Raw genomic sequence first — 72,089 nt, 5'->3', positions numbered from 1 at the left:
ACAGTTTTGTTGATGTTAACGCCATTAGCATTTTCTTGATTGGGAATTATGTGCCTACTTTGTTAGGTGATATGTATTTCTCTTTGCATCTAAGGAATTCCAAAGGTGGTGGAAATATTGTGTGATGTGTTCCTCTTTTGTACAAGTGGTTTATTTTGCACCTGCCTCAAATGCTTACTTCTGTGGAGAACAAACAATGTCTAAGGTGGTCTCAGAGACTTATGTCTCTCACTAATGATGATATAGTTTGGTATAACTCTCCATTGAGTAGCTTGGAGATTATTGATTGTTGTGGTGAATTCTCTAATGTGCCTCTCATTGGTACACAAGGAGGAATCAACTACAATCCTTTTTTGGCTCGTCGTTAACTTGGGTTCCCCTTGAAAGACAAAACTAATAACACTTTGTTAGAATGTCTTTTCTATCAAGAGGGTAAAGATCCCCAACGCTTGAAGCAGAAGATTGTACATGCTTGGCATAATGTGCATAGGAAAGGAAGATCCGAGCTTGGTCTGTGAAATTGCATAGCTTTGGAATCTTACACTCTTTGGGTGAAGAAGAGAGCTTTGGAATTGAATATGCCTTATGGTTGTGAGAGACCTATGGCTATGGTTGTGGCTGAGCCATCAACTCTCCCTAACCAAGATGTAGAGGCTCGCCGAGATGAAGCAAGAGAAGGAAATGTGGGAAGAGAGTTTCCATGCTTTGAGCAGAAAGCATGAGGAGTTGCAGCTTGAGTATAAGGACAAAGATGCACTTATTGAGATTCTTGATGACCGAGTAATGAAGAGACAGACAGAACCAGAGATTTCATCTTACTCTAGTATGCGTCAGCCTTCCATTGCTTGGAAGAAGATTGTTGATCAACTTGTCCTTGAGATAACTCAGATGAAGACTTCTTTTGAGTCCGAGATTCAACGCATCCGAAGGAAGTACGCTTCTGTAGCCAGATCTTCTGATATTGTTGTTAGGGATCCTTAGGATGATTAGTCTCCTTTTCTCTTGTATTTTGTATTTTGGTTTCTGAAATTGTACTCAGTGTAATCCTTCCAATTATATAAATAAAAGAGATTTTTATGGTCAATCAAATTGTGCAATTGTTATTATATATATGTTTGCAAATAAAATAGTAAGTTCCTTGAAAATAAAAAAGAATCAAGCATTGCATTTCATGCATAATTTGCATAGCATGTTTCTCTTTCGCCAGATGTCTTATTGGTATTTCTTCTGTGCTTCAGCCAAGATGACTCTTTGATACAATACCCGTGCCAATCACTCAAGAATCATGGAACATCTAGAGCAAGAGAACAAAGACTTGAAGGACGAGATTACCCGTCTGACTGCCATGATGGAGTCAGTGTTAGCTGCTCAGAGCCAATCTTCTCCAATGCCTGCAACTCTTCCTCCTCCTCAAAGGACTACCATTTCAGAGGTTGCTACCTCTACCATTCTAGCTGCTGCTCACTTTGCGCCTGCCATGCCTGCCAGATTCCCATGGGGAATGCCGCCCAATTTCATGCTTGAAGGTTTTGCACCTACCTTTGCTTCCATGCCGGTATCTAGCCCAGTCATGTCTAAGCCACCACCAATTGTTCACACTCTACCTCGTGTTGAAGACACCATCTATCATTCCGAGCCGCTTGAGGGTCCGGATGTTTATGAGAAGATGGATGAAATGAAAGACCAATTGCTTGAGTTGCGAAAGGAGTTGAAAACCTTGAGGGGGAGGGATCTGTTCGGTAAGAGTGCTGCAGAACTTTGCTTGGTTCCTAATGTGAAAATCCCGATGAAGTTCAAAGTCCCTGACTTTGAAAAGTATAAGGGGAATACCTGTCCGCTCAGTCATCTCGTCATGTATGCTAGAAAGATGTCGACGCAAACTGATAATGATCAGTTACTGATTCATTATTTTCAAGACAGTCTGACTGGTGCCGCTTTGAGGTAGTACATGGGTTTGGATAGTGAGAGTGTCCGCACGTTCAACGATTTGGGTGAAGCATTTATGAAGCAGTACAAGTATAATGTGGATATGGCGCCAAATAGGGATCAGTTGAGGTCATTGTCTCAGAAGGATAAGGATACGTTTAAAGAATATGCTCAGCGATGGAGAGAACTCGCCGCTCAGATCAACCCTCCTTTGGAAGAAAAAGAGATGACCAAGATTTTTCTCAAGAACCTGAGCTCATTTTACTATGAGCGGATGATTGCCAGTGCTCCCAATGATTTTACCGAAATGGTAAACATGGGGATGAGACTAGAAGAAGGTGTCCGAGAAGGACGGTTGTCTAAAGAGGAGGTTTTGTCTAGCAAGAAGTATGGAAGTGGGTTTGCCAAAAAGAAAGAGAACGGGACTAATGCAATATCTATTGGGAGGCAGAGGAGGCCTCATGTAAGAAGGAGTCAACAACCCCGTCAACATTATCATCAAGTATCATCTGTAATTTCGGTATTTTCTAACAATCAATCAACACCAGTTCCACAACAACGTCAACAACAACCATAACAAAGAACAAACACCTACAACAACAACAATACCAACAATCATCAACAACCATAAAATTTTGAGAGGAAAAAGGTCTCTTTTGACCCGATTCTAATGACTTATGCTGAATTGTATCCATCTTTGGTTCTTAAGAACCTTTTGCAACCAAGAAATCCGCCTCAGATTCCTGAACCACTTCCATGGTGGTATAAACCGGAACTTCAGTGTGCCTTTCACCAAGGAGCTCCCGGTCACAATATTGAGAATTGTTACCCCCTGAAGTATGAAGTCCAAAAGCTGGTAAAGAGTGGAATGGTGTCCTTTGAGGACTGTGCGCCAAATGTCAAAGCTAATCCACTACCTGCTCATGGTAACCCTTCTGTCAATATGGTGGATGGCTGTCCTGGGGAGTTCAAGGTATTTGATGTCCACTTTATTAGAAGGTCATTGGTGGATATGCACAAGGATATCTGTTTGGTAAGCGACTGTGAGCATGACCATGATGGTTGTGCAATTTGCAGTGTCAATCCTAGAGGTTGTATGGTTGTGAAGACAGACATCCAGAAGTTAATGGATGAAGGTATGATTCAGATTCTCCAGTCCTGTCACATCGATGACGATGTGAATGTAATAGTTCCAGTATTCAAGACACCAGAGAGTGTGGTGATTTCATTTGATAGTAGCAGCAGTAATAGTGTCAGCAACAGATCGGTATCGTTATTAGTTATATGGTTAGCGGGTCCAGTCTCGTATGCATCCGATAAGGTTGTCCCATATCAGTACAATGCTACCATATTAGAGGATGGTCAAGAGGTTCCCTTGCCTATAACCAGTTTTGTTGTGAGCATAACTGATGTAACTAAAGTGACCCGTAGTGGTCGTGTCTTTGGGCCGGTGTTCCCAAAGAAAGTAGAAGATTATTCAGTTGATAAGAGTGTGGAGGTGCCTGTAGTAGATCCAATTAGCGCTCCAAAATGTCAGTCTGGTGAATCCATCATTTTGAAGCCTAACGATGATGATGAGGTACTCCGGTTAATAAAGAAAAGTGAATTCAATGTGGTGGAGCAATTGCTCCAAACCCCTTCCAAGATTTCAGTGTTATCTCTGCTTATGAATTCTAAAGCACATAGAGAAGCACTGCAGAAGGTATTAGAACCAGCTTATGTTGAGCATGATGTTACAGTGGATCGGTTTGATCATATTGTGGCTAACATCACTTCCTGCAACAATTTGAGCTTCTGTGATGAGGAACTTCCCGAGGAAGGTAGAAATCACAATTTAGCATTGCACATTTCAATGAATTGGAAGGAGGATGCTCTGTCGAATGTATTGGTCGACACCGGTTCTTCTTTGAACGTACTCCCAAAGTCAACTTTGTCCAGGTTATCATATCAAGGAGCTCCGATGAGATATAGTGGCGTGATTATCAAAGCATTTGACGATTCTCGTAAGACTGTGATCGGTGAAGTGGACCTTCCTGCGAAGATAGGTCCGAGTGATTTCCAGATTACTTTCCAGGTAATGGATATCCACCCGGCCTATAGCTGCTTGTTAGGAAGACCATGGATACATGAGGCAGAAGTCGTTACGTCAACTCTGCATCAGAAGTTGAAGTTTGTAAAGAATGGAAAGCTTGTTATCGTCGGTAGAGAGAAGGCTTTATTGGTAAGCGACTTATCATCTTTCTCTTATGTAGAAGCTAAGGATGAGATTGGAACTCCATTCCAAGCCTTATCTATTGCAAAGGAAAAGAGAGTTGGGGCATCTGTAACACCCTTCTACCCAAACGACATATTTAAAGAGTTTATCAGAGTACAACATGTAGAAGAGTTTACATTTCATTCAACTTAACACTCATCACTTTACAACATAAAAATATTTCATTTATTTTAATAAAACTTCGCAGCGGACAACAACACAATTAACGATTTATAAAAATGTTTCAACAAAACATATCAATAATTTAGTCTTCATACACAACTAAAATAATAATATAATCTCTACTGAATCCCATAACCCCGGTGTCACACGACCAGAGCATTGACTCGACTCTGTAGAATAACTCTACACTTATTCTTCACCTCAACAAAAGCTACTCCTCATTATCTGCACATTGCTCATCATAGATGAACATAAACACATGCAGAAGGGGTGAGAATTACATTATTAAACAATAATATAACGACAGAATATAATATGAATAATTTGCACATATGTCAACACGGATCATCACAATCATCATTATAATCAACAAACTCATGAATATCAACAAAACAACACATCAATTGCAATGCACACACCCATGCATGACTCAACACGACTCGGTATACCCATTTTGTGACCACTACAGGATCACTACTCCCAGATTCACCACCATAGAATCCGAGTTCCCCATAAGGAACCAAGCCTCTCAACAAGCCCGGAGTCAACAACATCATTGGAACTCAGTCCGTTCATCACTAGGCATCGGCCTTTCATGAATGCATGCACATCAAACATGCATCATAATCAACATAGCAACAACAACATCATATAGTCATGTTATCATCATCATTAATAGCATGACATACAACTCAACAAAACAACAACAACATTACAACGATATCACATCTGGGAGTTTAAAACGCGAAAGCTGTCTGTCAAACTGATATGGCGAACGCCGTTAGGCTAATGGTGAACGCCATTAGCGTTAAACGCTCTATTCTGAAAACTATCTGTCAAACTGATATGGCGAACGCCATTAGGCTAATGGTGAACGCCATTAGCGTTAAACGCTCTTATTCTGGAAAAAGGCCCAAATGGCGAGCGCCAAAGGCATAATGGCGAACGTCATTTGGCTGTTATGTGCATAAACAAGATTTTAAGCGCAGAAACAGTGGACGCGCGGCTTCTAAGCCTACAACCCAATATCAACATTTAACAATCATACATACACAACATACTTCGATTACAATGTATATAACGCCACCATACTCACAGATCGGACAATTTCCCTCAAAAACCACAACTTTCCCAATCTCCCTAAATTCCCCAAATTTATCAACAACCCAATCCTATATCATGTAATTGCTCGCATATTATCGTTTAATAAGGTTCAGACCCCTTACCTGAGATAATTCGGCAACTCAACGCTTCAGCTTTTCCGTTCTTCAACCTTTGCTCTACAGCTTCTCCCTTCTCTGCAGCTTCTCAACTTCCACGTAAAACTCTTCTGTTCCCAAAAAAATGAGAAACTTTTTCTCTTATCCCCACTTATATATTTTTCAACAATTATTATTCCAATTAATAATAATAATAATAATAATCCAATAATTCCATTTTATTTAATTAAATTAATAAAATAATATTATTAACTTAATAAAATAATTCTCTTATTTTATTCGGGGTGTTACAACTCTCCCCCACTAAAAGAGTTTTCGTCCTCGAAAACATACCTCAAGCAAATAGAGTCGGATACGACTCCTTCATCTGATCTTCACGCTCCCAAGTCAAGCTCTCACCAGCTGGACCTCCCCAAACAACTTTCACTAGAGCAATCCTCTTACCTCTCAGGGTCTTCTCTTCTCGGTCATCTATCCGAACTGGCAACACCTCAACGGTCAAATTATCCCTCACCTGGATATCATCTAACTGAACAACATGCGAAGGATCCGCAATATACTTTCTTAACTGAGATAGATGAAACACGTCATGCAGATTAGAAAGCGACGGCGGTAAAGCTATCCGATACGCCACTCCCCCAACCCTCTTCAAAATCTGATACGGACCCACAAACCTCGGAGTAAGCTTTTTAGACTTTAAAGATCTACCCACACCTGTCGTCGGAGTAACTCTCAAGAACACATGATCTCCCTCTTGGAACTCAAGTGCCTTCCTCCTCTTATCATGATAACTCTTCTGACGACTCTGAGAAATCTTCATTTTCTCCTGAATCATCTTAACCCTTTCAGTCGTCTGCTGCACAATCTCAGGTCCGAGTACAACATTCTCACCTGGTTCATACCAACACAATGGAGTTCTACACCTCCTACCATACAATGCTTCATATGGAGCCATACCGATACTAGCATGAAAACTATTATTATAAGTAAACTCCACCAACGGCAAATAACTATCCCAAGAACCACTCTGCTCCAACACACAAGCTCTCAACAATTCCTCCAAGGATTGGATAGTTCTTTCAGTCTGACCGTCAGTCTGAGGATGATAAGCTGAACTCAACCTCAACTTAGTCCCCAACGCTTTCTGCAAACTTTCCCAAAATCTAGAAGTAAATCTGGGATCTCTATCAGACACAATACTGGATGGAATACCATGCAGCCTCACTATCTCCTCAATATACAACTCTGCCAACTTCTCTAAAGAGTGATTAATCTTCATCGGCAAGAAATGCGCCGACTTAGTCAATCGATCCACAATCACCCAAATAGAATCATTACCTTTCACCGTCCTCGGCAGTCCCGTCACAAAATCCATGGAAATGCTATCCCACTTCCATTCAGGAATCTTCAAAGGTTGCATCATACCTGTCGGTTTCTGATGTTCAATCTTTGACTTCTGACAAGTCAAACAGGCATACACAAACTTAGCAACATCTCTTTTCATACCCGCCCACCAAAACAACTTCTTCAAATCTTGATACATTTTAGTTGCACCTGGATGGATACTCAATCCACTCCTATGGCCCTCTTCAAGAATACTCTTTTTCAATTCAGACACCTCGGGAACACAAACTCTACCTTTAAATCGCAGGATGCCATTCTCATCAATCTCAAAATTACCACCATTACCCTGGTTAACCATAGTAATATGATCAACTAGAGCGACATCAACTTGCTGACCATTCCGAATATCTTCCAGAATTCCACTAGTCAACTTCAGCATACCCAACTTTACACTATCAGCGGAAACTTCACAACCCAAACTCATATCACGGAACTGTTCAATTAACTCAAGCTCCCGAACCATCATCATAGACATATGTAGAGACTTTCTACTCAGCGCATCTGCAACTACATTAGCCTTACCGGGATGATAACTCAATTCGAAGTCAAAATCCTTCAGTAATTCTAACCACCTTCTCTGCCTCATATTTAACTCTTTCTGATCAAACAGATACTTCAGACTCTTGTGATCACTGAACACTTCGAATCTGGAACCATACAGATAATGCCTCCACATTTTCAACACAAATACAACAGCTGCAAGCTCTAGATCATGCGTAGGATAATTCCTCTCATGAACTCTCAACTGTCTAGAAGCATAAGCTACAACTTTACCATTCTGCATCAAAACACCACCAAGACCCATCAAAGAAGCATCACAATAAACAACGAAGGACTCACCAGGATTAGGCAAGATCAACACTGGAGCACTGGTCAACCGCCTCTTCAACTCAACAAAACTCGCTTCACAAGCTGCATCCCACACATACACTTGACCCTTCTTAGTCAACTGCGTCAACGGCAATGCCAACTTAGAGAAGCCTTCAATAAATCTGCGATAATAACCAGCTAACCCCAGAAAACTGCGTATCTCAGTAGCAGACTTCGGAGTCTCCCACTGTAATACAGCCTCAACTTTAGCAGGATCAACAGAGATCCCACCACTCGAAATCACATGGCCAAGGAAACTCACTTCCTTCAACCAGAACTCACATTTAGATAACTTTGCATATAATTTCTTTTCTCTTAACACCTGCAAAACAATTCTCAGATGTCCTGCATGCTCTTCTTCCGTCTTAGAATATATCAATATATCATCTATGAACACCACAACAAAATCATCAAGGTACGGATGAAATATACGATTCATATATTCCATAAACACACCTGGAGCATTAGATACACCGAACGGCATCACAGTGTATTCATAATGACCATACCTCGTACGGAAAGCAGTCTTCGCAATATCATCTGACTTCACTCGGATCTGATGATAACCCGACCGCAAATCAATCTTACTGAAAACATGAGCTCCAACCAACTGGTCCATCAAATCATCAATCCTCGGCAATGGATACCGATTCTTGATAGTCACCTTATTCAACTGCCGATAATCGACACACAACCTCATCGTACCTTCTTTCTTCTTCACTAACAATACTGGTGCACCCCAAGGAGAAACACTTGGACGCACAAACTTCTTCTCAAGCAATTCTTCAAGTTGCTTCTTCAGTTCAACTAATTCAGTTGCCGACATTCTATAAGGAGACATCGACACTGGACTCGTACCTGGTACTAAGTCAATGGCAAATTCGACTTCACGTTCTGGAGGTAAATCACTTACATCCTCCGGAAACACATCCTGAAATTCACAGACAACAGGCAAATCTACACTCACTACTTTCTTATCCGCTTGCAGAGACGCAAATAAAGCGAATACCTGAGCTTCATCTTTCACAAAATCCCTTATCTGCCTAGCAGATAGAAATCTTGCCTCATCATTCTCACCAACTTCAGAGAACCGCACCGTCTTCCTATAGCAGTCGATGAACACGCCATAGAATCCTAGCCAATTCATTCCCAGAATAATATCAATTTGGTGCAAGGGTAAGCACACCAAATCAACCACGAACTCTCTCTCGAAGATCGTCAGATGACAACCTCGACAAACAACAGAAGTCTTCACAGAACCATTAGCAGGAGTATCTATCACCATACTTCCGCCTAGGGACGACATAATCACACCAATCCTGGTCGCACACTCATACGAAATAAACGAATGAGTACCACCACCGTTAAATATCGACAGTGTCATTTACACTAATCGACCGACAGGGAAAACATCACATTATGACTCGACTGGACTGACTATGCTCTGATACCACTAATGTAACACCCTTCTACCCAAACGACATATTTAAAGAGTTTATCAGAGTACAACATGTAGAAGAGTTTACATTTCATTCAACTTAACACTCATCACTTTACAACATAAAAATATTTCATTTATTTTAATAAAACTTCGCAGCGGACAACAACACAATTAACGATTTATAAAAATGTTTCAACAAAACATATCAATAATTTAGTCTTCATACACAACTAAAATAATAATATAATCTCTACTGAATCCCATAACCCCGGTGTCACACGACCAGAGCATTGACTCGACTCTGTAGAATAACTCTACACTTATTCTTCACCTCAACAAAAGCTACTCCTCATTATCTGCACATTGCTCATCATAGATGAACATAAACACATGCAGAAGGGGTGAGAATTACATTATTAAACAATAATATAACGACAGAATATAATATGAATAATTTGCACATATGTCAACACGGATCATCACAATCATCATTATAATCAACAAACTCATGAATATCAACAAAACAACACATCAATTGCAATGCACACACCCATGCATGACTCAACACGACTCGGTATACCCATTTTGTGACCACTACAGGATCACTACTCCCAGATTCACCACCATAGAATCCGAGTTCCCCATAAGGAACCAAGCCTCTCAACAAGCCCGGAGTCAACAACATCATTGGAACTCAGTCCGTTCATCACTAGGCATCGGCCTTTCATGAATGCATGCACATCAAACATGCATCATAATCAACATAGCAACAACAACATCATATAGTCATGTTATCATCATCATTAATAGCATGACATACAACTCAACAAAACAACAACAACATTACAACGATATCACATCTGGGAGTTTAAAACGCGAAAGCTGTCTGTCAAACTGATATGGCGAACGCCGTTAGGCTAATGGTGAACGCCATTAGCGTTAAACGCTCTATTCTGAAAACTATCTGTCAAACTGATATGGCGAACGCCATTAGGCTAATGGTGAACGCCATTAGCGTTAAACGCTCTTATTCTGGAAAAAGGCCCAAATGGCGAGCGCCAAAGGCATAATGGCGAACGTCATTTGGCTGTTATGTGCATAAACAAGATTTTAAGCGCAGAAACAGTGGACGCGCGGCTTCTAAGCCTACAACCCAATATCAACATTTAACAATCATACATACACAACATACTTCGATTACAATGTATATAACGCCACCATACTCACAGATCGGACAATTTCCCTCAAAAACCACAACTTTCCCAATCTCCCTAAATTCCCCAAATTTATCAACAACCCAATCCTATATCATGTAATTGCTCGCATATTATCGTTTAATAAGGTTCAGACCCCTTACCTGAGATAATTCGGCAACTCAACGCTTCAGCTTTTCCGTTCTTCAACCTTTGCTCTACAGCTTCTCCCTTCTCTGCAGCTTCTCAACTTCCACGTAAAACTCTTCTGTTCCCAAAAAAATGAGAAACTTTTTCTCTTATCCCCACTTATATATTTTTCAACAATTATTATTCCAATTAATAATAATAATAATAATAATCCAATAATTCCATTTTATTTAATTAAATTAATAAAATAATATTATTAACTTAATAAAATAATTCTCTTATTTTATTCGGGGTGTTACAGCATCCATGTCCTCATTCAAAGATGTGCAGAAGATTGTCGAAGATGGTAATTCTAATCAGTGGGGCCAAATGGCAGAGGTCGCCAACAACAAGAGTAGAGTCGGTTTGGGTTTCCAACAAGGTTCGTTTGTGATTAGAGCTGAAGATGTGCAACCCAGTTTCCATAGCGGAGGGTTCATTCATGGTAATGAACAAAACTTAGCTGCTGTGATCGAGGGTGATGAAGATGAAGACTGCACCAATTTTGTGACACATGGAAAAGCTTACAACAATTAGACTGCTGTTGATATTCCTATTATTGTGCATCGATCTAAGTAATTGCTTTTATTTGTTTTTGAAAATCCTTCTCCTATGCCTAAGGGAGAAGTGAACATTGTTTGGCATTATCAAATTTGATCATCAATAAAATGCAATTCTATTCATCCATATCTATGATGTTTTTATTTTTACTTTTTGCTTTTCTGAAAATGGTAATCACAAAAAACATAAATAAATAAATATAATTGTCCATCTGCATGATATTTGGTCACAAATCACTTATCTAAAATCAAAATATCAAATCATTATGCAGGTTGGTTTCTAAACCCATTGAATACAATGATCCTACTCATTCTCCAAACTTTGAATTCCCTGTGTTTGAGGCCGAGGAAGGAAGTGATGAAGAAGTATCTGATGAACTATCTCGTCTACTTGAGCACGAGGAAAAAGCCATTCAGCCATTCGAAGAGCAGATTGAGTTAGTCAACTTGGGTTCCGAAGATGATGTGAAGGAAGTCAAGGTTGGGTCTCGACTGTGTTCAGAAGTGAAGAAGGGGTTGATTGATCTTCTCCGAGAGTATTCAGATGTGTTTGCTTGGTCCTATCAAGATATGCCTGGATTGGATTCTGAGATTGTGGAGCATAGATTGTCGTTGAAGCCAGAATACCCGCCAGTCAAGTAGAAGTTGAGGAGGACTTATCCTGATATGGTAGTAAAGATCAAAGAAGAAGTGCAAAAGCAGATTGATGTCGGTTTCCTTGTTACCGCTGAATATCTGTAGTAGGAGGCCAACATTGTGCCTGTTTCGAAGAAGGATGGAAAAGTACGTATGTGTGTTGATTATAGAGATTTGAACAAAACTAGTCCGAAAGATGATTTCCCTCTGCCACACATTGATATGTTGGTAGACAATACAACTAAATTCAAAGTCTTTTCGTTTATGGACGGATTTTCCAGATATAATCAGATCAAGATGGAACCCGAGGATATGGAGAAGACCACATTCATTACACCCTATGGAACATTCTGTTATAGAGTGATGCCTTTCGATTTAAAGAATGTTGGTGCAACTTACCAGAGAGAAATGACTACTCTTTTTCATGATATGATGCATACAGAGATCGAAGTCTCTGTTGATGATATGATTGCTAAATCTAGTGATGAAGAAGAGCATGTTCAGCATTTGTTGAAGGTATTCCAGCGTTTGAGGAAGTATAAACTCCGCTTGAATCCCAATAAATGTACTTTTGGTGTTCGTTCTGGTAAGTTGTTGGGCTTTATTGTCAGTGAGAAAGGTATTGAAGTTGATCTTGCCAAGGTCAAAGCAATACAAGAGATGCCTGCGCCCAAAACTGAGAAGCAAGTCAGAGGTTTTCTCGGCCGCTTGAATTATATCTCAAGATTCATTTCACACATGACTGCCACATGTGCGCATATATTCAAGCTTCTTCGGAAAGATCAATATTGTGATTGGACCGAAGACTGCCAGAAAGCTTTTGACAGTATCAAAGAGTATTTACTTAAACCTCCGATTCTGTCTTCGCCTGTTGAAGGAAGACCGTTGATCATGTATTTGACTGTGCTTGATGAAAGTATGAGTTGTGTTCTAGGTCAGCAAGATGAAACTGGAAAGAAAGAATATGCAATTTACTACCTCAGTAAGAAGTTCACTGATTATGAGACTCAATATTCTATGCTTGAGAAGACTTGTTGCGCATTGGCTTGGGATGCTAAGCGTCTACGTCAATATATGCTGAATCATACCACTTGGTTGATATCCAAAATGGATCCAATCAAGTATATTTTTGAGAAGCCTGCTTTAACTGGGAGGATTGCCCATTGGCAGATGCTGTTATCAGAGTATGATATTGAATACCGATCTCAGAAAGCGATCAAAGGTAGTGTCTTGGCTGACCACTTGGCTCACCAACCAATTGAAGATTACCAGTCAGTACAATATGATTTTCCTGATGAAGAGATTTTGTACCTGAAGATGAAAGATTATGATGAACCATTGCTTGAAGAAGGGCTAGAACCTGGTTTCCGTTGGGGCATGGTATTTGATGGATCTGTTAATCAGTATGCTAATGGCATTGGGGCAGTGATTATTACTCCTCAAGGCACGCATTTTCCGTTTACAGCTAGATTGACTTTCAAATGTACAAATAATATGGCTGAGTATGTAGCTTGCATTATGGGGCTTGAAGAGGCCACTGATCTCAGAATCAAGTACTTAGACATCTATGGAGATTTAACTTTGGTTGTGAATCAAATCCAAGGTGAATAGGAGACGAATCAACCCGGTTTGATACCATATAGAGACTATGCGAGGAGGATTTCAACTTTCTTTACAAATGTTGAGTTTCATCATATCCCTCGAGATGAAAACTGGATGGCAGATGCTCTTGCAACGTTGGCTTCAATGATTGCGATGAAGTATTGGAATGAAGTTCCCAACTTGACTGTGATGCGTCGTGATAGGCCAACTCATGTGTTTGCTGTTGAAAAGGTCAAAAATGAAAAGCCGTGGTATTATGATATCAAGTGTTTTCTCCAAAGTCAGAATTACCCGCCTGGGGCATCTTTGAAAGATAAGAAGACTTTGAGAAGATTAGCTGGTAATTTCTATCTGAACGGTGATGTGGTTTACAAGAGAAACTTCAATATGGTTCTGCTCAGATACGTGGATAGACACGAAGTAGACCTATTGATGACTGAAGTCCATGAAGGTTCCTTTGGTACTCATTCCAATGGACATGCAATGGCAAAGAAGATGTTGCGAGGAGGTTACTATTGGCTGACAATGGAATCTGATTATTTCAAGTTTGTGAAGAAATGCCACAAGTGTCAAATTTATGCAGATAAGATTCATGTTACCCCAACATTGTTGAACGTCATTTCCTCTCCATGGCCCTTCTCCATGTGGGGAATTGATATGATTGGCATAATTGAGCCCAAAGCTTCGAATGGACATCGTTTCATTCTGGTGGCTATTGACTACTTCACAAAGTGGGTTGAAGTGGTATCATATGCGAAAGTAACCAAGCAAGTTGTTGTAAGGTTTATCAAGAATCAGGTCATATGTCGTTATGGTGTGCCAAGTAAGATTATTACTGATAATGGTTCGAACTTGAATAGCAATATGGTGGAGGCTCTTTGCAAAGACTTCAAGATTGCACACCATAATTCTTCTCCCTACATACCTAAGATGAATGAGGTTGTTGAAGCTTCAAACAAGAACATCAAGAAGATCATCCAGAAGATGGTTATAACGTACAAGGATTAGCATGAGATGCTCTCATTTGCTTTGTATGGGTATCGAACATCCATCCGCACTTCAACAGGGGCAACCCCTTTCTCACTTGTTTATGGCATGGAAGCTGTGCTCCCAGTAGAGGTTGAGATTCCATCATTGTGTGTCTTAATGGAAGCCAAGTTGACTGAGGCTGAATGGTGTCAGACCAGATTTGATTAGTTGAATTTGATTGAAGAGAAGAGGTTGACTACCATGTGTCATGGTCAGTTGTACCAGCGGAGAATGAAGAAAGCTTTTGATAAGAAGGTTAGACCTCGTATGTTCAGAGAAGGTGAACTTGTGCTCAATAAGATTCTATCTTTCAAACCAGATTCTAGGGGCAAATAGACTCCTAATTATGAAGGCCCATATGTTGTCAAGAGAGCCTTTTTAGGCGGTGCTTTGATTCTTACAACTATGGATGGTGAAGAGTTCACTCGTCCTGTGAACGCAGATGCAGTCAAGAAATACTTCTACTAAAAAGAAAAGAACAACTCACTAAGTTGAAAACCTGAAAGGGCGGCTTAGGAAAAAAATGAGCGTCTCGGTGGATTGAACCCGAAAGGGCGGTCCAGGTAAAAGTTAGAGACATAAAACATAAAGAGTTATCCCGATAAATTGAGTACCCCACCTTGGGGCAATTTATGCAAAAAATAGGGATTATGGCAAGTAACTGCATCCTGCTGATCTCCAGTTTTGAAGACTTGTCTTGAGCACATTGTCAAATTTTGGTTCATTATCTACAGCAGTCGCCAAAAGCACAGTGGATATCAAGAGTTGGTAGATGGATTAGTGATCATTGTATTCAATGTAGCCCTTTTTTTATGTAAATTGCCATTTTTCAACTTTTTTAAAGATCTATGGAGTCTTGTCATTTACAGACTACCATTCTATTAAATAAAGTTGAGCTTTTATCCAATTTTTTCTACTCTTGTTTAATTCAGCCAAATAGATTTAAATTTTATTATGATCATTTTTGAAATTAAAAATTTTAAAACAAAAACATGTTTTCTTAAATATATAAAAGCAATTATTTTAAGCAATCGATTTCATTCAAGAGGAATATCAACATTGGTTTGAAAGCAGTAAGCCCTAAATGTGGAGCATTATTGGTTCTCCCTAAGTAGTTGGCATGATCCCTGTTTCATACCCAACATCTTTTTAGTATCCGATGTTTGTTGGTTTCCCCAGCTGAGTTCGTCGTCATCCCCAACTGTGTTTGTTGTCCTCCATCGGGTTGTAGGCATTTTATTGCAGCAGTTTGCATGGTTTCAACAGAATTTCATTCCCCCACAAGTCGCCATCAGATTCGTCCCCAGTTAGAGTTTCTGAGCAGCTATTTATGTTAATCCCCTGCAGGGTTGTCTCCCATGTGAAATGGTGTTGACCTAAAATTCCCTGCAAAGTTGATAGCAGTTTCCTCAGCAAGTCTTCCCTTTTCTTCCCCAACCAAGGTCAAGCCTTTGAGGCGTTGGATCTCTTTTCCAATAGTTGTTTCCCTCTTGTGTGGATTGGCCGAGAATTGTATTGATGATTCAAATCAGCGACAGTTGTATCCTTTGCGATCGTTTTGTCAGCATGATCATCACATATACATATACATATACATATACACCCATATAACTTCAGTATTGCATTATTACACCTTGTGATTCATTGTTATTTTGACTCTCTGCCATGGTGGTACTTTATCCCCATGCAGATTCGGCGTGTCTGTCCTCCTTTAATTGTAGAGTGTTAGCCCCTTAAGCAGAAAGACTTTAACCTTTCTCATATTCCCCACTGAGTTATTTCCTCGTGGATGATTATTATTTTAGTTTCCTCCCCAGTCGATTACCTGGATGGAACCACTCCCCTTGAGTTATATCCTCATTGGGTTGAGTCTTGATTGACCGTTTCTTTCTAGATCTTCCCTAGATAGATGCTTTTGGTCCTCTAAGAGTCTATTACTCAGTAACTGGTAATATTCTCCTTAGTTTGCAGTTTGTTACCTCTGTCCAATACCCGACAAGAGTAACCCCTTTTCTCCCCAGCGGATTCATTTTTTATGTTTCCCATGAAGTATACCCTTGATATGTTCATCTTAACTGATGACGAATATTTTCTTCCCCTGCTTCGAGTTTATCCTTGATATGTTCATCTTAATCGGTGATGGATATTCTCTCCTTTTTTGTATTCTACCTAGTAAAAAGGTAGTTGTAATCCCTGTTTTATTCCCCAGAGAGTTAATCCTTGATATGTTCATCCTAACCGATGTCGGGTTTCCTTCTCTTTGCGGTCTCCTGCCCAATAACTGGTAGTTGTAAATCCTGCTTTTCTCCCCTTTGTAGAGTTTGTCCTTGATATGTTCATCCTAACCGGGGACGGATATTCTCTTTCCGGTATTCTATCCAGTAACTGATAGATGTAATTCCTATCCTCCCTTCGGAGTCTATCCTTGATATGTTCATCCTAACCGGTGACAGATATTCTCTTTCCGGTATTCTATCTAGTAACTGATAGATGTAATTCTTATTCCTCCCTTTGGAGTCTATCCTTGATATGTTCATCCTAACCTGTGACAAATATTCTCTTTCTGGTATTCTATCCAGTAACTGATAGATGTAATTCCTATTTCTCCCCTTCGGAGTCTATCCTTGATATGTTCATCCTAACCGGTGACAAATATTCTCTTTCTGGTATTCTATCCAGCATTTGATATATATAATTCCTACTTTGTTCAAGCGGTTTATCCTTGATATGTTCATCCTAACCGATGACGGATATTCTCTTCTTGGTATTCTATCCAGCATTCGAAAGATATAATTCCTACTTTGTTCAGGCAGTTTATCCTTGATATGTTCATCCTGAACGATGACGGGTATTCTCTTTAACATCCCTATGCAAGTCTATCCTTGATATGTTCATCTTAACCGATAACAGATTTTCTTTCCTTTGAGTCTATCCTTGATATGTTCACTTTAATCAGTGACGGATATTCTCTCCCTTTGGTCTTCTGCCCAGTAACTAGTAGTTGTCAATCCTATTTTGGCTTTCCCAGCAGCTTATTCTTACCCAGTAACCGGTAATGAATACATCCCCTGTTTGCCTTCAGCGAGCCATCCTTGATATGTTAACCCTAACTGGTAACGGATGTCCTCCCTGTCAGATTTTGTTATCTCCTTACCCAGTAACCGGTAATGGATAATATACTTATGTTACTCATGTGTCGAAGATCATTTCTTCCCCATTTGAGTGTGAGTGCGCATTTCCTTAGTGAAATCGCCATTTTCCTGCTTGGCTCGAGTATTTTAGCGTTTGCTCTGATCTACCCGTTTTCCCCTGCAGATGTCCTTCTGTTTCCCGGCTGAGTCTTTCCATTGATTTATTTTTCATGGAATCCCTCGTAGTCCCCCAGCAGTTTTTAAGTTGTGGCCTGGCTTACGCGCAACCATTTTATTCCCTCAGAGTCTTTGTCTCCACAATGAGTTTTCCTTATGGAATGCATTATGCTCCTACGGACTTTCAGTATCTCCGGATTCTTTTCCTTTGGGGCAAGATTTCCCCATAGAGATTTATTTTAACATTCATATCATATGCATCATGAGGTCTCTTAGGGACCAAAATTTGTTTCTATATGTTGTTATTTAAGCTCATTCTACTGAGTCGATGCGAAGATTTAAACCTTCATCTCCTCATTAGAACGTCCTTAAATAGGGGCAGCTATAAGACCCCAATTTTTACCCTAAGATCCCTCATGCTATCTCATCATATGCATTGGCATTGGGATCGCAACTTGGCATCCTCCTTACCCCTGATTCATTGGGTTTGCATTGGGAGAGATCACCAAGCATCATGTGATTGTATCATACCTTGTATTCTATCATTTTACTAACTAAAATACCAAAAACATGTCTTTGTATAAACTAACTCTTTTGTAGGTACAACATGTGCTCACCTTTGATTCATCAAGCTCACATCTAGGGTTTAAGACCCCTAATTCAAGGAGCTCAATCAATAAGTGGTTTAATATGGCTCTAAGCATCATATATGGATCCTCATGATCTTTACATATTATTTTGATCAAGCTTAATTCATTTGGGTATCTTGTGTAACTTCTTAAATAAGATTCTTCAATAATTGATCAAATATTTCAAGGGATACTTAAAATTTCATCATCTTATGCACACATGACCATCCATGAGTTCCAAAGGTCAAGAGAATTACAAGTTAGCAAGTTGGTTAATGGTGGTTGACCAGAGAAATTCATCTGATCAAAACTGGGGTTCCCTAGACCCTATCTCCTACACTTTTTGTCATATGAAAATGATTCCAAGAGAAAAGTTACTCTACATGACATTCCAAACAACTCTCATGTTGAGGTCTAGAGTTAGTTGTGCTTGGAAAGTCAGTTTTTAGGGTGAACGATTATAGGTCATTTTGTCTAAACCCTAATTTGGAGGTCAACTTCCCAAGGCCATAACTTGCTCAATTTTTATGGGATAAAAGATTTCTAAGTTTCACAATCAAATTCACAATGTCTACTTCAACTTTTATGTTTAGAGGAAGAGCTAATTCAAGTTTTATATGCATGTGATATGAGGATACATTATAGGTCATTTTGGAACAATGTCGTTGAACAAGTGATTTTCCTCAACTTCAAAAATGCATAAAGCCTTCATATTAAATCAAAATGGGGTCAAATTTGTGACCATTTTGAAGTACTTTGAGAGAGCTACAACTTTGATGAATACACTTTTCTCATTTGAAGCTCACATAAAAAGTTAGCTAAGGTGGAATAAGTGAACATATGGCTTGACACTTAGAAATGTTTTTAACATGTTTGATTTTCCCAACTTCCACCTCAAAATTTATCATGATCCAAGCTTCAAATGAAAAAGTTCTCAACATGAAAGTTGTTCCTCTTGATCTAACCTTTCCAAAAAGTCCAATTTCATCCATTTTGGACAAGATTTGAATTGGATGCACATGGCTTGAACATTGCATCATCATTTGGCAAGATTGAAGTTCAAACTCCCACACACCAATGCATGATATTCCAATATGATCTCAGACTTGCTTGTATTCAATTATGGACCAGATGACATGATTTTATGGGCCTGTACACACCCATGCACCCATGCATCACTAATTGCTATTTTTAGATCTTCATTTCAAGTGTGCAAATATCAATCAATTGGCTATAAATAGAGACCTCTAGGTTCAGAATTGAGAACCCTGCACGCCAGCTTTGATCCCAAGCATTCAAACCCTCCCATTCCAAAGGATAATCTTGATAATTTCCATTTGGAAATTGAGTTTGAATCTCACTGTTTTGAGATTCAAATCTCCAAGGATCCAAAGCCTCTTGATCATTCTATTCTACTCCTTCAAGCATCCTGAGCAAGATCAAGCACAAGCAAGAGCAAGAACAATCGAATTCAGACCTACATTGAAGATATTTTCCAGAAATTTTCATCTCTTCGATTCTCACTTAATTCTCCATAATTCTCTTGGATCTTTGTTGTTTGAAGTCCTACCAATGTAGGCAACAAAATTGAGTTGCTTTGAGGTCAAATCGAAGCAACTCAAATCGTGCACCTCAAACTTCAACTCCTTGTATCTCTCAATATACTTGGAGTTAGGACAAATTGAGGTCAGATTCGAGGTCAGTGCCATTTTTACTTTAAAATCATGTCCTTCTTTTTAATTTTGGTGATGGTTGTGACTGAACCAGTCTAGTAAGGCTCACCGGAGAAGAAGACCGGAGCTTTGGCGCTGGTGGTGAGTTGACAGTCATCAGAACCACAAGATCCATTTCAAATGTTTTAATCTCACACGTTGGTATGGATTACCACTTTTGTGGCACACTGACTCAAGACCATGGTGGAAAGTGCGCTGAGAGCCACTTGATCTGCCAGCTCAATTAATGACGGAGATCAAGTGGTCCACGTTTTTTTTTCATTTTCTGATTTTCATTTTATTTGGTTTATTTTCATTAATTCATATTAACTTTAATATTGATCCAAAAAATATGAGTTTCACAAAAAAATTTAAATAAATTCGTCTTTCATTTTCTGAATTAAAATTATTTTTTGGATCATTATTAATATTTTTCATGATTTAATTGATTTTGAGAATATTTTGGATCATTATCAACATAAGTATGAATGAGATTAGGTCCACCCATTTTGCATATTCTTTTCAAGTGTGGTATGTTTTAGGAGCATGGTTCATAATACCATGTCTCTAACATGCATTAACACTAAAATTCTAATTTCCCGACCTCAAATAGTTGTAACTTCTACATAAGTCCAATTAGGATTGCTTAACATAACGCTAAATTTGTGACACAAAGAGGCATAGCATTCTAGTAAGTGAGATTGTAAGTTTCCCATCTTTCATGGTATTGTATGAAAACTTGGTCTTTTTTCCTTCCATTGGAAGATGTCTTGGTTCAAAGATCCATGCTTGTGATAAGTGGGTTGAGTGTTTTCCAAAGAATGACTTAAACAAAACAAAAGCAAAAGAAAAAGCAATACTAACCTCTAATCAACCAACAACTAACATTTAATTTCAAGCCATTTACTTTTATGCACTTTAATTTTAAGTCTTATTTCATTTGCCATTATTCATACCATTCAATTTGTTTACTTTTAATGCCATTTTCACTTTGCTCATTTGAGCCATATCTTGTGAATATATTGTGTTTGTTTATACTTGTTTGTGTTGTGGTCTTTTGACCTTAATGTACATAATAACAACAAAAACCCTAAAAAACATTTGTGTGGACTGTTGGATTTGATCTGAGACATTGGACTTAGAATTTGACAAAAGGACTTGGCCAATGCCAATTTTCATGAAACCAAGTGCTTGTGAAGTGAACTTTCATCTGATACAATATTGAAGATCCATTGGAGTTCATCTGCAACATGATCATATTGAAGCCGTTATTTTGAACCTGTGTCTAATGCCTATCTTTGAAGTCATCTAATACATGGAATGAGATCATGGAGTCATCCTTTGAAGTCATCCTTTGAAGTCATCTGCTAGGTGGGCAAAACTTGAAGAAGATCATGGAGTTGCTAAGCTTGGATGTGACTATCTTTATTTGATGCTTTGCTCTTCACCTTGCTATGTGTTTATTTCCATTGCTTGATTTTAAAGTCCAAGGGATATTTGGGTTTCTATATGACATTCTTGTCTATTGGATTGCAGCCCATTGGTCAGATCTTTTCAACTCTTAACTTTTAAATTTGTGCTTAAGATTAGTCTCTTCATCTCCTCCCCATTTATTTAATTTCAAATATCTCCCTCCTTTTAAAATCTTCTTTGTTTGTAATTTCTAAACTTTGACCATATTGCAAATTAGAAACTTCGACCTTATGCCATTGCATTTTCAAACTCACTTTCTTAATCAAACTTGTAAATGAATTTAACTATACTTGACTTAAAAATTCAAAAGCCAAAAAGAACTAACACTCATTCAAACCTTTTTAGGCCTCTTGTGCCTTTGTTAAACTCAAAATTTTGTTAAAAACAACTCATTCACTTTGAAATTTATACCATGAACTACGAGGTTTTGATCTCTCATTTTTATGTTGGTACGTAGGCACAAGTCCAAAGGTCTTGTCAAACACAAAAATATAATTAATGAATTCTTCTCTCATCCCCCACTCTATTTATTGCAAACATCATTTTGTACAAAAATACACATGCGCACAAAAAAGGGCTCCCTAGGAGTATCTAGGACACTTTGGGTGCTAACACCTTCCCTCTGTGTAACCAACCCCCTTACCTGTAATCTCTGGCATTTTATTAGTTTTGATTTGAAAACTTCTTATTTTTGGGTTTTGTTCATACTTTTCCCTTTTCCCTTGGAAACAATAAAAGCGCGGTGGCGACTTTGGTTTTATTGACGTCTAGCTTATCCATAGCTTGATGGTCATGAATTTACCGCTACAAAACCCTAATTTGGAGGTCAATTTCTCAAGACTATAACTTGCTCAATTTTTATGAGATGAAAGCCATTCAAGTTTCATAATCAAATTCAATATGTCTACTTCAACTTTGATGTTTGGAGGAAGTGAAAATTCAACTTTTAAATGCATGTGATATGTGGAAACATTATAGGTCATTTTGGGCCAATACCTTTAAACAAGTGATTTTCCTCAACTTCTAAAATGCATAACTCCTTCATGATAAATCTAAATAAGGTCAAATTTGTGACTAATTTGAATTACTTTGAGAGAGATACAACTTTGCTGAATGAACTTTTCTCATTTGAAGTCCATAGAAAAAGTTATTCAAGGTGGAAGAAGTGAACATATGGCTTGGTACTTAGATTTATTTTTGATATGTTTGATTTTCCAAACCTCCACCTCGAAATTCATCATGATCCAAGATTCAAATGAAAACATGTTCAACATGAAAGTTGTTCCTCTTGATCTAAGCTTTCGAAAAAGTCCAAATTCATCCCATTTGGACAAAGCATGAATGACTTGTGCATGGCTTAAAGTTGAATGACCATTTGAAATATTTGAACTTCCATTTCTCATACACGATTGCATGGCCTTTCCACATGACTTCAGCAATGCTTACACATGATTTTGGACCTGAATGCATCATTACATAGGCTTATTACACGCCCATGCATCCTGTAGTGGGGTTTTTGTTACTTTTAGGTTTATTGGCTAAACCAAAAGTCAACATACAATTCGAGTTGCCACCGCACTTTTATTTGTCCAAAGGAAAGGCTAAAAAGTGAACAAAAGTCAAGGTAAGAAGTTTTTCAAATAAAAAACTAATAAAAAAGTCAGAGATCTAGGTAAGGGGGTTGGTTATGAAATGGGAAGGTTTTACGCACCCAAAACATCCTTAGTACTATAAGGGAACCCTTTTTGCAAATATGTGTTGTAGGTTGGTATTTGTGAAAAGATTTGTGCAAAAGATTGGAGGGATGAGAAGAGAATATATTATATTTACAAATTTTGTTATTTGAATGGATGAACCCATTGCCTACGTACCATCACAAAGGAGGATCAAAACCTCGTAGTTCAGGGTAAAAATCTCAAAGATTGGTGAATTGAGTTTTGTCAAAAGCCTTAAGGTCTTTTGTTATCAAAGGGAGAAAACTCAACCTAAACCATCAATCCACCATGTGAGGAAGGCTTCAACATGCTAGTGAGGGGTTAACCCTATAATAAGCATGGAAGGCTTATAATCCAACACTAAGGATAAGGTGAGATTTACATCAACCACTATGATAACTAAAACCTATGACTAATGTTTTAGAAAGGATTTAACAAGTGGCCATTGGAACCACAAAACAACTTGAAATGGGTTATATTTACAAGTTAGATTTATTTACAAAATGAAGTCAAAGTTGAATTAACATTTATTTACAATGAGTATTTATGAAAATGGTTTTGAAAAGTCAAAGGCCTAAGGCCTAGGTTTCTAATTTGAAATAAAGTCAAAGTTTTGAAAATGATTTTTGGCTTGGTTAGAGTGGGGAGAAGAAAGAAGGGCTAGTCCTAAAGCATACAAAGATAAGAGGGAAAAGATAACCCTTGGAGTTCCTTTTCTTGGAGTCATATAGAGATGACTCAAGATGCTCCTTTCCTTTGGATTTAGCACACAAAATAAGCAATCAAATATTCGAATTCAAGCTCCTAGAATCTCTATTTAGGTTGGCTCTTAACTTGGCTACTCATGACAAGAATTTTAAAAGCTCAAATTAAAGTTAGTAAGGTTATGTTAGCTTGTCATAAGACAATGTAGCGCTATGTTAAGCAATCGTAAGTGGACTAATGTAGTAGTCACACCTATCTGAGGCCGGTCAATAAGAATATAGGCAAATAACACAAGTTAGAGGTCATGGCTAGTAAGCCAAGCTCCATAAACTTGCCATACCAAACAAAAAGGGGAGGGCCTTGTATTGACTTTTGGTTATTTGCTTGACCAAGAAGTAACCTATCTTTGACACAAAATAACTTACTTGATCATGGATCAAGTTGAGTTTGGTTTGGATCAAAGAAGATTAAACTCCTATTTATCAAGACCAACCTCAAGACTTTAACTCATTGGCCATTAAGGGAAAGAAATGGATGAAGATGAAAGGGAGGGGGTAAGAAGTCAACAACCAATCCCAATTGATCAAGGGATAACTCATCCTTGATCAAATTCATTCATCTTTCTAGGTGATGATCCTTAAGGATTTCAAACCACAAGATTCAATGAATTTGATCAAAGTTGAATCAATTCAACCTCAATCAACACCAAACAGAAGAGAAATGAATATAACAAGTCAAGAAGTCAATGATATTTTTTTGGTATTTTTTGAATTAAAATAAAATATAAATAGAAAATAAACAAATAAGGTTGAACCTCAAATTCAATTCAAAACAACTTCAATGAGTCCAATTAAATTCTCATGGATTCAAAATAGTCAAACAAACTTTGAGTAATTTACTCACAAATTTTTGAAATCAGAAAGTAATTAAAATCAATTAAAAATAACCAAAAAATAGCATATTATGAATTAAAATCTCAAATACTCTCAAAACAAACAAGAAATTGTTGAGACTATTTTTCATTGACTTATCATGATCCATAAATGCTATGAAAATATTTTTGTATTTTTTTAAAAGTCAGAAAGTATATTAAAATGAATTAAAATCATTAAAAAAACAAGTAATTCATAAAAAAATATCAAATGAATTCACAAAAATAATTAAAAATCATAATATGAAACTAGATTTTTCAAGAAAGTTTTTAGAGTTGGTCTCATATTTTTATGACTTCAAATGAATTTTTAATGAATTAATGAAAATGAAATGAATTAACAGAAAATAAAAAGAAAATGAAATAAGCGAAAAAGCCTGAGCCATTAGATCCACTTCATTAATTGACGTGGCACAAGACATGGCTCAGATCTGGAGATACACGGTGCTCTCAAGTCAAACGCGCCACATGGTGCATTAAAATAAGTAATTAAAACGGATGATCAAGATTAGATCATGGAATGGAGATCCAAGGGCCAAGAGCAAGCACACGTGGTGGTGGTGGTGGAAACCACCGTCTTCTCCGTCAGACACACAAACTCCGGCCACATTTGCAGAGAAATGAAACTTAACGAAAATTAAAAACAATGTCATGGAAATGAAGCTCGTGTGATGTAGATCAACATTGTACCAATGAATTTCCCTCACTCTTCCTATATTGAGAGAAAGATGAAGGAGAAAATCATGGTGTCCACACGGATTGTTCATGAAATGATAAATTGAATGCATCACAAGCTTGCCTCAAGTATGAGGACTTTAGAGAACCACAAAAACACAAGAATGCTACATTGAATTAGGAGTTTCAGATCCAAAAAGTTTGAGATTATACCCTTGAATTGATGAACTTCTGGCCATGAATTATCCAAGATCTTTGCTCCTCTTTGATCCTTGAGTGTATGGAAGATGATTGGCTAAGGAATCTAGCTTTACAACTCAGCTAATGATACTGAATTTCAAGCTCGAAAATCTGAAAAATTATGAGTGATTCCTTTGGTGAGGGCTATGGTTTCGGTGCAGCAGCATATGGGATCTCCAAAAGGTTGTGAAATGAAGCTCATGAAGTGTTTATTTATAGCTGAATGTGGCTGATCACACACTTTGCTCATGTGCATGGGATTTGAATTTTGGATTGCATGGGCCTTTGTAGACGTGTGAAAGGCCCATGGATGGCTGAAGCAATTTGCTGAATTCACATAGAAGGCATTTGAACATGCACATGAGGTGGGAAATGCTTGCATACCAAGTTTCAACATAAAACATCCAAAATGCACATGCATGAAAATAAATTAGAAACTCCTAAATGGTAGACCCCAAGGACTATTGTGAGTAATGGTTGGAAAGCCCTTGAAATAAGGAACAAAAGTCATGTTGGGCAAAAAATCATTTGGCGTGTGCAAATTGATCAAAACTGGCTGAGAAAATTCAAGTACAAAAGATGTTCAATTCATTTTGAAAAAGTTCACCAAAAGTAAGCTTGATCAAACCCCTCTGTCTTCATGATACAAGGTTCGAACGAAAAAAATTTCAACAAAAAAGTTGTATATATTTTCAACATGGTCAATATAGACTCAAAGTTTGCATCATTTGGATTTTCTATGACAAAGTTATGGGCATTTGAAGTTGGGTACTTTTTCAAATTCAATGAATTAGGTCCAAGATGACCTATAATGTTTTGCATTATCAAATGTATTTCTTTTAGGATTATGAAATTTTGTCCAACATAAAATTTTAATTAGACATCTTGTAGCGGTGTATTCGTCACTTTATGATTTATTGACTAAATCAAAAGCAAAGCATACAAAGATAGAGTCGCCACCGCACTTTTATTTATCCCAAGGAATGGCTAAAAAGCGAACAAAAGCCTAAGAAGTTGTCATACCCCAAAAATTACCCATCATTTTTCCTAAAAAAAAAAAAAAAAAAAAAATTAATTAATTAAATAATTAGAATAAATAAATAAATAAAATATAACATTCCAAGCCCATTACCCGCGAAATTAGTCTATAAATACTGAAGCTTCAGACTTGGAGTTACACTGGGAGATTCACTGGAGAAAGAAGGAAGAGAAGCAAAACACTCTGAGGTTTCCTTGGAACAAAACCCTGAGGAAAAAGATAGTGAGAGAAAAGCCAACAGAGTTCAGAGCAACCTCCAAACCCTGAAGGGAACTCAACTTGTAAACCTCACGGGTGCAACTCAATTTCAATCAAGCTTTCCAATCAGAGACACTCGCGTGGTTTCCCACTTTATTTGTGGGATACCCCCTGGAGTTTTATTTTGATTATTCGTGTTGACTGATTTCCCTTGACGGTCTAGCTGAAGACATTTCAGGGTTTCTTGCCCCTTTAACTGCTATAGCTTCGGATCTTTATCCGTGTGGTAATTTTTTCCCTTTCTCATACTTTATCGCTTTCTTAGCTGGAAGACCTCGATAGGAGGCAATGTTTGAGCCCCTTGGTGGCATTTTACTCTGAGATACATGTTTTGTGTTTTGTATTCATATCCCTGCAGGTAGCGCGGTTCCTTCGTCAAGGACTGCCTTTTTGCCCTTGTTGTGATATTTCTCCGGGGTAATCTTCGATTGCCCCCTGATTTGGTGTTCTGACATGTTTTTTTTTTTGAGTTTCGTAAAGGTTCACATATCCCAGGAAAAGGTTATTGGCTAGGTATTCCACTTTATTTGTGGGGTACCCTTGTGGAGTTTCACCCTAAATTATTTTAATGTATTAATTTCTAATGTATTAATTTTTTAATATATTATTTTTAATAATTTTAATGTGGAGTTTCATCCTAATTATATAATTAATTGTAAAACTTTGCCTTTGAATAAGTGATCTTGGACCTCTCTTTGTTGCCTTACGATTACGATATTACGGTCATGTCCCGCGAACGTGGGGATACCCTTAGCAAAGACCCTTCGGTTAAATCATCATAAAATAAATTATAGTCCCTCGGATGTTGCCTTCGAATATACAACTTTGTCCCTCGATGACCCTCCGATGTTGCCTACGGTTAAAAGATGATAGTCCCTTCGAATGCTAAGGTATCCTCATAGCTGTTGCCTTCAATGACCAATCGACGACCCTACGATGACCCTTTTACATCCAAAGGATAAAACTACTTATTTCTCAATAATAAGTACAGTTTTACCCTCATAAGGATAGGAAATGCCCGTAAAGACCTTGGGTCGGTATAACTCTTAATTGCTGGCTCACAACTTAAAACATTTTTTGCACCTCACACCTTTCAAAATGCCTTTAGAAAATCACCACTTGGTATACATTCATACTAGAATCATTACCGAGTTATATTTTTCTAAACAATTTTCAAAACTAAACGAGATAATCATTTTGTATACATTCATACAAGAATCATTACAAAGTTAAATTCTCTTTTCAAAACAATTTTCCAAACAATTCACAAACACTTTTTTTTAGACAAAAATAATATAAGTGATCGAGCAATTAAGAGCCCATGGATAACCATGGATACAAAGGGTGCTAACACCTTCCCTTTGTATAATGTACCTCCCGAACCCAAAATCTAAATTAAGGTCTTTCCTGTTCTTTTCCACCTTTCCTTATTGGATAAAAGAAAAGTCGGTGGCGACTCTTGCTAACCGCGACATTGCGATAAAAAACACAAAAAGTTCAGTTCACCGTATGACAGAACTGGCGACTCTGCTGGGGACCTTAAAAAGAGAGGTTACCTTAAAACAAGATCACTTATTCAATTTGTCTGATTTATTTTTAAGGGATTGCTTGGGTATCCTATGCTTGAGTGAAAGATCCTACACCCGGATCTAGTGTACCTTAGGTAAGTAGCAATAGATCATCGCGACTATCCGGCGTATACTGGAATGGTTAAAATGATGGCTACGGTTAATGTGGCACTTTGGATGTCCTGATGTTCCTCATGTTAGTTGAGGAAATATTTGGCATTCGCGTGGTGTCATAAAAGCATTAACCAGACCTTTAGAACCCTAATTGACTCATCCTGGCCATTAGAAAGTAGGGAGCTAACTGACTTCGGTTCCGACTGGGGCTTGGTTGAGACTCGATACTACACTCCTTGAGATTGGACTTTAGGGAAGCTTCGGTCAACCACTTGGTGTTGCACTGAAGTGGACTTAAAGGAAAGTCAATGATTGGAGATCCTTTTAGAACCCGGTTACTATTCTAGGACAGGTTGAACCAACCAAACTTCAGTGGGGAGGGTACTTACCTATGAAACTCATGCAAGCCTTAAAACCTAGGACTGATGGTTGTGTGACTTGCTTGTGCTTGTTGTTTACTTAACATCATAACATCATAACATCATAACATCATAACATCATAACATCATAACATCATAACATCATAACATCATAACATCATGGCATTATACTAACCATTTCAAGGACTTAGGAATTTAGCTTTGCTCTGGTAAACAGGTTATGGCTTCCAGGAAGACTATCCGGATCAATCTTGTAGCAATCTCTCCTCAACTCAAGGATTTAGTGTCAGAACTTCCCGATCACGCTCAGTTCAACAAAAGACATGGATCTCTCCTCGATTTGGTTACCACGGGTTTCAAAGAAGATATGATGAGAGTTCTATTCCAGTTCTTCGATCCTAAACATCATTGCTTCACTTTCCCAGATTATCAGTTGGTACCCACATTAGAAGAGTTTTCCAAGCTGCTTGGGATACCTATCCTTGATCAAGTACCTTTCAGTGGTCTGGAAAAGATTCCGAAGACTGAAGAAGTTGCCGCAGCTTTACACATGACAAAGTCCGACATTGAAAATAATTGGGTAACAAGGAGTGGAGTTAAGGGTTTACTCGCCAAATTTTTGGTAGGTAAGGCCCGGGAATTCCTAAACGTTATGAAGGTCCATGCTTTTGAAGATGTTCTAGCATTGCTAATCTATGGTTTGGTGCTATTCCCTAATCCGGACCAATTCATAGACATGAGTGCTATTAAGATATTTCTCACTCATAACCCTGTGCCCACCTTGCTCGGAGATATTTTGCATTCCCTTCACACTCGTACTATGAAGAGGCAAGGGACCCTCATGTGCCGCATACCTTTGTTGTCTAGGTGGTTTATTTCGCACCTTCCTCAATCGGTCTTGAAGCACGATCAAAATCTGAAATGGTCTCAAAGGATAATGGCACTCTCTCATTCAGACATCCGGTGGGGTTCTAACCTCAAGGAAAATGTTATCATCATCGACCGTTGTGGAGAATTCCCTAATGTACCACTCATGGGGATAAGAGGAGGTATTACTTATAATCCTGCCTTGGCCCTACGTCAGTTTGGGTATGCTCGAAGGGATGGGCCACATGAAATGATTATTCAAGGTATAGTGTTTGACTATGACAATGACTCTCAAGGTCTCCGCCAAAGGTTTGTACGAGCTTGGGGCATGGTGAAACGAAGCACTTTAGGAAAGAAGAATTCAATTCCTATGGAGCCTTATCTCAGATGGGTACGCGCCAGAGCTCGTGAACTTGTCATGCCATATCTTGCAGTCGGACCATTGATTGTTGAATCAGAGGTCGAAGGAGGTACTTCCCAGATCATTTCTTACCCAGATATGCCTACCGATGTTGAGGAATTGAAAAGATCCTGGACCCAGTTGAGAGAGGAGAGAGATACTTTCGAAGCCCAGTGCAATGCAGAAAGGAAGAAAGCACTAGAACTCGCCAGCCAGCTTAATGAGGAACGAAGGCTCAATGCATATCTTCGCCCAAAAAGAAGTCGCCCCTGGGAGACTTGAGCTTTCATTGTATTTTACTATTGTTCCTTTTGTAATGAACATGGAAAAAATTAGCAATAAACATTTCTCTCTTGTTGGTGATTTACGCAAAGTTAAATTCCAAAAGTCCTTGAAAACATTTCATACATTGCATAGCATAACATTGCATAACAGGTACTCTAAAGGGATTAGTGTTCTCACGGTTTTCCTCCAAACAGAAAAATGGACCTCGAACAAGCTGTCAGAGATCTCCAGGCTCAAAATGCTCAACTCCAGGAGATGATCTTGAACTTATCCAAGGGGCAGGAGGAACTGAAGGCTCTCTTGCTCGAGAAAAAGAAAGACCAGAAACCTGTGAGTTACATTAACACGGGAAGAAGGCTTAAAGGACAGGCTGCGGGTGTCAAAATCAGAATTCCGAAGGATCAAGAAGAGGAAACAGAGACAGATTCAGAAGATGAGAATGTCGATCTCTTCAACCCTGAGGACGACAATGAAGATTATGAGAATGAACAGTACTCTCCAAGAGATGGCAAGTACAAGTTGCTGGAAGAACGTATGCTAGCTATGGAGGCTCAGAAGGCGCCCGGTCTGGATTTCGAAAGTTTGGGTCTGGTCTCCGATGTGACCATTCCCCGCAAATTCAAAGTCCCCGCTTTCACTAAGTATGATGGGGCATCTTGTCCTCAGATGCATCTGAGAGCTTATGTGAGAAAGATTCAGCCGCATACCACTGACAGGAAGCTATGGATCCATTTCTTCCAAGAGAGCCTGTCTGGCACACAGTTGGAATGGTATTATCAGCTCGAGAGCTCTGACATCCGCACATGGACTGATTTAGCGACAACTTTCTACAAGCACTACCAGTATAACTCTGAACTAGCGCCTACCCGGCTACAGTTGCAGAATATGACTATGGGATCTAAAGAAAGCTTCAAAGAATACGCTAAAAAGTGGAGAGATTTGGCTGGCAGAGTCAAACCCCCTATGACTGATCGAGAATTAGTGGACATGTTCATGAGTACACTGACTGGCCCATTCTACGGCCATCTATTAAGGAGTTCCTCATTGGGTTTCACTGAACTTATATTAACAGGTGAACATGTTGAAAGCGGCATTCGAAGCGGAAAGATACAGGCGACTACCTCTGATCCTCCGGAGACTCCTAATGTCGTCACTGCTCCTCTGTCTAAGCATGACGAGACTGTTAATGCTGTGGAAGATGCCGATAACGATTATGACTTGGATAGCTGGATTTTTCCAACAATTGGTGACGGACTCAATAATTGGAAGGCTGAGGACACTATCCCGATTTCCTTTAGTCAGGAGTAATTGTTATTGCTATTTGGTGTTTTAAAGCATTGTGTCTATACCCGGGGCACAATAGCTAATTTTTCAAGGGTTTTGTCATTTTCATAAGCATATTCATATTCAATAAATCAATGGACTTTTTGCATTCAAATATTGCGCTCTTTATCTTTCCTGTTATTTTTCAAACAAGCTATGTTTTCTTGCACACACTCACGTAACAATTTGCCGATCCATATCCACTCTGGATCCTGTTGGTAATGACTCTGCTACTGTTCATTATGACTTTGAAAATCCGATCTACCAAGCCGAGGATGGAAGTGAGGAAGATTGTGAAGTCCCTAGAGAACTTGCCAGACTGGTACTACAAAAGACTATACAGCCGCATGAGGAATCAATTGAAATTGTAAATCTGGGTACTGAAATAAACAAGAAGTCAGAGGTTTCTTGGGGCGCTCGAATTACATTGCCCGATTCATTCCACACTTGACTGCTACCTGCAAACCCATCTTCAAATTACTAAAAAAGAGAAATCAAGAGATGGTATGGAATGATGAATGACAAAATCAAGAAGTATCCCCAAGAACCTCCAATTCTGATGCTACCAGTTGAAGGAAGACTTCTAACTATGTATTTGACCGTGTTAGGAAATTCAATAGGGTGTGCTGGGGCAACATGACGAGTCTGGTCGAAAAGAGCATGTCATACACTGCCTTAGCAAAAGGTACCGACTGTGAAACAAGATACTCACAGCTCGAGAAAGCTTGCTGCGCTTTGGCTTGGGCTGCTCGCCGACTAAGACAGTATATGTTGAATCATACCACTTTATTGATTTCTAAGATGGATCTTATCAAATATACATTCGAGAAACCTGCTGTCTCCTAAAAGAGTTATCACTGATAATGGTACTAAATTGAACTCTGCATGCAGTTCAAAATAAAACACCATAACTCTTCTCCGTACCGGCGAAAGACGAACGGCGTCGTGGAGGCTTCTAACAATATCAAGAATATAACAGTAACATACAAAGACTGGCATGAGATGTTACCTTTTGCTCTTCATGGTTACCGCACTTCGACAGGGGCAACTCCTTTCTCTTTAGTCTACGGAATGGAAGCCGTTTTACCAGTGGAAGTTCAGATTCCCTCTCTAAGGATCATGAAAGAGGCGGGCTTAGACGAGGACGAATGGATTCAGACTCGACTCGATCAGATAAATTTGATGGATGAGAAGAGACTTGCGGCTGTATGTCACGGGCAGATATATCAGAAGCGCATGACCAGGGCATTCAACAAAAGGGTCAAGAGACAAGTGTATCAAATGGGCGACTTGGTGATAAAGCGTATCATCCTACCACAAACTGATCCCAGAGGCAAATGGACTCCCACATACGAAGGGCCATTTGTAGTTAAGAAGGTATTCTCTGGTGGAGCCATGATACTTGCTACAATGGATGGCGAAGATTTCCCGCATCCCGTGAACGCGGACATAGTTAAAAAATACTACGCATGAAAGAGACCCGCTAGATCGACGTATCTAGGCAAAAGTAAGGGCATCCCGGCGAACCAAAAGGGTTCGGGCAAAAATTAGGGATATATAAAAAAAATGTACACCCGGCAAGTCGAAAACCTGAAAAGGCGGCTTGGGCAAAAAAGGGTATCCTGGTGGACTGAAAACCTGAAAAGGCGGTCCAGGCAAAAATTAGGGATTAAAGCGTATGACTATGTCCCGTTCTCAGTCAACTTTATCCAAGTTCAAGGGACTGACCAAGCCAATCACTTCTATCCGACAGCAAGGGATGAGATGCTCGAAGACATAATGACAGTAGTAGGCTTAAAATCAATAGGACTTCTTCCGCATAGCTTTCTCTTTGTTTTGACAATTTCCTCTTACTAGGATTTCTGTCTCCTTGTACACAGATTGCCTGTTCATAGGCCTCCTTTCAAAATCAATGCGATTCATTTCAAAAAAGATGCTTTTGTTTTACTTTTTCTGTTTTGTTTGCGTAAACGTCCATTGATTTAATTTGAATTAATATGTGCATTTGAATATGATAAATGTTTACCAAAATATATGCGTAGAATAGCAATAGCAATTACTACCCGACTTCAGGATCGAGGAGAAGGTCTAACCATGCTTCCAATGAATCCGCTACCAATTCTACTCCCCCAGCAAGTCTGTTATTCCTCAGAAGAAATTAGCAGTATTCCCCGGCACAGCCAGTTACTCCCCAACAGAGGTCGGCATCATCAGACAGATTGATCATCTCATCCATCCTCAGCCAAGATCTGTGGAATATTTCTACCATCAGACAGAATCAAGAACCCCCTGCCGAGAAAGGGTCATCGTTACAAATATCTCCAATCAGTAGATGGGGATTTATTTTCCCCAGTAGAGTCCCCAAGCAGAACTTCTCATACGCATAACTCATTCATTACATCATTTCACAGCATACGCATGCATACAACATTCGCATTTATTTTAGTATAACACGAAACATCTCATACATCATGACATAGCATGAAGCTAACTTTTCTTTGCAGGTTATTTATCCTCCTGATATAGTCAAAATAAAAGGTTCATTCAGACAGACACCTTTATCAATCACATTCAAGATTCAGATACATATTTCAAATACAGTTCATGGGAACATTCATTCTGACAACACTTCGATATCCTCCTAACGATGGCATCTTTAAGCCCATCCCAGACATTTATTGCAAGTACAACATATACAGGTTATCAGATACAGCCTAACGTACGGTTCATTCTGATTCAGCCCAACATATGACTTCTTCAGCAACTCCAATGCGGTCTAACGTACGACCCATTTGGACCTTCAAATCCTCAGATGCTGCCTAGCGTACGGTACATTCAGGGGTGTAGTCTAGCGTACGACTACTTTCTTCGTCGGATACAGCCTAACGTACGGCTCATTCTGCAACTCAGATACGATCTAGCGTACGATCCATTCTGAACTCCAGCAACTCCAACGCGGTCTAACGTACGACCCGTTTGGATCTTACAACCCTCAGATGCTACCTAACGTACGGTACATTTCTGAAGTGTAGTCTGGCGTACGACTACCGCTTTCATCATCAGATGCGGCCTAACAGACGACTCATTCTGCAACTCAGATACGATCTAGCGTATGGTCCATTCTGATCCTTTATCCCCAACAGCATATGACACACTCCGACTCCCCAGCGAAGTCGGCAGCCTAATGGATGACTCATTATTCGGTCTAATGTACGACCCAGTGTGGCACCCATGTCTTCAAATTGGCCTAATGTACGGTTCGATCTGAAGCTTTCATCATCAAACCTCCCGGATGGCATCTTTAAGCCCATCTCCATCAAGACCAACTGTCGATTCTCAAGTGCAAATTTTTGGGGCATTCTAGTGTTCAATAATCTTCCACCTCCAGACCACGAATGGCATACACGCCATCCTAACTCTCTCGGTTCAAGAATATTGAACAGGGGCAGCTGTCATACCCCAAAAATTACCCATCATTTTTCCTAAAAAAAAAAAAAAAAAAAAAAAAAATTAATTAAATAATTAAAATAAATAAATAAATAAAATATAACATTCCAAGCCCATTACCCGCGAAATTAGTCTATAAATACTGAAGCTTCAGACTTGGAGTTACACTGGGAGATTCACTGGAGAAAGAAGGAAGAGAAGCAAAACACTCTGAGGTTTCCTTGGAACAAAACCCTGAGGAAAAAGATAGTGAGAGAAAAGCCAACAGAGTTCAGAGCAACCTCCAAACCCTGAAGGGAACTCAACTTGTAAACCTCACGGGTGCAACTCAATTTCAATCAAGCTTTCCAATCAGAGACACTCGCGTGGTTTCCCACTTTATTTGTGGGATACCCCCTGGAGTTTTATTTTGATTATTCGTGTTGACTGATTTCCCTTGACGGTCTAGCTGAAGACATTTCAGGGTTTCTTGCCCCTTTAACTGCTATAGCTTCGGATCTTTATCCGTGTGGTAATTTTTTCCCTTTCTCATACTTTATCGCTTTCTTAGCTGGAAGACCTCGATAGGAGGCAATGTTTGATCCCCTTGGTGGCATTTTACTCTGAGATACATGTTTTGTGTTTTGTATTCATATCCCTGCAGGTAGCGCGGTTCCTTCGTCAAGGACTGCCTTTTTGCCCTTGTTGTGATATTTCTCCGGGGTAATCTTCGATTGCCCCCTGATTTGGTGTTCTGACATGTTTTTTTTTTTGAGTTTCGTAAAGGTTCACATATCCCAGGAAAAGGTTATTGGCTAGGTATTCCACTTTATTTGTGGGGTACCCTTGTGGAGTTTCACCCTAAATTATTTTAATGTATTAATTTCTAATGTATTAATTTTTTAATATATTATTTTTAATAATTTTAATGTGGAGTTTCATCCTAATTATATAATTAATTGTAAAACTTTGCCTTTGAATAAGTGATCTTGGACCTCTCTTTGTTGCCTTACGATTACGATATTACGGTCATGTCCCGCGAACGTGGGGATACCCTTAGCAAAGACCCTTCGGTTAAATCATCATAAAATAAATTATAGTCCCTCGGATGTTGCCTTCGAATATACAACTTTGTCCCTCGATGACCCTCCGATGTTGCCTACGGTTAAAAGATGATAGTCCCTTCGAATGCTAAGGTATCCTCATAGCTGTTGCCTTCAATGACCAATCGACGACCCTACGATGACCCTTTTACATCCAAAGGATAAAACTACTTATTTCTCAATAATAAGTACAGTTTTACCCTCATAAGGATAGGAAATGCCCGTAAAGACCTTGGGTCGGTATAACTCTTAATTGCTGGCTCACAACTTAAAACATTTTTTGCACCTCACACCTTTCAAAATGCCTTTAGAAAATCACCACTTGGTATACATTCATACTAGAATCATTACCGAGTTATATTTTTCTAAACAATTTTCAAAACTAAACGAGATAATCATTTTGTATACATTCATACAAGAATCATTACAAAGTTAAATTCTCTTTTCAAAACAATTTTCCAAACAATTCACAAACACTTTTTTTTAGACAAAAATAATATAAGTGATCGAGCAATTAAGAGCCCATGGATAACCATGGATACAAAGGGTGCTAACACCTTCCCTTTGTATAATGTACCTCCCGAACCCAAAATCTAAATTAAGGTCTTTCCTGTTCTTTTCCACCTTTCCTTATTGGATAAAAGAAAAGTCGGTGGCGACTCTTGCTAACCGCGACATTGCGATAAAAAACACAAAAAGTCCAGTTCACCGTATGACAGAAGTTTTACACGAGAAAACTAATGAAAAGGTCAGAGATCTGGGTAAGGGGGTAATTATGCAAAGGGAAGGTGTTAGGCACCCAATGCATCCTAGGTACTCCTAGGGAACCCTTTTCACAAATTGTTGCAAAAGATATTGTTTATGAAAATATTTATTGTGCAAACATTGATTGGGAGGATGAGAAAAGAATATACAATTTTTATTATTTTTGTGTTTGGATGGAAAGATCCATTGCCTACGTACCTTTACAGGATCAAAACCTCGTAGTTCGGCTAAAAGATTTCCAAAATATGAATGGATTGATTTTAAACAAAAGCCCTAAGGTCTTTCATTATCCACGGGAGAAAACTCAACCTATACAACCACAAGTCCACCATGTGAGAAAAGCTTCAACTTGCTAGTGAGGGACCATGCCCTATAATAAGCAAGGAAGTCTTACAATTCAATCACTAAGGACAAAAGGTGAGATTCACATCAACCACTAAGATAATTGAGATCTATGGCTAATGTATGAAAACTTATCAAGAATGGACAAAGCCACAAAACAATTGAGTGAGTAAAATTAACCAATTAGGATTATTCACAAAAATGGTCAAAGTTGACATTAGATTCAATTCAGAAGAAGTATTGTGAAAATGAAGTTTGAAAATCAAAGGCCTAAGGCCTAGGTTTCTAGTTTTGAAAAGAAGTGAAAATGTTTGCACAAAGTTTTTCTGGTTTGGGTTAACATGCAAATGGAGGTTTAAAGAAAACAAAAAGGTGGGGATGAGGAGTAAAACTTCTTAGGAGTTCACCTCTTGAGATCATATGTAGATGATCCAAGTGATTCCTTTGGAATAGGCAACAAGCACAAAGCAAGTAAGCAGGTTTAAAGAGAAAACAAAAGCTGGAAATGGATGGCCAATAAATGGTCTTATACCCAACTTCACAAAAAGAAACAAGATAGGAAACAAGTTGCCAATCAATGGTCTTATACCTGACTCCACAACAAGAAACAACATAGGAAACAAGTTGCCAATCAATGGTCTTATACCTGACTCCACAACATGATCACAGAAAACAGATAGCCAATCAATGGTCTTACATCTGACTCCTCACAAGACAAAAAATAGGAAATGGAGTGCCAATCAATGGTCTTATGTCCACCTCCACAAAACAAAGATGGAAACCAGATGCCAATCAATGGACTTACACTAGCCTCACAAAGCAAAGAAAATAAATGCAATAAGCAAGAGGAAACAAGTTGCCAATAAATGGTCTTACACTCGACTCCTAGGAAATGAAATGCCAATCAATGGTCTTAGTTCCAACTCCTACCAGATCATAGGAAAAAAATGCCTATAAATGGACTTACAATTGACTCCTCAATGGACAAACAACATGTCACAAAGTGTGAACAATGATCATGAAATGATATACAATTAATGCTCAAAGATGAGAACAATGCACAGAGGCACACACAAACAATTATGCACAGATGGACAAACAAGCAAACAAGTGGTCAATTATCACACACTATACACAATCAATAGGCTCAAGCAAGGTTGGGCATTAGTCAAGGGGTCATATCAACCTTGACAAACAAGCCAAATACTGGAATGGGTAGTCAGGCTCTTAACCTCTAACATTGAAAGTTAGGGTGAGCAGATGAAATGGAGATGAGGGTTATGCCTCATAGCTCTTATCCCTGGCCTGGGAGAGCTTGAATCAATAGAATGTGTGGAAGTACAGAATGAGGGAACTCTTCTCCACAAATGACTGACTCTATGGACAAGATTTTGGGTTTTTATTCAAAGTGCATCAACATATGGTGTGAGCAAGATGAAAGACACAACTGAATAGCAGGGGATGGATTACACATCCCTTCTATCTGCCAATTGCCTCTTAAGAGGACTTAACCTGCTTGGTACAAATATAAACAATCAAAGACGTGGCATCTTAAGGAGGGCTTCAGACAGGTGCCTGCCAATAACAGCAGGTCTTCCAGACTACATGAAGAATAGGGATTATACCTAAGTGGTATGCCAACCACAAGCAAAGCAAAGCAAAGTTCAAATGAACTTGAAGCAACTTAGGTACCTGTGTAAACAACTAAACAAATCAGTACAATATTCAGACCAAAAGACAACAGTCAACAACAAACAGACAATCCTAATGTACAACATATAAGCCATAAGGCAAACTCAAATGAGTTATCAACAACCTACAAAACAACCAAATGTTAGCAATCAATAGCAAACATCAACATTCAAATGATGAAGCAACATCAACCATGGAGATTAAATGCTTGGTCCTGAAATTCAAAGCTCAAATGTAAGTCCAAACCACTAGGTCAAATCCTAGGGTCAAAGGTGAAGAAAAAATCCAAAACAGGAGCTAATATTCAACATAATGCAACTTCAAACACATATTAACATGTCCTAAAAAGGACCAAAACAAAATCATCAAGCAAGGACATGTATTAAGCAAGAGAAGTCAAAGACAATTTCAAAGCTCACATTTGGACATTGAGAATGAAAATTCCAAATCAAAACAGAAATAATTCAAATAATTCTGGAAAAATTCATGAGCATTCAACACATCCAACATGATCATTATACAAAAAATCAGAAGCATTAAAGGTCATTTGATATGGAAATGAAATTGCACAAGTTGATCAACCAAATGTGTGACACAAATTGTCACACCATGCAAATATGTGTATAAAACAGAAATGGCAAATGAGAAAAATACCAAACTAAGCCTAAAACATCCATCAATATGTCAAGAATCATCATGCAAAATTTCAAAGCATTTGGATCAATATTAAGCATTTCACAATAGAAAGAGCAAGGCAAGGTCACACAAGCACATATGATCAAAGAGTCTAACACCATTCAAAATCCAGCCATGCACAACTTCAGCAATTATCATCATAAAAAAATAGACAAACAGAGGATCATGCTACAAAAAATTTGGGAATTATTTGAGTCATTTTTCGATTTGTTATGCATTTTTGAAGTTGGAAGAAAAATGTGAAATGAAAATGAAGCATAGCATGGAAGTTTGGAGGGAAATGACTAAATGATGAAAACATTTGAAAAACTGGTTGCGCCAAGGATTGAACCGGGTGCACATTTGAAATGAAGCGCGCGCCACAAATGAAACGCGGTCGTTTCATTAAACGACATGGCACGGTCAGCGCTTATGTGGCGAGGTCAAACAATTATGGACCAATCATTCTGCATGGCAAGCGCGCATGTGGCGTGTGGATAAGACAAAACCCTAGCTAGCGTCAGCATGAACCAGGCGGACGCAAGACCGTCGCTAGGATGAAGATCTTCATCTTCCTCACGAAGATGCAGATGAACAGTAGCAATGTCAAACAATTTTTTCCAGATTTCCAAAATTCTTACATCAACATGAAGCTCTTTCAATGGTGATTATAGGTCAACTAACATCTAAGCTCAATTCAACATCAATTAAGAGAATCGAACAAAAGAAAATTGGTGCATCAAACTTGAATCACACATAACTCACTCAATAATGCACTATTTTTCATGAAATTTTCACCAGAATCATCAGCAACATGAGACCTACATTATCATGGCAATAATTTTGAGAATTGAAAGCTTCGAAAAACCTACCTCTTGAAGAGCAGGTTCTGGATTCGCACGATTCAAAGCTCCAAATGATCCTAATTAGCTCCAGAATACTTGTAATGATGATTGATGAAGAATTTGAAGCTTGGAAACATGTAGATCTAGCTCAAATCAGAATTTCCATCTTCACCTTCATGAACTTGCTACACTTAATTCTTGCACGAATTCCACAATCCAAAGCTTGATCTGCACTATATCAGCACCAGAGAACAAGAATATGGAATAAAATTGCAATGTTATTTGAAGAAAATTTGAATTATGCTTGAGAGAAAATTTTGGAGGGAGAGAGAATTTGGATCTAGAAATGGTGAAAAATGATTAACCTCCTTCAAATTCTGTTAGGTTTTAGTATTTATATGCTCTCTTAATCACATTGCTAATCCACACTTAATTTGGTTAATTGAAATTAGGCAAAATAAGGTGTTTTAGCAAAAATTTGAAATTTGCATGGTGCATGTAGTAAACCCACGTGAACAGTGTCATATGCTTGATCAAAGTCACTCAAAATCATTTTTTAAACACATTGGCAATGGTAGAAAGTTCATATGATGCACCATTTTTGATTTTTCAAGTTTCCCTCCAAAATTGCCTTGAATGCACAAATGATCATATGATGGAACTTCATGCAATGTGATGAATGTTTTGAAAACTTCATGTCATGAGAAGCATTTTAGAAAAAGAGGCACCAAATTTGGAGTTATGAATCAAAAGTTATGGCCATTTGAAGTTCCATGTACACTTGGCAATGATTGGACCATATCTCCTCAACCATTCATCAGATGCTCATGATCTTGGACTTTTTGGAAATGGGAGAGAGAGATCTTCAACTTTCATGTTGGACAAAAATTCATTTGAAGCTTATTTGATGTTGGAAAGTTGAGTTGAAGTTGAACCAAAAACTTTCCATTTTTGGAAAGTTGAAATTACAGGTCACTTTCCATTTTGGGAAACTTTTGACTTGACCTCAAATTCTTCAACCTTGATCTTTAAAATGATGAATAAGCATGATTTGGACATGAATGGGATGAAGAAACTCAATTCCCACTCTCAAAACCCACAGTTGACTTTTCAGTTGACTGCATTGGCCTTTGGATGACCTAAAAATGTTCTGATGAATTTGGGGCCTCAACCACTTGGGAATTTGCTCCAAAATGAACCTATAGCTCATATAAGCTCCATATGATGATCACATGATCCATATCTCAAGAAAATACCATATGCTCTTTGTACCATGAATTCACCTGATGCCCTGACTTGTTGACTGCTTAAGCTGCAAGTAACAAAGGTTAATGATATATTTTTGTACATTTTTGGTTAGTGATTAAAAGAAAAGCAATGATATACAAATGCAAGGAATGCTTGGTGATCAAGAACCACTCTCAAGAAAGATCCCACCCACAGGGAAGGAAGCAAGGTGTCCAATGATCCTTGAGGCAATGCAATGATATGATATGATGCCATGAGGGATCTTAGGGGCAAAATTGGGGTCTTACAGATGCCCCTATTTAAGGTCATTCTAGCCGGAGAAGTGAAGGTTAAAATCTTCATCTCGACGCGGTAGAATGGGCTTAAATAACAATAATGAGACAAATTTTGGTCCCTAAGAGACCTCATGATGCAAATGTATGAATGCAAAAGAAACAAACTCTATGGGGAATACTGGTCCACAAAGAAGAAAAGACGATCCATCGGAGTAATACACTCACCCGGAACAGAGACTCAAACAGGACTCTTATGGGGATAAGAAAAAAATGCGTGAGCAGGACACGACTCTGAATTAGGGGAAAACTGACACTGCGTGAGCAGGACACAACTGGAGACCTCACTGGGGAGTAAAGGACTCAAACTGGGGAAAAGAGATCCAAAGGAAGACACATCCAATGGAAAGACTCAAGCTGACTCAAAAATACGTGTATTGGGGAAAACGCCAACACATCAAAACTATCCACAAAGGATACTTCGAATAAAGATCCGGACTCGGACTGGGGAAAGATTCACACAGAACCTCCCTGCCGGGGAAACATGCATATATTGGGGAAAACACCAATACAACAAAAGGGTAAATCACAACAGAAACTCCGCTGGGAATGTCTATCAAAGACTCTCCAGGGGAAAACAATAGGGGTGAGGTGTTACCGGTTACTGGGTAACAAGCTCAAAGAGGCATGTGATCTAAACACCGGTTACTGGGTGAAAGAATAACAAGCTCAGGAAGAATGAATATCTAAGACCGGTATAAGGGTGAGAGATATCAATCAACCAAAACATCTGAGGAAGACCTGAAAAAAGGTATATCAACTCAGGAAAATCTGACTCCGCAGGGGACCAAGGTCATAATAGGGAGCAGAAAGGAAGGAACACCAGGGATACCGGTTATTGGGTATATAATAGGTGACCAACCCAAGACGTGAATTGGTTTTTACTGCCAAAACACTCATCATCCGAAAGGAGGGCTTGAAAAAGCAAATCGACTTACAGGATGGACATTCGACCCCGCAACGGGAAAACGAATCTTACTCAAATGGGGAAGGACAAAAAGTTTCGACCAAAGAGTGCATGAGATATATTATCCATTTCCGTCAGAACATGGATAGTAAACTCGCATGAGATACATTATCTATTACCATCAGAACGTAGATAATATACTCGCATGGAAGGAACACCAGGGATACCGGTTAATGGGCATATAATAGGTGACCGACCGAAAAGAGAAACAATCGTTACCAACAACAACAGGGTAAACGAAAGATAACTCGTTGGGGATAAATTGCAAGCATACAACAATTATCCACGAGACATATCACCGGTTACTGGGAGATACGCTCAAAAGGGATAAAAACAAATATTCGATTCCGTAAAGGGAACGCGAATCTTACTCGACTGGGGAAACACAACAGGCTTCGACTGAAGAGTGCATGAGATATATTATCCATTACCGTCAGAACGTGGATAGTATACTCGCATGGAAGATTATCCACAACCGGTTACTGGGTTAATAAAGGATAAATCATCCGAAAAGAAAGGCATCGGGATACCAAAACTAGGTATATAAATATGACCGATCAAATGGAGTAACAATCATTACCAACAAAAGGGTAAATGAAAGATGACTCACAGAGGATGCATTGATAAACATCAATTATCCGGGGAATATATCACTAGCATACGGTGAAAGGACCCAACTGAGGAAAAAAAATTGCTAGCATACGGCAATTATCCGCAAAAAGACTTGCTGGGAAATACGATTGCTTACTCAGAGCAATTACCCAGAAGAAAGGAGGGAATATCAACATCGAATACTGAATGAAGATAACCACAAAGAGTAACCATCATCAGTTAGGATGAACAACAAGGTTAACTCTGCAAAGGGGAGAGCGAAGGATTTACAACTACCGAATACTGGGTAGAAGACCAAAGACTCTGGCTGAGGAAACAAGAGGTTTACCACTACCGACTACTGGGTAGAAAACCAAAGACTCAGCTGAGGATAAAATTGCTGGCATACGGAAATTATCCACAAGAAAGCACAGACTCCGATAGGGAGACAACAACAACATAGGATTTACAACTACCGAATACTGGGTAGAAAACCGCAACAACCGCCATCAACCAGACTGAACCACAAAGGTTACCTCTGCTAGGGGAAAAGAGATAGGACTTACAACTATCAGTTACTGGGTAGAGGGCCACAACTCTGATGAGGATACAAAAGTAGGGTTTACAACTACCGAATACGGGGTAGAAAACCAAAGCCTCTGCGTGGGGAGTGAAAGGATCACAACTCCGCACGGGGAAACAAAATAGGGTTGATAACTACCAGTTACTGGGTAGAAAACCACAAACTCTGCTGGAGAGCAAGAAAATAGGATTTACGACTACCGAATACTGGGTAGAAAACCACCAACTCTTGCTGAGGAACAAAAAGTTCACAGATACCAAACTCTGGGCAAACCGCCACAGATTCCACAAAGAGGGAAAAAGGTACATAGGATTTACAACTACCGGATACTGGGTAGAAAATAAAAAAGATAGGACTTATAACTACCGGTTACTAGGTAGAAGCCAAAAAGATAGGACTTACAACTACCGGTTACTGGGTAGAAGGCCCGAAGATTCCGTTGAGGATAAGATGAACTATTGCCGGTTACTGGGCAATTTATTCATTTATTGCACAGGGAATCACAAAAAAACAGTTGAAAAAAGGCCAATTCAGGATCAAACCAAAAAGGCAAACTGAATCAAGACTCATCCTAATGAGGATATAACTCAATAGGGAAAACCCATCCCAATATATGTGTTGGGAGGAAACGGAAACAACCGTCATCCACGAGGATATATCTCAGTGGGGAACTGCAGAAGGAATGACAGACGCTTTCTGCTTATGGGGCTGACTCTAAATTGAGAGATTAAACACCCGACATCTGCTTGGAGAGATCTATTGGAGAGATCTATATCACCATTAGCAGGAGACAACAAACAAAAGATATATGGCAAAAAATGCAACATGAATATCTGAATGTTGAAAGTATGCACGAATATGCGTGATTTATGTTTGATGAATGCTGACAAAACAGACATTTCTAACACAAACAGGTCCAGGAATCAAACGCCCGGTACTACACCACAGGAGAGAAAACTAGAAACTCTAATGGAGAGTATCCAATCTGCTAGAGATATGAGATATCACAAGAATCACACAAAATCTCTGAGTGATGGATCATCAGTCAACCCAACTGGGGAAAGGAGTTCATAGCAGGCAGAAACTGCCACGAAAGCAACTCTGTTGGGGGAAATGGAGAAATCACGAGATTTCTGCAGAGGGATCATCAGTCTCAACTGAGAAACGGAGTTTACTGCATAAGCAGAAACTACTGAAGAGAACAGAACACGCAAGTAGAATCTAGCCGCACAAGCAACTCTACCGGGGATACTGTCAGCAACTCCGATGGGGACGAATCCACTGAGGGAGAACAGATCACACAAGTAGATTCTGCCACACAAGCCACTCTACTGGGGATCAAAAGCATCAGGAAATCAACCAAATCTCTGCAGGGGAGAAAACCATCACAGATACAATCCACCATGCCACAAATTTACTGGGGATTTATCTGAGGCAGAGAAGGAGAACTGGGGATCAACCACCAAAAACTGAACCTTCCAAAAGGAACCACAACTGCTGAGGAGGAAAGAATCACTTCTCTGCTGAAGGGAGGGGAGGTGAAAACCTCAAGAAACACCCTTAAGAGGAGAGATAACATAGATGAAGTACATCATACCAACAAATCCGCTGGCGACTTCACTGAGGAAAAATGACGAAGTACCGGGGTGTCAACCCACCAACTTCTGAATCTTCCAAAAGGAAAGCACCCATGCTGGGGAAAAAATCTCAACAGAAGCTCTGCTTGGGGAGCAACCCCAACAACAATCTGGAGAAAGAAGATACAGCAAATGCCAGGAATATGAACAAATGTCTTACCCTGTTGGAAATCATGCCACCCTCGGGAGAGCACTGAGAAATTCTTAAGTATCCTTTTATCATTGTGAATGTTCACTTTGTTTAAAAACAAAAATTTGAAAAAATTTGTTTGTTTAAAACAATGACATTTTATCAATTAAAACATGCAAAACATTTGTTGAATTGAAACAAATAAGAGTGCAAATAATTGGATAAAAGCTCAAATTTATTTGATGGAATGGTAGCCTGCAAATGGCAAGACTCCATAGATCTGTACAAAATTTGAAATCGGTGATATATATTGGAAGAGGGCTACATTGAACATAATGACCATTTCTCTACCAATTTGAATCCGATGTATTTGAAGCTTCAGTTGACGACGACTGAGCGAGAATCTCTGACGAAAAGACGGCTGCGGAACAGAAAGTCTTGTCAGGATGCAGTTACTTGCCAAATCCCTAATTTTTGCCTAGATTGCCCCAGGGTGAGGTACTCAATCTAGCGGGATGCAAATATACTTTTTTTTTTCAAGTCTCTAATTTTTGCCTGGATCGCCCTTTCGCGTTCTCCACCGAGACGCTCATTTTTGCCTAAGTCGCCCTTTCGGGTTTTCAACTTAGCGAGCTATTCTGTTTTTCTTTTACTTTTTTTTAGGCAAAGTATTTCTTGACTGCATCTGAATTCACAGGACGAGTGAAATCCTCCCCATCCATTGTTGTAAGCATCAAAGCACCGCCTGAAAAGGCTCTCTTGACAACATATGGACCTTCATAGTTTGGAGTCCACTTGCCCCTAGAATCGGGAGCGAAAGACAAGACTTTCTTGAGCACAAGGTCACCTTCTCGGAACACACGAGGCTTGACCTTCTTATCGAATGCTTTCTTCATTCTCTGCTGATATAACTGACCATGGCACATGGCAGTCAATCACTTCTCTTCAATCAAATTCAGTTGGTCATAACGACTCTGAATCCATTCAGCATCAGTCAACTTGGCTTCCATCAAGACTCTCATTGATGGGATCTCCACCTCTACTGGGAGAACAACCTCCATGCCGTAAACAAGAGAGAAAGGGGTTGCCCCTGTTGAAGTGCGGACAGATGTACCATATCCATGCAAAGCAAATGGCAGCATCTCATGCCAATCTTTGTACGTTACTGTCATCTTCTGGATAATCTTCTTGATATTCTTATTAGCAGCTTCAACATCCCCATTCATCTTGGGTCTCTAAGGAGAGGAATTATGGTGTGCAATCTTGAACTCAGCGCACAACTCTTCCATCATCTTATTGTTCAAGTTAGATCCATTATCAGTAATGATCTTATCAGGCACACCATAACAGCATATCAGCTGATTCTTGATAAACTTCACGACCACCTGCCTGGTCACATTCGCATATGATGCAGCTTCAACCCATTTGGTGAAGTAGTCAATTGCTACGAGAATAAACCTGTGTCCGTTGGACGCTTTCGGTTCAATCATGCCGATCATGTCGATTCCCCATATAGAGAAAGGCCATGGTGATGAAATCACATTCAGAAGTGTCGGAGGAATATGAATCTTATCCGCGTAAATCTGACACTTGTGGCATTTCTTCACATATTTGCAGCAATCAGACTCCATTGTCAACCAATAGTAGCCTGCTCTCAGCATCTTTCTAGCCATGGCATGTCCATTGGAATGAGTACCAAATGAACCCTCATGGACCTTAGTTATCAACAGGTTTGCTTCGTGTCTATCCACGCATCTGAGCAAAACCATGTCAAAATTTCTCTTATACAACACTTCACCACTGAGGTAGAAACTGCCTGACAACCTTCTCAAAGTTTTCCTATCTTTCATAGATGCACCAGGCGGGTAGACCTGGTTCTGAAGGAAATTCTTGATATCAAAATACCAAGGCTTGTCATCATTCACTTCTTCAACTGCAAACATGTGAGCTGGTCTATCCAAGCGCATCACGGTGATGTTGGGAACTTCATTCCAATACTTGACTACAATCATTGAAGCAAGCGTAGCAAGAGCATCTGCCATTCGATTATCCTCTCGAGGAATATGATGAAAGTCAACTTCTGTAAAGAACGTTGAAATCCTCCTCGCATAATCTCTATACGGAATGAGACTGGGTTGATTCGTCTCCCACTCACCCTTGATCTGATTGACAACGAGGGCCGAATCACCATACACATCAAGATGCTTGATCCTTAGATCAATGCATTCTTCTAATCCCATAATGCAGGCTTCGTACTCAGCCATATTATTCGTGCATTAGAAAGTTAGCCTTGCTGTAAACGGAATATGTGTGCCTTGAGGAGTAATGATTACTGCCCCAATACCATTTCCGTACTGATTTACAGCGCCATCAAACACCATCGTCCATCTGGAACCAGGTTCCGGACCTTCATCAAGTGTAGGCTCATCGCAATCTTTCATTTTCAAATACTGAATCTCCTCGTTTGGGAAGTCATACTGAACTGACTGATGATCTTCAATCGGCTGATGTGCCAAATGGTCAGCTAAGATACTACCTTTGATAGCTTTCTGAGCTCGATACTCGATATCATACTCAGACAACAACATCTGCCAACGGGCAATCCTCCCGGTTAAAGCAGGCTTCTCGAAGATATACTTGATTGGATCCATTCTGGATATCAACCAAGTTGTATGATTTATCATGTACTGGCGTAGACGCTTAGCAGCCCAGGCCAAAGCACAACACGTCTTCTCAAGCATAGAGTATCGAGACTCACAATCAGTGAACTTCTTACTCAGGTAGTAGATAGCAGATTCCTTCTTCCCTGATTCGTCTTGCTGACCGAGTACACAACCCATCGAGTCTTCAAGAACAGTCAGATACATGATCAAGGGTCTTCCTTCCACAGGCGGAGACAAGATCGGAGGTTCAGACAGATATTCTTTGATACTGTCGAAAGCTTTCTGGCAATCCTCGGTCCAATCATGAGATTGATCTTTCTGGAGGAGCTTGAATATCGGCGCACATGTGGCAGTCATGTGGGACATAAATATGGAAATATAGTTCAAGCGGCCAAGAAAACCTCAGATTTGCTTTTCAGTTTTGGGCGCAGGCATCTCTTGTATTGCTTTGACCTTTGTAGGATCAACCTCAATACCTCTTTCGCTGACAACAAAACCCAATAACTTGCCAGAACGGACTCCAAATGTACATTTGTTCGGATTCAGACGAAGCTTATACTTCCTCAAACATTGAAAAAGCTTCAACAAATGCTCAATATGTTCAACTTCCGTTCGTGACTTAGCAATCATATCATCGACGTAGACCTCTATCTCCTTGTGCATCATATCATGAAACAAGGTAGTCATAGCTCGTTGATACGTGGCTCCGGCGTTCTTCAGACCGAAGGGCATCACTCGATAACAGAATGTTCCCCAAGGTGTGATGAATATTGTCTTTTCCAGATCCTCGGGTGCCATCTTGATTTGATTATATCCGGAAAATCCGTCCATAAAGGAAAAGACTTTGAATTTAGCTGTATTGTCTACCAACATATCAATGTGTGGTAGAGGGAAATCATCTTTCGGACTAGCCTTATTCAAATCTCTGTAATCAACACACATACAGGCTTTTCCGTCCTTCTTAGGCACAGACACAATATTGGCCACCCATTGAGGATATGTGGAAGTCACCAGAAACCCCACATCAATTTGCTTCTGAACTTCCTCTTTGATCTTCACTACCATATCTGGATGAGTTCTTCTGAGCTTCTGCTTCACAGGCACGCACTCAGGCTTCAAAGGCAGGAAATGTTGCACAATATCTGTATCTAGATCCGGCATGTCTTCGTACGACCAAGCAAAGATATCGGAATATTCTCGTAGCAAACTGATCAACCCCTTCTTGACAGACTCTTCAAGAAGTTCCCCAATCTTCACCAATCGAACACAATCTTCAGACCCCAAGTTGACTGTTTCCAGATTCTCAAGGTGCGGCTGAATGATCTTCTCTTCGTACTCAAGAAGACGGGTAATCTCATCAGGAATCCCTTCAACATCATCTTCCTCTGCTTCAAATACAGGGAATTCAAAATTGGGAGATGGCGTTGGGTCATTATGTTCAATGGGTTTTAGAATCAACCTGCATAATGATTTTGGTTAATAAAAACTTTAGAATTTAAACAAGCAAATCATTATGCAGATGAAAAGATTGCTTTTATTCTTGTTTTTAGGGTTTTTTGTGATCACCGATTTCATGCAAAAGCAAAAAGCAAAAACAAATGGAAAAACAAATGTTTAACATGAATTTATTGAATGAAATATCATTGTATATATGATGCCAACAATGTCATTACTTCTCCTTTTGGCATGGGAGAAGGGTTTTTAAACAAAGTGAACATATTACGCTGATCTATGAATGACTGTAGGAACATCTACAGCGACCCAATTGTGGCAGATCCCGCCAGGGATGACAAAATTGCCAGTATCCTCTGCATCCTCTTCCAGAATAGCAGCAGCTTCTTCAGCTTGATCGGCGTGGATGAAACCTCCACTCTTGAACAACCCTTTGTCATTGAAGACCCCAGAAGAATAGCCAATGCCAGCCCGGGATTTGTTGTCTTCAAGCTCGATCATCTTCCCTAAACCAGCAACTGCACCACATTCAATGGCCAGTTTCGCATCACGGTAGGAAGCAAATGAAGGAGACTTCTTCTCAATCGGCTCAGCAATAGACAAAGCTTGGAAAGGAGTTCCAACTTCATCCTCAACATCAATATATGAGAAAGAAGACAAGTGGCTAACCAGGAGAGCTTTTTCCTTTGAAATCACGGTTCTCTCGCTCTAGATGATCCATCAATCTGGAAGAGTTGGCTCTGGTGTAGTACCGATGAGTCAGCTTGTCTTCAAAATAAATGAAGAGCACAGAGTTAGGCCACAGACAAGAAGATCGGAACAACACCTGCTTATGCAAATGATGCATGCAATGCTCGTGCACATAATTTGTTTTTATTTTCGAAGGAACTTTAGGGTATTATTTGCAATTTTTGAAATTAAAGCATTTAATCGCATATGGAAAACATCTCATCAAATATATTTGAACAAAGAAGTACAACATTGGTTCATCATATTACAAGAGAGAAGGAAAATAAACATCCTATGGATCCCTAGAAGTTCGGGATGCCGGAAGATAAGCTGCACGAAGCCTCTTAATCTCTCTCTCATATGCTGCTTCCATATCCGCCTTATCTTTGGCGAGTCTGTCATACCTCATTTTCCAGAACTTGGAAGACTGAAGAAGTAGAGAAGTCCAAGTATCATTAGGATCATCAATGACCTGATGCTCGAGAAACTCGATCATGGCATCTTTCTCCTTAAGTTGTTGAAGCAACTCTTCTCTTTCACGGATCCAGGCACGTGAAAGGTCTTCTTCTCTCAACTCCTCTACGCCTTGGTTAGGGAGGGTTGAAGGCCCAACCACAACCAAAGGTGTAGGTCCCGGATAATCATAAGGCATGAGATACTCGGATGCTCTCTTCCTCACCCAAGTAGTATACGGCTCCAAAGCAATGCAATTCTTCGGACCCAACTCACTTCTACCCTTCTTGTGAATCTTGCGCCAAGCGCGGACCATCCTGGCTTTCAGGCCTTGGGGATCTTTACCCTCCTGAAAGAACACACCTTCTAACAGAATGTTATTAGGTTTATCCTTTAGGGGGAACCCAAGCTGACGTCATGCTAACACAGGGTTGTAGCTAATTCCACCACATGTACCAAGAAGAGGCACATTGGAGAATTCACCACAAGAATCAATGATCTGGACACCATCATATGCACGATCATACCAAGAGATATCATCATTAGTGAGAGACATGAGCCTCGTAGACCACCGTAGACATCCCTTGTTCTCCTTGAAAGCAACCGTCTGAGGTAAGTGAGAAATAAACCACTTATACAACAGAGGCAAACAGCACACAATAGCGCCACCACCCTTTGCATTCCTCAGGTGCAAAGAGACATAGGTATCACCCAACAGAGTCGGAACGGGATTAAGAACCGAGAAGATCCTAATAGCGTTCACATCCACAAATTTGTCGATGTTGGGGAACAATACCAATCCATAGATGAGAAGCACAAATATGGCTTCAAAGGCATCCTCACTCATGGCCTTCCCATAAACAATAGCTTGAGCGATGAGGAAATCAGAAGGAAGACCTTGAATTCCACCTTTGGTAGTCATATGAGCTTTAACCAAAGATTCATCTATGTGCAACATGTCAGCTATCTCTTGAGAAGTAGGAATACTCTCCAGGCCACTGAACGACAACTGATCCAGAATCGGAATACCCACAAGATGAGCATACTCCTCAAGGGTAGGCAATAGCTGAAAGTCTGGAAAAGAGAAGCAGTGATACAGAGGATCGTAGAACTGCGCCAAAGTATTCATCAACCCTTCATCAACCTGAGTAGTCAGAAGAGGCAGAAGCTTCCCATAACGAGCTTTGAAACCCAAGGGATCTAATACATAAGATGTCAGATTCCTTAACTCTTTCAGATCGGGTTGTCTAAAGCTGTACTTCTTTGTATGCCTTTTTGGTCTTTCCATATCTGAAAATTTTGCAAATAAACCCCTTAAGTTCCTTGAAAATTTCTTTTTTTCTGATGATATGGATGCAGATGAATGCATGAATGCATGAATGCAACAATCACACTCAAGGATCAAGCAAAGCACACCAGACAAAGGTCATGGGATGGTTCATATTATCCCTAATATCGATCATCCATTTTGGTGGATTATGGCTTTCACCTTATCAACACCCAAGTTCCATTGATATTAACAATATACGAACGATTCAACCATCCTTAATATCAATCATCCATTTTGGTGGATCATGGCTTTCACCTTATCAACACCCAAGTTCCATTGATATTAACGATGGGTGAACGGATCAACCATGAATCACGGGTTTGTTGTGAGTCACGAGCATGGGGTCTCGGTTAAGAACCACCCAAAGGGAGTGTACTATGGTTTAAACCTGCCAAACATGTTCTACCAGAGGTTCCCATAGTCATCATCCCATCTTTCGAATATTATCGGAGGAACGAATACTCGTATTCCAAAAATATTCTCAAGATAGACTCTTATGAGTGTAGTATCGCATAACAATCGCATCAGATCTTACATCTGAACGACCTCCGCGCTACGTCCTAAAAATAGGCCAAGATGGGCTTGGTAAACTAAGGTCCTTGGCTTCTACGGCACATATTGAAAGAATAATGCCTAACCACAAATAACTTGTGTGACATCATTAATCCAACATGACCTCCACCAAGTGAATGGACTCGCAAGTCAACTTGCTAAGGAATAACTCCACACAAGTCGACGAGACTATGCCATTCTCCTATCATAGGGTGCACTCGAGTTCGGGTATAGAACTCATCTCACTGAGATCACCAAGCAAGCAAGCAATTGATATATCAAGCAAATCAATCATTACAAGCAATACAGTAATCCCAAATTGTACAAAAATATGTCATAAATAATATATCACAACAATTGTGAAAAGTTGGCAAACCCACTAGGAATATTGTTTTTATCCCCAGTAGAGTCGACACTTTTCTGTAGCGGTGTATTCGTCACTTTATGATTTATTGACTAAATCAAAAGCAAAGCATACAAAGATAGAGTCGCCACCGCACTTTTATTCATCCCAAGGAATGGCTAAAAAGCGAACAAAAGTCTAAGAAGTTTTACACGAGAAAACTAATGAAAAGGTCAGAGATCTGGGTAAGGGGGTAATTATGCAAAGGGAAGGTGTTAGGCACCCAATGCATCCTAGGTACTCCTAGGGAACCCTTTTCACAAATTGTTGCAAAAGATATTGTTTATGAAAATATTTATTGTGTAAACATTGATTGGGAGGATGAGAAAAGAATATACAATTTTTATTATTTTTGTGTCTGGATGGAAAGATCCATTGCCTACGTACCTTTACAGGATAAAAACCTCGTAGTTCGGTTAAAAGATTTCCAAAATATGAATGGATTGATTTTAAACAAAAGCCCTAAGGTCTTTCATTATCCACGGGAGAAAACTCAACCTATACAACCACAAGTCCACCATGTGAGAAAAGCTTCAACTTGCTAGTGAGGGACCATGCCCTATAATAAGCAAGGAAGTCTTACAATTCAATCACTAAGGACAAAAGGTGAGATTTACATCAACCACTAAGATAATTGAGATCTATGGCTAATGTATGAAAACTTATCAAGAATGGACAAAGCCACAAAACAATTGAGTGAGTAAAATTAACCAATTAGGATTATTCACAAAAATGGTCAAAGTTGACATTAGATTCAATTCAGAAGAAGTATTGTGAAAATGAAGTTTGAAAATCAAAGGCCTAAGGCCTAGGTTTCTAGTTTTGAAAAGAAGTGAAAATGTTTGCACAAAGTTTTTCTGGTTTGGGTTAACATGCAAATGGAGGTTTAAAGAAAACAAAAGGTGGGGATGAGGAGTAAAACTTCTTAGGAGTTCACCTCTTGAGATCATATGTAGATGATCCAAGTGATTCCTTTGGAATAGGCAACAAGCACAAAGCAAGTAAGCAGGTTTAAAGAGAAAACAAAAGCTGGAAATGGATGGCCAATAAATGGTCTTATACCCAACTCCACAAAAAGAAACAAGATAGGAAACAAGTTGCCAATCAATGGTCTTATACCTGACTCCACAACAAGAAACAACATAGGAAACAAGTTGCCAATCAATGGTCTTATACCTGACTCCACAACATGATCACAGGAAACAGATAGCCAATCAATGGTATTACATCTGACTCCTCACAAGACAAAAAATAGGAAATGGAGTGCCAATCAATGGTCTTATGTCCACCTCCACAAAACAAAGATGGAAACCAGATGCCAATCAATGGACTTACACTAGCCTCACAAAGCAAAGAAAATAAATGCAATAAGCAAGAGGAAACAAGTTGCCAATAAATGGTCTTACACTCGACTCCTAGGAAATGGAATGCCAATCAATGGTCTTAGTTCCAACTCCTACCAGATCATAGGAAACAAATGCCAATAAATGGACTTACAATTGACTCCTCAATGGACAAACAACATGTCACAAAGTATGAACAATGATCATGAAATGATATACAATTAATGCTCAAAGATGAGAACAATGCACAGAGGCACACACAAACAATTATGCACAGATGGACAAACAAGCAAACAAGTGGTCAATTATCACACACTATACACAATCAATAGGCTCAAGCAAGGTTAGGCTTTAGTCAAGGGGTCATATCAACCTTGACAAACAAGCCAAATACTGGAATGGGTAGTCAGGCTCTTAACCTCTAACATTGAAAGTTAGGGTGAGCAGATGAAATGGAGATGAGGGTTATGCCTCATAGCTCTTATCCCTGGCCTGGGAGAGCTTGAATCAATAGAATGTGTGGGAGTCCAGAATGAGGGAACTCTTCTCCACAAATGACTGACTCTATGGACAAGATTTTGGGTTTTTATTCAAAGTGCATCAACACATGGTGTGAGCAAGATGAAAGACACAACTGAATAGCAGGGGATGGATTACACATCCCTTCTATCTGCCAATTGCCTCTTAAGAGGACTTAACCTATGTTAATACCTTAGGATTGGCATTAATTTTAGTAAAACAAATAATGTAATCACCTCTGTTGTTTTAATATGTTGGGTTGAAGAAATTCAACATCTGGACCAACATGTCTTGTACGATGCACGACATCAGGTCTGTGACATCGCACTTGTGTAGAAAACCGAATTAATTAATTCAGTATATATTCTGGGATCAGCAAGGATATCTGGTGAATATCCTAACTCCCATGTGGAGGTCTTGAAGACTCAATCAGAATATATATAGGCTCTAAATATGGAGATATATATGGAGAGAGTTTAGGAACTTGAAGACCTTGTTTGTAGCAGAATTTTTCTGCTGAAGTTGTAAGAGCAAAGAACAAGTCTGCTGCGACTTCTGAAGGCCCAAATCCAGTTGGGTGATTAGGTTATAAATAGCTGATTGTAATCTAGTATTTGTAAGCCTCTTAGAATGAATTTTTAGGGGTGTGTGTGAGGTAAACCTCCCAATCTGTGGGAAGGTTACCATGTGTTTCTCAGTGGTCAAAGCTGAGAGTATTTGTAACTCAAAGCCTGTAGGCAAGAGTGATTTTGTTCTTGAATGAAGCTGTGAAGCAAGTTCAAGGTGTGTTAACATTACATTGTATTTGTAGTGATAGGAATGGAAACTGGAGGTTTCTATCTAGGAGTTCCTAGGTATAGATTGCATTGGGTAGGGATTAAGTGAAGAGTTGTAAACGGGGGAGTTTAACTCTGAATTAATACTGCTAATCGTGGATCTTCTTCCTGGCTTGGTAGCCCCCAGATGTAGGTCATGTTGGACTGAACTGGGTTAACAATTTCCTGTGTTTGTTTTCCTTCTGCATGTGTTTACTACTGTCATAACTCAGCTGGTATTCCAGTCAACTGATCAAGATGATAACAGATCTGATTGAATGTCAATCAGCATGTTGTAACATTCATCAGTGACAGCGTATACTGAATAATAAGCAGGTTGATGTCAGTTCAGTATTTATTTAAGTCTGTTCTTTTCAAGGATAACAGACCTGGCCGAAGGATCATTGTGAAACTGTCAAACTGGATGTGTTGACAGTTGATACTGAAAGCTGATACTGAAGTAGAGACTAGTTGGTCGTTTACAGTACTGCAAACTTAGCACAGTACGTTTCCAGGAACATAACAGAACCAACATATGTTCTGGCTGTTGAACTGAATGTTGTGACATTCATTCCCAACAGCATGTGCTAAAGTGTAGGTTGATTGGTTTTTCCTGTTTCAGTATTTTTCTCAGGCTATTCTTCAGGGATTCAACAGCTGAGCTAAAATCCAGGAAACCAACTACTAACCTACAATTAATGAACCTAACAAATAGCCTAGTTGTTAGCAATCTAATAAGTGGTAATTAGATTAACGTGTTCATTCAGGAAATACATGTAAAAGACAAACACACTGGAACAATGTAATAGATGATGTCCAAAATCAACAGTAAGACATCATGCTGATAAATGTGTAAGAAAACAACAGAAGTGAGTGCTAGGATAGATCTCTGTTGAGTCCTTCTTCCTGATGCACAGAACCAGGTGTTCATCCATTCTAGGGTGACATAGAATGAGATGTCGTGACATCTGTGAACGTGTGCATATTAGTACAGGGGTAATAACTGTCTTCCTGTATTAATTACAAGGTTAGATCAGATGTCATAACTTGGAGTAGAACATCTGAATTCTGACTAAGCCAGAATTTCAATTGGTATCAGAGCAGGCATCCTGTTCTGCTTCTGGATGAGATCCATGGGTGATACTTTCTGGTATCTTGCAAGAAGTTATGTTGGAACCAGTGGAAGGTTCTGTAATTTCCCTGAATGGTCCCTTGAAGTAGGTGGATGGACTGTTCATGACAGGAATAATGTGTACCTGTATCTGGAGGTTGGCAATTGGCCTTTGGATGGGACATCTGTGCCAGTATTGAATCACATTCAAACTTGGTATGGACTTGGAGGCTGATCTGGTGAAAAGTGTGTTCTTAGGTTGAGTTGTATTATGATTTCCGCTGCATAATACCTGGCAAAACTCAAACTCTGATGTAGTTTCCCCTCATGTGGATGAAAGGCTGCTGTATTCAAGATTTCATCATAACCTCTGAAGATGTCAAAGCTACTTGAGTACCCTCAAGTCCACTCATCATGATGTTCTCACGTCAGGATGGTAAGAATCACCTGATCACTGATTCTTTTACACTCTTGGGTAGTGTATATGAAGACCTTGAAGTCTTTCAAGGAGGGTTTGTTCCAAGGAGGTGGAACCAATGTTCTATGTGATGTTAGAACATGTTGTTCAACAAGTATGCAGCTGCTGGTTGAAGAACAGATGTTTTAAGGGTCAAACAAAGGGATACTCTTGTTTGGAACCTACTCCTGACCTGGAAGAGGAGACATCTGTGTGGGCTAAGTTGACAAGGGTAGGGTCAACGGTGTGTATGCTCAAGAAGGTCACATGTAGAGGTCTGGTCTCTAGAAGTGGAGCTGGGTGAGATGTGAGATTGCGCAATTTCCTACTGCTTGTCCTACTCCTGTAGATTGATCAGGGCTGGATAGCTGTTCTCTGGAGTACTATGGAGTGTTGGAAGACAAGTCCTCTGGATGTTAGAAGTCATCAATGGGGTAACCTGATTGCTACTTCATTTAAGAGGATTGGGACCATGATTCTTGCTATTCAAGCACCACGATCAGAAGTGGCAGTTCTTTCAAGGAGTGAGAATATGAAGATTCATAGGTTGGTTGATGTAGTATGCTCTGGCAATGCATATCTGCTATTGACTGGTGTTCCTCTAGTACTTATGGTCAGCTAAAGTCTGATTGGTGTGATAGGAGTATGCGTAGGTATAACTCATAGAGTTAGTTACCACTGGTAGGGATGGAGTATGTCATGTTGAGACATGTCTGTACAATGCATGGATATTGGTGTGAAGTTTCCATGATTGTTAATTTGAGGGGGGTTTTTGGTTAACCTCCTCACATTTGGTCAGCCTAGGGTCTGGTTGGCTGTTGACCTGTGTCACATGGGTTCTGGTGGTTGTGTGACATATTTGCAAGGAAGAATTCATTTCTCTCATTCCTAAGGGTGAATTTAATCTGGGAAGACTTTCAAAATTGTCGAGGTGCTTGCAAGCAGAAGATGTTGACACAAGAAGAGTACTTTCAAAGTATTCTTATGGTGGAAGTATCTGAAAGGAATATTGGGAAAGGATTTAAGATCAATGTCAGCTTGTACCAAGTACAAGTATTTAATTGATTATCCTTGGAGCTCAAGATATCTGATGTTCTTAAAGATGTTGGAACATCTCTTCTTCAAGACCCTGTGCAGAATCACAGGAAGGATAGTACATTGGCTCATGATCTATCTCTTTGGTGGCAGCAAAAGCATATGATCTCTGAAAAGGTTTCCTGGCAAGAAACATGTTCAACCTTGGTATGTACAAGAAGAAGAAGACATCATAGTCTTGATGGTGGTTACTTGGATCAGCTTATTCCTGATCTAGGTAAGGAAGTGCATTGGCTAATGCACACTATGAAGTTAAGAACAAGTGGCAGCTTTCTTAACATCATGGAAACAACCTTGCTTTAGGAAGAGGAATCCTTGGCATAGCTGAAGGGATAGTTTCTAACTGATCCTTCTGAAGACTCATACATCAAAATGTCTGATGTCTTTGGAGAAGAAGCAGGGATTCATCAAGATGTGAACTTGGATGACTTAACTGCGAACCTGCAGGATGGAGGTTGTTTACTCAAACTTGGTTCCACAATCAAGTCTATGAGAACATTGAACTCTTGTTCTGTGAAGGGAGGAAGTTCTTTCAAGTGGCAGAAGAAGGAGCTGAATTCAACAGCTAGATGTCAAACACAATGTTGTGACATTTGGTTCAACATCAGATTCTTAGTTGGTGAAGTGGCACATCAATTGGAGATAGAAAGGTCTACAGGGTTATAGATTAGATACTTCAAAAAGGTCGTTCTCGCTGCAGTTCTTTGGAGTTGCTGGATAGAAAGGATGTTACATGTTCATGTCTTAGAGAATCTAAGTTTTGTTCAACATGTAGCTTGAAGTTCAAGTCCCACTTGGAAGGTCAGAATATCTTTGGGAGAGGTCTGATAGACGTGGAAAGGTCAAAGAATGACATTTGACTTTTTCATATGAGGATTCATGACGGAAGTAATCAACCAGTGGCATTTGGTCTATCTCAGTAGTGAGTTCGAAGAATCAAGATAATCCACATATGGCAGCTGATTATTCTTGAGGAAAGTCTGAGACAAATTACTTTTGGGCAGAAAAGTAGTAAGTTGAAGACAAAAGGAGGTGTTTTCTATTCATCTCTTGGAGCTTGTGGTAGAAGTTCTAAGCCATCTATGGAAAATTATCTCTTGTAATGGGATGAAAATGTATATGTCCCAATGTATGTCTGGGTTCTTCTTGATCAACCCGGTGACTCAGTGATATCTAAAGACTATCAGATGGTGTGCCTTGTCTTGGTATGAAGGATGTCCCAGCTGATGTTAGAACATCTTGTGAAGTGGTCTTCTGTTCTGGTTAGAAGAGAGATTGACACAGAGTGTGAATGTGTTCAGCTAAGAGGGTTGAACAGAGGGTGTGCTCTTGAAGACATGAAGATGCGTCTTATGTTTTCCATTCATCAAGTGGTCTGTATTCTCTTTGAATCAGGAAGTATGTGAAGGTCCAACTTTGGGATGTTGGATATGCCCATGTGTGATCTCCAAGTTTCAAGAGGAGAGTGGGTTGTTCATGACAGGGGGAGTTCTGTCTGTGTACTGCAAGAAATCATCAAGCTTGTAGTCTACGTATTCTCATATAACTAGATATGACACCTTGTCAGTTATCAGGATGCTGTGATGTATGTCAAGGCTGAGTGAGCAGAAGAATGTCTGACTGGATGTCATGACATTGCCCTGGACAATGCTGTTAATTCCTTCTGAATCTTAAAGTCATTAGGAATTATGAAGGTGATGTGTCAAATTCTGATAAATCAGAATAAGCCTGATGGCTACAGCTGTGTGGTACAGGGGGAGTAACCATCTGCTGAAGTGTGGGAATTTGGCTATAGCAGTGCCAGATGTCAAGTCTCTACTGGAGGTTGAAAGGGGTCTTGGGAAATGTTGAATACTGGTAGAATACAGGAACAAGCCGCGTGGAATGTTAAGACATCGCGTGCAACGTGTCTGACTGCATATATGGAATAGTCTCCATGCACTGGAACTGCTGTTTTGGAAAAGAAACAATCAAGAGCTATAAAAGGTATTCAAAGATAGTCTGAGATTTTGTTGGTGATTCTCTGACTGTTTCTCAGCAAAAATTAATGAATCTTGACCAAGCATTCATTCCTACCGTTAATTCCTAAGCACGGGCTGGACTATTTAAAGGATGTAATAGCCCTCTTCTTCTCACAAGAGAAACACTACATTCCCTCAGAATCATGGGGTACGTTAAGGTTTGGGCAAGCTGCGCTTGGATCTGGTTTTGTGAGGGGTGCCTTTACAAATGTTTAGCTAAAAAGGGGGAGAGAAATATAGTCCTGCGGTTGAAAATGTACCAGAAGCAAGCCAACTGTGGGTGTGGTAGCAAACAGAAGTTGGCGTCAGGCACAAAATCCACCAACTGGGTTTACCACTTGTGTCTTGTGATCTGAGTTAAGAAGACAGTTGTGGCTTGTGATCTGAGTTACATTGTCTATGTACTCAGCATTACATATTCTTCAGGAAGCTCTCCTGTTGAGGGGAAGGGTTCTGGTACAACTGATTCTTGTTCCTCTACTTCCTCATGTACACCAACTTTGGTGTTTGTGGTGGTGGAGAGAATGACAGAGGCTTATTTGTTTTAGCTAAAATTTGCCAAAGGGGGAGATTGTTAATACCTTAGGATTGACATTAATTTTAGTAAAACAAATAATGTAATCACCTCTGTTGTTTTAATATGTTGGGTTGAAGAAATTCAACATCTGGACCAACATGTCTTGTACGATGTCACGACATCAGGTCTGTGACATCGCACTTGTGTAGAAAACTGAATTAATTAATTTAGTATATATTCTGGGATCAGCAAGGATATCTGGTGAATATCCTAACTCCCATATGGAGGTCTTGAAGACTCAATTAGAATATATATAGGCTCTAAATATGGAGATATATATGGAGAGAGTTTAGGAACTTGAAGACCTTGTTTGTAGCAGTATTTTTCTGCTGAAGTTGTAACAGCAAAGAACAAGTCTGCTGCGACTTCTGAAGGCCCAAATCCAGTTGGGTGATTAGGTTATAAATAGCTGATTGTAATCTAGTCTTTGTAAGCCTCTTAGAATGAATTTTTAGGGGTGTGTGTGAGGTAAACCTCCCAATCTGTGGGAAGGTTACCATGTGTTTCTCAGTGGTCAAAGCTGAGAGTATTTGTAACTCAAAGCCTGTAGGCAAGAGTGATTTTGTTCTTGAATGAAGCTGTGAAGCAAGTTCAAGGTGTGTTAACATTACATTGTATTTGTAGTGATAGGAATGGAAACTGGAGGTTTCTATCTAGGAGTTCCTAGGTATAGATTGCATTGGGTAGGGATTAAGTGAAGAGTTGTAAACGGGGGAGTTTAACTCTGAATTAATACTGCTAATAGTGGATCTTCTTCCTGGCTTGGTAGCCCCCAGATGTAGGTCATGTTGGACTGAACTGGGTTAACAATTTCCTGTGTTTGTTTTCCTTCTGCATGTGTTTACTACTGTCATAACTCAGCTGGTATTCCAGTCAACTGATCAAGATGATAACTGATCTGTTTGAATGTCAATCAGCATGTTGTAACATTCATCAGTGACAGCGTATACTGAATAATAAGCAGGTTGATGTCAGTTCAGTATTTATTTAAGTCTGTTCTTTTCAAGGATAACAGACCTGGCCGAAGGATCATTGTGAAACTGTCAAACTGGATGTGTTGACAGTTGATACTGAAAGCTGATACTGAAGTAGAGACTAGTTGGTCGTTTACAGTACTGCAAACTTAGCACAGTACGTTTCCAGGAACATAACAGAACCAGCATATGTTCTGATTGTTGAACTGAATGTTGTGACATTCATTCCCAACAGCATGTGCTAAAGTGTAGGTTGATTGGTTTTTCCTGTTTCAGTATTTTTGTCAGGCTATTCTTCAGGGATTCAACAACTGAGCTAAAATCCAGGAAACCAACTACTAACCTACAATTAATGAACCTAACAAATAGCCTAGTTGTTAGCAATCTAATAAGTGGTAATTAAATTAACGTGTTCATTCAGGAAATACATGTAAAAGACAAACACACTGGAACAATGTAATAGATGATGTCCAAAATCAACAGTAAGACATCATGCTGATAAATGTGTAAGAAAACAACAGAAGTGAGTGCTAGGATAGATCTCTGTTGAGTCCTTCTTCCTGATGCACAGAACCAGGTGTTCATCCATTCTAGGGTGACATAGAATGAGATGTCGTGACATCTGTGAACGTGTGCATATTAGTACAGGGGTAATAACTGTCTTGCTGTATTAATTACAAGGTTAGATCAGATGTCATGACTTGGAGTAGAACATCTGAATTCTGACTAAGTCAGAATTTCAACCTGCTTGGTACAAATATAAACAATCAAAGACATTGCCTCTTAAGGAGGGCTTCAGACAGGTGCCTGCCAATAACAACAGGTCTTCCAGACTACATGAAGAATAGGGATTATACCTAAGTGGTATGCCAACCACAAGCAAAGCAAAGCAAAGTTCAAATGAACTTAAAGCAACTTAGGTACCTATGTAAACAACTAAACAAATCAGTACAATATTCAGACCAAAAGACAACAGTCAACAACAAACAGACAATCCCAATGTACAACATATAAGCCATAAGGAAAACTCAAATGAGTTATCAACAACCTACAAAACAACCAAATGTTAGCAATCAATAGTAAACATCTACATTCAAATGATGAAGCAACATCAACCATGGAGATTAGATGCTTGGTCCTGAAATTCAAAGCTCAAATGTAAGTCCAAACCACTAGGTCAAAGCCTAGGGTCAAAGGTGAAGAAAAAATCCAAAACAGGAGCTAATATTCAACATAATGCAACTTCAAACACATATTAACATGTCCTAAAAAGGACCAAAACAAAATCATCAAGCAAGGCCATGTATTAAGCAAGAGAAGTCAAAGACAATTTCAAAGCTCACATTTGGACATTGAGAATGAAAATTCCAAATCAAAACAGAAATGATTCAAATAATTCTGGAAAAATTCATGAGCATTCAACACATCCAACATGATCATTATATAAAAAATCAGAAGCATTAGAGGTCATTTGATATGGAAATGAAATTGCACAAGTTGATCAACCAAATGTGTGACACAAATTGTCACACCATGCAAATATGTGTATAAAACAGAAATGGCAAATGAGAAAAATACCAAACTAAGCCTAAAACATCCATCAATATGTCAAGAATCATCATGCAAAATTTTAAAGCATTTGGATCAATATTAAGCATTTCACAATAGAAAGAGCAAGGCAAGGTCACACAAGCACATATGATCAAAGAGTCTAACACCATTCAAAATCCAGCCATGCACAACTTCAGCAGTTATCATCATAAAAAACTAGACAAATAGAGGATCATGCTACAAAAAATTTGGGAATTATTTGAGTCATTTTTCAATTTGTTATGCATTTTTGAAGTTGGAAGAAAAATGTGAAATGAAAATGAAGCATAGCATGGAAGTTTGGAGGGAAATGACTAAATGATGAAAACATTTGAAAAACTGGTTGCGCCAAGGATCGAACCGGGTGCACATTTGAAATGAAGCGCGCGCCACAAATGAAACGCGGTCGTTTCATTAAACGATATGGCATGGTCAGCGCTTATGTGGCGAGGTCAAACAATTATGGACCAATCATTCTGCATGGCAAGCACGCATGTGGCGTGTGGATAAGACAAAACCCTAGCTAGCGTCAACATGAACCAGGCAGACGCAAGACCGTCGCTAGGATGAAGATCTTCATCTTCCTCACGAAGATGCAGATGAACAGTAGCAATGTCAAACAATTTTTTCCAGATTTCCAAAATTCTTACATCAACATGAAGCTCTTTCAATGGTGATTATAGGTCAACTAACATCTAAGCTCAATTCAACATCAATTAAGAGAATCGAACAAAAGAAAATTGGTGCATCAAACTTGAATCACACATAACTCACTCAATAATGCACTATTTTTCATGAAATTTTCACCAGAATCATCAGCAACATGAGACCTACACTATCATGGCAATAATTTTGAGAATTGAAAGCTTCGAAAAACCTACCTCTTGAAGAGCAGGTTCTGGATTCGCACGATTCAAAGCTCCAAATGATCCTAATTAGCTCCAGAATACTTGTAATGATGATTGATGAAGAATTTGAAGCTTGGAAACATGTAGATCTAGCTCAAATCAGAATTTCCATCTTCACCTTCATGAACTTGCTACACTTAATTCTTGCACAAATTCCACAATTCAAAGCTTGATCTGCACTATATCAGCACCAGAGAACAAGAATATGGAATAAAATTGCAATGTTATTTGAAGAAAATTTGAATTATGCTTGAGAGAAAATTTTGGAGGGAGAGAGAATTTGGATCTAGAAATGGTGAAAAATGATTAACCTCCTTCAAATTCTGTTAGGTTTTAGTATTTATATGCTCTCTTAATCACATTGCTAATCCACACTTAATTTGGTTAATTGAAATTAGGCAAAATAAGGTGTTTTAGCAAAAATTTGAAATTTGCATGGTGCATGTAGTAAACCCACGTGAACAGTGTCATATGCTTGATCAAAGTCACTCAAAATGATTTTTTAAACACATTGGCAATGGTAGAAAGTTCATATGATGCACCATTTTTGAATTTTCAAGTTTCCCTCCAAAATTGCCTTGAATGCACAAATGATCATATGATGGAACTTCATGCAATGTGATGAATATTTTGAAAACTTCATGTCATGAGAAGCATTTTAGAAAAAGAGGCACCAAATTTGGAGTTATGAATCAAAAGTTATGGCCATTTGAAGTTCCATGTACACTTGGCAATGATTGGACCATATCTCCTCAACCATTCATCAGATGCTCATGATCTTGGACGTTTTGGAAATGGGAGAGAGAGATCTTTAACTTTCATGTTGGACAAAAATTAATTTTAAGCTTCTTTGATGTTGGAAAGTTGAGTTGAAGTTGAACTAAAAACTTTCCATTTTTGGAAAGTTGAAATTACAGGTCACTTTCCATTTCGGGAAACTTTTGACTTGACCTCAAATTCTTCAACCTTGATCTTTGAAATGATGAATAAGCATGATTTGGACATGAATGGGATGAAGAAACTCAATTCCCACTCTCAAAACCCACAGTTGACTTTTCAGTTGACTGCATTGGCCTTTGGATGACCTAAAAATGTTCTGATGAATTTGGGGCCTCAACCACTTGGGAATTTGCTCCAAAATGAACCTATAGCTCATATAAGCTCCATATGATGATCACATGATCCATATCTCAAGAAAATACCATATGCTCTTTGTACCATGAATTCACCTGATGCCCTGACTTGTTGACTGCTTAAGCTGCAAGTAACAAAGGTTAATGATATATTTTTGTACATTTTTGGTTAGTGATTAAAAGAAAAGCAATGATATACAAATCTCAAGATTGTACATTTTTGTATATTTTTGTACATATGATATGATGCCATGAGGGATCTTAGGGGAAAAATTGGGGTCTTACACATCTCAAGATTTCCAATGCCTTTGGTATCACCTCAAAATCATAAAAATTAAGGAAGTTATGCCCTTGGTAAGTTGACCCAAAATTAGGGTTTCATTCAAAATGATCTATAATGTTTTGAAATGAATGATGACCTTCCAAGTTTCAAATGTATTTTTTATGAACATGAAAGTTGTTCATATGGTTCTTAGGAACATTGTTGCTTTTGGGGTCATCTTAATTTGACAAACACATCAAAAATTACATCTCATTGATCCTCAGCTTAGGCAAATGACTTGACTGGTCAACTTCTCAAGGTCAAACTTCCAATCTTGATGAATAAATGATTGAGGGGACTCAAATAGGCTCATATATGCATAAAATGATAAATTAAAGAACTTACATTGATTAAATTTGATCAGAGGTTGAGATTGCTTCATGGGTAAGGCTTAGTCAAAGCATAGTGAAATTAGGGTTTCCTTGGGAAACAATCTTCAAGCCCTTTGGGTTATCTTGATCAAATTTGAAAATTGAGATACTTGGGAGACATATATGATGATTAGGAACTTTGTGGACCATTGTCATGCTTTTTCTCATCTCCGTCTAGCCATTTCATTGGGCTTAGGAGCCTTCTAGGAGCATTGTGGAGCACATGATCACTTGAGCTTCAAAACAAAAAGAGTTAGTGACATATTTTTGTGCTTTTGGTTAGTAATCAAATAAGAAATGCAATAATATACAATACAAGCATGCTTGGTGATCTCAAAACACTCAAACAAGTCCCAACCTTAGGGTTAAGAAGCCAAACATGCTATGATCCTTGAGGCAATGCACTTATGCAATGACATGATACCATGAGGGATCTTAGGGTCAAAATTAGGGTCTTACAGATGCCCCTATTTAAGGTCATTCTAGCCGAAGATATGAAGGTTAAAATCTTCGTCTCGACGAGGTAGAATGGGCTTAAATAATAGCAAAGAGACGAATTTTGGTCCATAAGAGACCTCATGATGCAAATGTATGCATGCAAAATAAAATCTTCATCGTGAATAGTTACCACAAAGGAAAAGAAATCGGGAGAAACTAAAGATCCATATGAGTAACACACTCACTAGGGAGGCAGAGACTCTGGGGGAAATAAGGTAAAAATGCGTGAGCAGGTCATGACTTGAAAACTTGCTGGGAGACACGAAGGGATTCCATGAAAATAAATCGATTGAAAGACTTGAGTTGACGCAAAAATGCGTGTATTGGGGAATATGCCAATACATCAAAACTATCCACAAAGGATACATCGGATAAAACATCCGGACTCAGACAAGGATGTCCACACAGGACTCAACTGAGGAAGAAACAACGAGATATTACCGGTTACTAGGTAATAAACTCAAAGAGAGACATGTTATCAAAACACCGGTTACTGGGTGAGAGAACAACTTGCTCAGGGAGAAAGAATATCTAAGACCGGTATAAGGGTGAAATATATCAATCGTCCGAAACATCAGAGGAGGACCCAAAAGGCACATCTCAACTCAGGAAAATCTGACTCCACAGGGGACAAAAAGTCATAATAGGGAGCAGAAGGAAGGAACACCAAGGATACCAGTTATTGGGCATATAATAGGTGACCAACCAGGCGTGAATTGGGGACACATCCAAGACACTCATCATCCGAAAGGAGGGCTGAAAAAGCAAACCCGACTTACAGGATGGACATTCGATTCCACAAGGAAATACGAATCTTACTCAACTGGGGAAGAAAAAGACTTCGACTGAAGAGCGCATGAGATATATTATCTACTACCATTATATGGGTAAAAACATAGATAACATACTCGCATGGAAGATTATCCATAACCGGTTACTGGGTTAATAAAGGATAAATCGACCAAAAAGAAAGGACATCGGGATACCGGTTACTGGGTATAAAATGATGACCAATCAGAAGGAGAAACAATCATTACCAAACAAGGGTAAATGAAAGATGACTCGCTAGGGATAAATTGCCTGACAAAAGCAATTATCCAAGAGATATATCACCGATTACTGGGTGGTATACTCAAGAACGAAGGAATATCGATACCGATACTGGGTAAAGACAACCAACAAAGAGGGGATTACATCTACCGGTTACTGGGTAGAAAACCACAGAAATAGGACTTACAACTACCGGTTACTGGGTAGAAGGCCACAAAATCTGTTGGGGAAAGGATGAACAATTATTGGTTACTAAGCAATTGAACAACTGAACCACAGGGAACTGCAGGGGATAACAAGAAAGGAATCAATCTAGGAACAAACTAGAAAGACACAATCAAACAAGACTCAACTCGATGAGGATATAACTCAGGGGAGTAATTCCATCCCGATATAGAACTGGGGAGGAAACTGAAACAGTAATCATCCACGAGGACATAATTCAGTGGGGAATAAAGAAGAAAAGATAGACACTTTCTGCCTATGGGGCTGACTCTATATGGAGAGATCAGACACAAACATCTGCTTGGGGAAGAACATTTCACCAATAGCAGGAGATAACTGTAACACCCTTCTACCCGAACGACATATTTAATTATATTATCAGAGTACAACATGTAGAAGAGTTTACATTCCTTACAACATAACACTTATTCCATTTCAACATAACATATATTATTTAATATTTAAAACTTCGCAGCGGACAACAACACAATTATTATAATTCATCATATAACAATTCATAATAATGTTTCAACATTATCTAAACAAAACATTTCAACATTAGTCATCATAAACAACGTAAATAATAATATATTATCTATCGAATCCCATAATCCCGGTGTCACATGACCAGAGCATTTGACTCGACTCTGTAGAATAACTCTACACTTATTCCTCAAACCTCAACAATATCTACTCCGCTTTATCTGCACATTGCTCATCATAGATGAACATAAACACATGCAGAAGGGGTGAGAATTACATTATTAAATAATAGTATAGCGACAGAAATATAAACATAAATATATTTCACATATGCCAACACAGCTCATCATAATCATCATAATCAACATACTCATGAACATCAACAAAACAACATATCAAATGCAATGCACACACCCATGCATGACTCAACACGACTCGGTATACCCATTTTGTGACCAACTACAGGATCCCAGATTCATCACCATAGAATCCGAGTTCCCCGGAAGGAACCAAGCCTCTCAACAAGCCCGGAGTCAACAACATCATTGGAACTCAGTCCGTTCATCACTAGGCATCAGCCTTTCATGAATGCATGCACACCAAGCATGCATCATAATCAACATAGCAACAACAGCATCATATAGTCATGTTATCATCATCATTAACACATTCTATCATAAAAGCATATCACATCATGCCACATAATCAAACACAGTATTATCACACTCTACTAATATCTATACCACTCAAAGCAACGGGAAATGATCCCTCGTATCCTATGCATCAGCTAAGTTACCTCGCTCAGCCTAAACAACCGAAACTACACAACAACAGCCCAGGAAAGACCACAAGTCTGCCCATACGCGTATTGCCTATGCTCATACGCGTATTGCCCACGCCTGACCAAATCCATACGCGTATTGGCCATTCCCATACGCGTATGCTACGCGTATCACTTCCCCATACGCGTACCACCAGAGACCATTTCACGTTCAAAATTCCATCTTCCTCATCCATACGCGTATTGCCTAGTGCCATACGCGTACCAGGCCATCTCATACGCGTATTGCCTAGTGCCATACGCGTATGACCAGAAACCAGATCTCCAGATCTGCAATGGCTTTCTCTACTACGAGATCTATCCAAATTCATCCTTCCACAGTCCAATTTCGCACAAAATCACTCATATCATCTAGTACAATTAGTCTCCTATTCGATTTCACAATCCTAACATCATTGCATATAATTTCTACGAATTCCTTCGACTAAAATCCCAATTTCGTTCATCCAATATTTCACCAATTTCAGCATATTATTGTTTAATAAGGTTCAGACCCCTTACCTCTTTGGATTGAAGGAAGCTCTGAGCAATCTTTGGCCTTTTCCTCTTCCTTCTCTTTCTCTTCAGCGTTTCTCCCCTTTCTCTGACTCTGAGGCAACAACACGTGAAAACTCTGAGTTCTCCCTTTGGCCTCTTATCAAATTTCCACTTTTACCCTTCCACTCTTCATATTCCATTTATTTTATTATTTAATTATTATTAAAATAAATAACACCTATAATAATAATAATAATAATTCCCAATATTATTTAATAATTCCTTTTTACCTTCAAATAATCATATTAAATAATATTTAAATTATTCTAACGATAATCGGGGTGTTACAACTCTCCCCCACTAAAAGAGTTTTCGTCCTCGAAAACATACCTCAAGCAAATAGAGCCGGATACGACTCCTTCATCTGATCTTCACGCTCCCAAGTCAAGCTCTCACCAGCTGGACCTCCCCAAACAACTTTCACTAGAGCAATTTTCTTACCTCTCAGGGTCTTCTCTTCTCGGTCATCTATCCGAATTGGCAACACCTCAACGGTCAAATTATCCCTCACCTGGATATCATCCAACTGAACAACATGCGAAGGATCCGTAATATATTTTCTCAACTGAGATACATGAAACACATCATGCAGATTAGAAAGCGACGGCGGTAAAGCTATCCGATACGCCACTTCCCCAACCCTCTTCAAAATCTGATACGGACCCACAAACCTCGGAGTAAGCTTTTTAGACTTTAAAGCTCTACCCACACCCGTCGTCGGAGTAACTCTCAAGAACACATGATCTCCCTCTTGGAACTCAAGTGCCTTTCTCCTGTTATCATGATAACTCTTCTGACGACTCTGAGAAATCTTCATTTTCTCCTGAATCATCTTAACCCTTTCAGTCGTCTGCTGCACAATCTCAGGTCCGAGTACAACACTCTCACCTGATTCATACCAACACAATGGAGTTCTACACCTCCTACCATACAATGCTTCATATGGAGCCATACCGATACTAGCATGAAAACTATTATTATAAGTAAACTCCACCAACGGCAAATAACTATCCCAAGAACCACTCTGCTCCAACACACAAGCTCTCAACAAATCCTCCAAGGATTGGATAGTTCTTTCGGTCTGACCATCATTCTGAGGATGATAAGCTGAACTCAACCTCAACTTAGTTCCCAACGCTTTCTGTAAACTTTCCCAAAATCTAGAAGTAAAT

This window comes from Lathyrus oleraceus, chromosome 5 (assembly GCF_024323335.1).
Source record: "Lathyrus oleraceus cultivar Zhongwan6 chromosome 5, CAAS_Psat_ZW6_1.0, whole genome shotgun sequence".
NCBI classification, from domain to species: Eukaryota; Viridiplantae; Streptophyta; class Magnoliopsida; order Fabales; family Fabaceae; genus Lathyrus; species Lathyrus oleraceus.
The sequence above is the reverse complement of the archived record's forward strand: the minus strand, read 5'-3'. Positions refer to the sequence as shown.